The sequence below is a fragment of the Oncorhynchus tshawytscha genome, linkage group LG03 (genome assembly GCF_018296145.1).
Source record: "Oncorhynchus tshawytscha isolate Ot180627B linkage group LG03, Otsh_v2.0, whole genome shotgun sequence".
NCBI lineage: Eukaryota > Metazoa > Chordata > Actinopteri > Salmoniformes > Salmonidae > Oncorhynchus > Oncorhynchus tshawytscha.
Genome location: NC_056431.1, coordinates 7481310 through 7553129, shown reverse-complemented (window position 1 = coordinate 7553129; position 71820 = coordinate 7481310). Strand labels below are relative to the sequence as shown.

At 43.2% G+C, this 71820-nt stretch overlaps 3 protein-coding genes and 1 long non-coding RNA gene across 8 annotated transcripts; 3 read left to right on the top strand and 1 right to left on the bottom strand.

Annotated features, from left to right (window-relative positions):
• Nucleotides 1-1149: 1149 nt before the first annotated feature.
• On the top strand, nt 1150-3814 carry LOC112244172 (carcinoembryonic antigen-related cell adhesion molecule 1-like). Its single transcript, XM_024411927.2, has 4 exons — nt 1150-1347; nt 1756-2055; nt 2741-3022; nt 3537-3814. Exons 1-4 carry the CDS (start codon nt 1293-1295, stop codon nt 3812-3814), a joined length of 915 nt encoding a protein of 304 aa, XP_024267695.2. The 5' UTR covers nt 1150-1292.
• A 96-nt stretch (nt 3815-3910) lies between these two features.
• LOC112226424 (carcinoembryonic antigen-related cell adhesion molecule 5-like) lies at nt 3911-10925 on the top strand. Its single transcript, XM_042308967.1, has 4 exons — nt 3911-4180; nt 4314-4565; nt 9639-9917; nt 10191-10925. The coding sequence occupies exons 1-4, from the start codon at nt 3970-3972 to the stop codon at nt 10496-10498; spliced, it is 1050 nt and encodes a 349-aa protein (XP_042164901.1). The 5' UTR covers nt 3911-3969; the 3' UTR covers nt 10499-10925.
• Nucleotides 10926-30513: 19588 nt separating this feature from the next.
• LOC112226473 lies at nt 30514-37235 on the top strand. Its single transcript, XR_002949743.2, has 6 exons — nt 30514-30532; nt 31228-31325; nt 31548-31670; nt 36553-36673; nt 36843-36920; nt 37062-37235. It is a non-coding gene; the product is annotated as an uncharacterized LOC112226473 (long non-coding RNA).
• Nucleotides 37236-37826: 591 nt separating this feature from the next.
• LOC112244163 (hemicentin-1) lies at nt 37827-61373 on the bottom strand. Of its 5 annotated transcripts, XM_042308944.1 has the most exons (21): nt 61189-61371; nt 60481-60780; nt 59460-59741; nt 58917-59192; nt 58501-58776; nt 54817-55068; nt 54377-54652; nt 52319-52570; nt 48458-48733; nt 47767-48018; nt 47378-47653; nt 46880-47131; nt 46440-46715; nt 45749-46000; nt 41881-42156; nt 41383-41634; nt 40943-41218; nt 40252-40503; nt 39420-39698; nt 38865-39122; nt 37827-38617 (listed from the first exon to the last, which is right to left on the bottom strand). In XM_042308944.1, the coding sequence occupies exons 1-21, from the start codon at nt 61241-61243 to the stop codon at nt 38538-38540; spliced, it is 5226 nt and encodes a 1741-aa protein (XP_042164878.1). In that variant the 5' UTR covers nt 61244-61371; the 3' UTR covers nt 37827-38537. The 5 variants fall into 5 exon arrangements, with proteins under 5 accessions (XP_042164878.1, XP_042164887.1, XP_042164886.1 ...); XM_042308953.1 differs by lacking the exons at nt 40943-41218; nt 41383-41634 and having other exon boundaries at nt 61189-61373; XM_042308952.1 differs by lacking the exons at nt 46440-46715; nt 46880-47131 and having other exon boundaries at nt 61189-61373.
• Between the last annotated feature and the right edge of the window lie 10447 nt (nt 61374-71820).

Sequence of the window (71820 nt, the reverse complement as noted above, 5' to 3'; positions counted from 1 at the left end):
CTTTTCGGACGAGATGGGTCCCATTATGCCTGGCGAAAACCAAACACTGCATTCCACAGTAAGAACCTCTTACCAACGGTCAAGCATGGTGGTGGTAGCGTGATGGTTTGGAGATGGCTTTAGTGCCACAGGATCTGTACGACTTGCCTTAATAGAAGGAACTATGAATTCTCCTCTGAATTCTACAGGATAATATCGGTTGCATCTGGCTGTGAGCTGAAGCTGAAGTGCAATGCAGCAAGACTATGATGCAAAACACAATTTGATGTTTTAGAGTGGTCCAGTCAAAGTCCAGACCTAATCCCAAATGAGATGCTGTGGCAGGATTTGAAACGAGCAGTACATGCTTGAAAATACCCCCAAAGTATCTGAGTTAAAGCCATTCCGCATGGAAGAGTGGGCCAAAATTCCTCCACAACAACATGAGAGACTGATCAACAACTACAGGAAGCGTTTGGTTGAAGTGATAAGTGGCAGAACTATGGACTATCCTCTGGTGTGGGTTGTCATCCTGGTGCTGCTCAACTTCACTACTGGTAAAGTAGACAATACGCTCATTCTGGGAAATATATAGCTCCCTATTTGTGCTATATGTCACAAACGCTTTGTTAAATAAGTAACAGGTTGTTCAAATGTCTCTGTTCTGTTGATGCACTTCAGTTTGGTTGCAGTCATTGTGGCTAAAGGTGGGACAACCAGTGTAAAGGGGCAATTACTTTTTCGCATCCAGGAATTGGGTGTTGCATAACTTTTTTCATTACATAAATAAAATAGTTTTTGTGAACTCAGGTTCCCTTTATCTAATATTGGGTTTTGGTTGAAGATCTGATAACATTCGGTATCAAAACTATGCAGAAATATAGAACATCAAAAAGAGGCAAATACTTTTTCACGGCGCTGTAAGTGTTTTCTTGACAGGTTCAATGTGAACAGTGTCTTATGAGCCCACGTTGCCTTAGTCGCTGTGGATGGATCATGAGTTTCAACAGGGTCAGAGAACAGTAAACCATAATCAACATGAATACAACCCCGTGTGTCAACAAAAAATACAGCGGGAAAAAGGTACTTGGGCAAAACAGGGTGTGGGTAGTTGGGTAGGTGTGTGTGAGTGTGTTCTGGTGGCAGGTAGGGTGGGCAGGTACATTGGCATCACCTAACTATTTGTTGATTGAGAGGAGACTGTGACTGTGCAGTATTGACATCTTTCGATTTATCAAGAAGTCTGGACAGTCATTTGGTTCATAGGAAAGTGTCCCATTTCTGATCCGTGGTGTTTGATAAGTGGCAGAACTATGGACCATCCTCTGGTGTGGGTTCTCATCCTGGTGCTGCTCAACTTCAATACAGGTAAAGTGGACAATATGCTCATTCTGGGAATATATTGATGCCTATTTGTGCTTCATGGTATAAACACTTGTTTAAATAAGTAACAGGTTGTTCAAATGTCTCTGTTTGGTTGATGCACTTCAGTCAAACAGTATCAAGTCAGAAAGATGCAGATTTCTATTTATTTGACATTGAAAACCAACCAATGTCTAGAGTAGACATTAGACATAGATACTAGGTCATGTTGTAAATTGTGCGTTCAACTTGAAGACACTAATTTGTAAACAAAAGCTTATATTTCTGTTAAAGTGACATAGTCTGAAGATTTTATTCATTTCAATTAAAATATTTAAAGGACTTTAAAGACTTTTGTACTGATTAATAATATCTCAAAACATGAACTAAACTCATCAATCCATCCTCTTCTAGATGTCTCTGGCCAGGTGGTGGTTCCCTCGATGAACCCCTTAGCTGTGGGCAGTAATGTCACCCTGAACCTAGTTCCTCAAAGCCCCATCAACATAGGGACCTGGTCATATGAAACTACAACCATTGTACTTTTCTATCCTGGTGGCAGTATTGTGAGCACAAGTTATCAAGGCAGAGTCTCATTCATCCGTTCCTCCTCAGAGCTGTCCATAAGCTCTCTCCAACTCAACGACTCAGGTTTGTATACCGTGCAGAGAATGGAGCCAGTCCTGACCGCTGTGGTGACCTTGTCTGTCCAGGGTAAGGAACTGACCTCTGCCTGTCTGTTTATCTTTCTACGATGGTAGACTCTCACTCACTGGCACACACGGTCACTTCCTCGCAAACATGCTCACCTGCACACTTACTTGCCCATTCACATACTTACTTGGTCCACATGCAAACATGCTTGCACATCAGTGGAGGCTACTGAGGGAAGGACAGCTAATAATACTAGCTAGAATTGAGTGTAATGGAGTGAATGGAATGCTATCAAACATATGAAAAACATGTTTTTATGAATATGAATACCATTCAATCCACTCCATTCCAGCCATTATTATGAGCCGTTCTGCCCTCAGCAGCCTCCACTGATGCAGATACATTGTCTATCAATGATTCATCTCTGTCATAATAATTCCTGACATGGAAAGCTAACACTTAAACATGTCAATGTTTTCTGAACCTATAGTGAAGTTGGCCTTCATAATACCTTTGAAAATAATGAAACTGAACAGATCACAGAGTATGAGCAAACGGTTCGTATACATTTTCAGATAAGACCTACACAAGATGTTTTATGTGTGCAAAGGGCTCTACAGTCCTCAATCCTGTAACTTAGTCTCTACAATAAGTAAATAAAATAGCATATTTAGATTTCCAAAACAATTTTTAGTGTGAAGCAAATATAAACTATATGGTTGTTATTCTTCTCTCTCACCCACAGAGCCCATTTCAAACGTGACTCTAAGAGCCAACGCCACTGATCTAGTGGAATTAAATGACACTGCCATTTTCACCTGCTCCGTCTCCTCTGGCACCTCCCTCTCCTACCGCTGGATGAATGGCAGCTCAGAGGTTGCAGCCAGTGACCGAGTTCGGCTTGGTGTTGGGAACAGCACTCTCTCCATAGTCAGTGTGACACGATACGATGAAGGGCCGTTCAGATGTGAGGTCATCAATGGAATCAGCAATGGCACCAGCCAGCCCATTGGCCTCAAGGTTAGATGTGAGTGTCAGAGTATGTCAGAGTATTTTCTTCCCAAATCATTGGGGGTAAAGGCCTGTGATATGAGATAGATTAGGGTTAAGGGCCTGTGATAGACTAGGGGAAGGGAGAGGATACCTAGTCAGTCGTACAACTGAATGCCTTCAACTGAAATGTGTCTTCCGCAATTAACCCAACCCCTCTGAATCAGAGAAGTGCGGGGGACTGCCTTAAATCGACATCCACGTCTTCGGGGCCCAAGGAACAGTGGGTTAACTGTGTTGCTCAGTGGCATAATGACAGATTTTTAACTTGTCAGCTCGGGGATTCGACCCAGCAACCTTTCGGTTACTGTACTAATACATCAAGCTGTAACACGCTACAGAAACAGGAGATGGGCTCCTGCTGCTATGAGCTGTTCCAACTTGCACAAGCCAAGGCTTCAGGAAGGCTACTTACTTACTAATCTTTGTCAAAATAATCAAACCATAAGACCATACTGACGATACTAACCATACTGTCTTGTATTTAACAGTTGGACCAGAGAGACCTGATGTAACTAGTCCAGATATAGCAATGACAGGACACATCGTGACATTCAACTGCTCGGCCTCCTCTCAGCCTCCCAGCCAGTTCAGCTGGTTCTTCAATGGCTCCCAGGTGGCGACTGGCTCAGTGTATGAGACTGGCCCACTGACCTTAGCCAGTCATGGGGAGTACACCTGTATGGCCTTCAACAACCTCACTTACAGAAACAGCACTGTCTCCAAGATGCTCACTGTTGTTGGTGAGTCTTGGTCTAACTTTAATTGATTCGTTTGGTGTACTTTCTTCAGAACAAATAATCCCTCTGCAGCCGTTAAACCTACTACGACCGTTGATACATTTTCACTTTGTTCTCAGCGCCAATCACCTCAGTGTCCATAAGCACCGGTGGAAACCAGGCGACAGAGGGTGACTCCTTTACAATGACTTGCAATATTGTCGGTGATCCTAGCTCCATTCACTGGTGGAAGAACCACACGTTAGTGCGTCTAGACAACAGAACACACGTCTCTTTCGACAACAGAACATTGGCCTTCAACCCTGTACAGCATTCAGACTATGGAGCATATCAGTGTATGGCCAGAAATAGTGTGAGCAACAGAACTAGCACCCGCTACACACTCCTAGTGAATTGTAAGTAATAATGGGGATGTATTCTTGTCAAATATAGAGAAGGTAATAGCTGTGATGAGATACAATGAAGTCAATCATCAGCAATAAGTTAGTTAGAGTTAAATATTTAAATGTCGTTGTCTGATTTTCACAGATGGACCCAAGCAACCTGTGATAGCTGGTGCACCCATTGCCGAAACAGAACAAAGAGTGACATTCAACTGCTCTGCCTCCTCTCAGCCTCCCAGCCAGTTCAGCTGGTTCTTCAATGGCTCCCAGGTGGTGACTGGCTCAGTGTATGAGACTGGCCGACTGACCTTAGCCAGTCATGGGGAGTACACCTGTATGGCCTTCAACAACGTCACTGGCAGAAACAGCACTGTCTCCAAGATGCTCACCATCATTGGTAAATCAGACTACAGATTGTTTGCTTTGTTGTGTTAATTTACGATCTGATAAAAGGACAAATATCGCAAAATACACAGAGTATAGCAAATATTAGGAACACCTTCCTAATACTGACTTTCCCTCAGAAAAGCTTCAATTCGTTAGAGCTTGGAGTCTACAAGATGTCGAAAGCATTCCACAGGAATGCCGGCCCATGTTGACTCCAATGCTTCCAATAAAAAGCATGAGCTGGTGCACACCGAGAGAAAATGATTATGTATAGAGGTACTGACTAACTGCGAATAAACTGTAAGCTATAGAGTTGCACACTCTATATATACTTTCTATATATAAACTTTCAATAATAACTGCGCTTTCTTCATGAGGCACAGTGATGCTGAAACGTGAGTTTATATATATAGATTGTGTGAGTCTCTTTTTTCAGTGTGAAAAACCCAGCAGCATTGCAGTTCATTACACAAGCCAGTGTGCCTGGCAACTAATACCATACCCTGTTCAAGGCACTTAAATCGTTTGTCTTTCCTATTCACCCTCTAAATGGCACACATTCATAATCCATGTCTCAATCGTCTCAAGTCTTAAAAATCCTTCTGTAATCTGTCTCCACCCCTTCATTTACACTGATTGAAGTGGATTTAACAAGTGACATCAATAAGGGATCATAGCTTTCACCTGGATTCACCTGGTCAGTTATGTCATGGAAATAGCATGTGTTTTTAATGTTTTGTACACTCAGTTACAATAAACATATTTATCATACAAAATAACCAAAACTACAGCTTTATACATACACTGAAAAAAAATATAAACACAACTTGTAAGGTGTTGGTCCCATGTTTCATGAGCTGAAATAAAATATCTCAAAAATTGTCCTTATGCACAAAAAGCTTATTTCTCTGAAATGTTGTGCTCAAATTTGTTCACATCCCTGTAAGTGAGCAGTTCTTCTTTGCCAAGATAATCCATCCACCTGACAGGTGTGGCAAATCAAGAAGCTGATTAAACAGAATGATCATTGCACAGGAGCACCTTGTGCTGGGGACAATAAAAGGCCACTATAAAATGTGCAGTTTTGTCACACAACACAATGCCACAGATGTCACATTTTTTGAGGGAGCGTGCAATTGGCATGCTGACTGCAGGACCAGAGCTGTTGCCAGAGAATTTAATGTTAATTTCTCTACCATAAGCTGCCTCCAACCTCGTTTTAGAGAATTTGGCAATATGTCCAACTGGCCTCTCAACCGCAGAACATGTGTAACCATGCCAGCCCAGGACCGTCACATCCAGCTTCTTCACCTGCAGGATCGTCTGAGACCAGCCACCCAGCCACCTGGAAAGATGTTGAAACTGAGGAGTAGTTCTGTCTGTAATAAAGCCCTTTTGTGGGGAAAAACTCATTCTGATTGGCTGAGCCTGGCTCCCCAGTGTGTGGGCCTATGCCCTCCAAGGCCCACCCATGGCTGCACCCCTGGCCAGTCATGTGAAATCCATAGATTAGGGCCAAATTAATGTATTTCAATTGACTGATTTCTATTCATACTAAGAGGATATCATGATATAAAACAGGAAATATATAAAACAGTAATAGAAAACAGTAATTTTACAATCCATCAGATTGTAGAACCATTTGTTTTATATATCCAAATATTGCGTCGCTGGAACTAACCATTTGATCAAATGACACATCTTCAAATCAAATCAAATCAAATCAAATTTTATTTGTCACATACACATGGTTAGCAGATGTTAATGCGAGTGTAGCGAAATGCTTGTGCTTCTGGTTCCGACAATGCAGTAATAACCAACAAGTAATCTAACTAACAATTCCAAAACTACTGTCTGAAACACAGTGTAAGGGGATAAAGAATATGTACATGAAGATATATGAATGAGTGATGGTACAGAGCAGCATAGGCAAGATACAGTAGATGGTATCGAGTACAGTATATACATATGAGATGAGTATGTAAACAAAGTGGCATAGTTAAAGTGGCTAGTGATACATGTATTACATAAGGATGCAGTAGATGATATAGAGTACAGTATATACGTATGCATATGAGATGAATAATGTAGGGTATGTAACATTATATAAGGTAGCATTGTTTAAAGTGGCTAGTGATATATTTTACATCATTTTACATCATTAAAGTGGCTGGAGTTGAGTCAGTGTCAGTGTCAGTGTGTTGGCAGCAGTGGCTCGGGTGGTTGTTGTCCTTGATGATCTTTATGGCCTTCCTGTAACATCGGGTGGTGTAGGTGTCCTGGAGGGCAGGTAGTTTGCCCCCGGTGAAGCGTTGTGCAGACCTCACTACCCTCTGGAGAGCCTTACGGTTGTGGGCGGAGCAGTTGCCGTACCAGGTGGTGATACAGCCCGCCAGGATGCTCTCGATTGTGCATCTGTAGAAGTTTGTGAGTGCTTTTGGTGACAAGCCGAATTTCTTCAGCCTCCTGAGGTTGAAGAGGCGCTGCTGCGCCTTCTTCACGATGCTGTCTGTGTGAGTGGACCAATTCAGTTTGTCTGTGATGTGTATGCCGAGGAACTTAAAACTTGCTACCCTCTCCACTACTGTTCCATCGATGTGGATAAGGGGGTGTTCCCTCTGCTGTTTCCTGAAGTCCACAATCATCTCCTTAGTTTTGTTGACGTTGAGTGTGAGGTTATTTTCCTGACACCACACTCCGAGGGCCCTCACCTCCTCCCTGTAGGCCGTCTCGTCGTTGTTGGTGATCAAGCCTACCACTGTTCTGTAGTCCGCAAACTTGATGACTGAGTTGGAGGCGTGCGTGGCCACGCAGTCGTGGGTGAACAGGGAGTACAGGAGAGGGCTCAGAACGCACCCTTGTGGGGCCCCAGTGTTGAGGATCAGCGGGGTGGAGATGTTGTTGCCTACCCTCACCACCTGGGGGCGGCCCGTCAGGAAGTCCAGTACCCAGTTGCACAGGGCGGGGTCGAGACCCAGGGTCTCGAGCTTGATGACGAGCTTGGAGGGTACTATGGTGTTGAATGCCGAGCTGTAGTCGATGAACAGCATTCTCACATAGGTATTCCTCTTGTCCAGATGGGTTAGGGCAGTGTGCAGTGTGGTTGAGATTGCATCATCTGTGGACCTATTTGGGCGGTAAGCAAATTGGAGTGGGTCTAGGGTGTCAGGTAGGGTGGAGGTGATGTAGGCCTTGACTAGTCTCTCAAAGCACTTCATGATGACGGAAGTGAGGGCTACGGGGCGGTAGTCGTTTAGCTCAGTTACCTTAGCTTTCTTGGGAACAGGAACAATGGTGGCCCTCTTGAAGCATGTGGGAACAGCAGACTGGTATAGGGATTGATTGAATATGTCCGTAAACACACCGGCCAGCTGGTCTGCGCATGCTCTGACGGCGCGGCTGGGGATGCCGTCTGGGCCTGCAGCCTTGCGAGGGTTAACACGTTTAAATGTCTTACTCACCTCGGCTGCAGTGAAGGAGAGTCCGCATGTTTCCGCTGCAGGCCGTGTCAGTGGTACTGTATTGTCCTCAAAGCGGGCAAAAAAGTTATTTAGTCTGCCTGGGAGCAAGACATCCTGGTCCGTGACTGGGCTGGTTTTCTTCTTGTAGTCCGTGATTGACTGTAGACCCTGCCACATGCCTCTTGTGTCTGAGCCGTTGAATTGAGATTCTACTTTGTCTCTGTACTGACGCTTAGCTTGTTTGATAGCCTTGCGGAGGGAGTAGCTGCACTGTTTGTATTCGGTCATGTTACCAGTCACCTTGCCCTGATTAAAAGCAGTGGTTCGCGCTTTCAGTTTCACGCGAATGCTGCCATCAATCCACGGTTTCTGGTTAGGGAATGTTTTAATCGTTGCTATGGGAATGACATCTTCAACGCACGTTCTAATGAACTCGCACACCGAATCATATTCGTCAATGTTGTTATCTGACGCAATACGAAACATATGCCAGTCCACGTGATGGAAGCAGTCTTGGAGTGTGGAGTCAGCTTGGTCGGACCAGCGTTGGACAGACCTCAGCGTGGGAGCTTCTTTTTTTAGTTTCTGTCTGTAGGCAGGGATCAACAAAGTGGAGTCGTGGTCAGCTTTTCCGAAAGGGGGGCGGGGCAGGGCCTTATATGCGTCGCGGAAGTTAGAGTAACAATGATCCAAGGTTTTTCCACCCCTGGTTGCGCAATCGATATGCTGATAAAATTTAGGGAGTCTTGTTTTCAGATTAGCCTTGTTAAAATCCCCAGCTACAATGAATGCAGCCTCCGGATAAATGGATTCCAGTTTGCAAAGAGTCAAATAAAGTTTGTTCAGAGCCATCGATGTGTCTGCTTGGGGGATATATACGGCTGTGATTATAATCGAAGAGAATTCTCTTGGTAGATAATGTGGTCGACATTTGATTGTGAGGAATTCTAAATCAGGTGAACAGAAGGATTTGAGTTCCTGTATGTTTCTTTCATCACACCATGTCTCATTAGCCATAAGGCATACGCCCCCGCCCCTCTTCTTACCAGAAAGATGTTTGTTTCTGTCGGCGCGATGCGTGGAGAAACCCGCTGGCTGCACTGCCTCCGATAGCGTCTCTCCACTGAGCCATGTTTCCGTGAAGCAAAGAACGTTACAGTCTCTGATGTCCCTCTGGAATGCTACCCTTGCTCGGATTTCATCAACCTTGTTGTCGAGAGACTGGACATTGGTGAGAAGAATGCTAGGGAGTGGTGCACGATGTGCCCGTCTCCGGAGTCTGACCAGAAGACCGCCTCGTTTCCCTCTTTTTCAGAGTCGTTTTTTTGGGTCGCCGCATGGGATCCATTCCGTTGTCCTGTTTGAAAGGCAGAACACAGGATCCGCGTCGCAAAAATCATATTCTTGGTCGTACTGATGGTGAGTTGACGCTGATCTTATATTCAGTAGTTCTTCTCGACTGTATGTAATGAAACCTAAGATGACCTGGGGTACTAATGTAAGAAATAACACATAAAAAAAACTAAAAACTGCATAGTTTCCTAGGAACGCGAAGCGAGGCGGCCATCTCTGTCGGCGCCGGAAGTAGTACATGAAGCAATACACTTCCTCTCTCCTCACAGAGGCTATAAAATCAGTGATGGTGAAACGAAACAAATTACCAATAGCATCTGACAACCTAACCCTGACCTGTGACGTCACCGGGCACTATGACACCATCTACTGGATGAAGGACAACCTGTCTCTGGTCCTGAACAACACCTTGAACTCTGACATCACCATCTCTAACAACTCTCTGCACTTCAGTCCAGTCAAGGTGTCTAACGATGGAAACTATCAGTGCGTCGCCACCAACCTCTTTGGTCCAAACACCAGCCCTAAATACCAGCTACTGGTGAACTGTAAGTACTGGTGTTGGAATCAAATATTTTAAAAGATAAGCATTTGATGTTATATTATGTAGAAAGTCAGAAACCCACCACTATTGTGACAGTTAGTGCTATCTGGGTTCTTTGGAACATCCCTACCCTAAATCTTAACCTTAACCATAACACTTATCTAACCCGAACCTTAACCCTTACCTTAACCATTTTATATTTCAACTTCAATGGGGTGATGTCAGAGTTGGATGTCCCTAGGATTATGACCCCACTTCTCTGAACCTCTCTCTGTAGATGGCCCTCTGAGTGTGAACATCTCTGGCCCAGGATTAGTGGTGATTGGCTCAGTAATTACTGCCAATCTGAAGTGCTCAGCCGACTCCCGGCCGACCAGTGAGTACTGGTGGAAATACATCAACCAATCATTGCCGGTGACTGGTTATTTGATGGCTGTAGGTGTCTCCTTGAAAAATGCAAGGATATACACCTGTGTGGCCAAGAACCGTCTAACTAACATCTCAATGTCCAAGACCATTAGTCTGGATGTTACTGGTAAGTGGGTAGGTTGTAATAGTAAGACCTATGTGGTATATAATGAGTAATAAATGTCACAATATTGTTTTTATTATGTAGAATTTAATTTGGTTCTAGTTTGCGTACGTGTTTGTGCAAGGATCATTTTCATGCATCCGGGAAATGCAATACAGACATTTTCTGAACTGGGGGATACAGACAGGAATCAAGAAGATGTATACACTGTATATTTATTTTTAACATCCTCACTCACTCATTCTCCTTCCTTTTCTCCCATTCTTTGTACCCCTCCTCACACATTCTCTTTGTCCCCCTCCTCTCCCATTCTCTTTGTCCTCCTCTTCTCCCATTCTTTGTACCCCTCCTCTCACATTCTCTTTGTCCCCCTCCTCTCCCATTCTCTTTGTCCCCCTCCTCTCCCATTCTCTTTGTCCTCCTCTTCTCCCATTCTTTGTACCCCTCCTCTCACATTCTCTTTGTCCCCCACCTCTCCCATTCTCTTTGTCCCCCTCCTCTCCCATTCTCTTTGTCCCCCTCCTCTCCCATTCTCTTTGTCCCCCTCCTCTCCCATTCTCTTTGTCCCCCTCCTCTCCCAACCTCTTTGTTTCCCCTCTCTCCCATTCTTCTTTCTCTCTCAGGCCATTCACCTGTCCCTCTATTCCAGTCCAGAGGTGGTCTGATGTTGATGGGCCTTGTAGCTCTCTCTCTGCCTCTGATCAACCACTGAGACCACCACAGTTTGCACACTGCACGTCTGTTGGTTGGCAGCCAATCACTCCCTTCCCTCTACCCTCACTGACTCCCCTCGCAGATCTGAAAAAGGACTGGATAGAAATAAGTGGTATTGTCAATACTGTAATTGCCCCTTCTCTTGTCACCATAGGGCTGGGTTTAGTATGCTCAGCTCCTTTCCAATGCTTTTAGATTGTGAGGAAAGAGTCCACAAGAGGTCAGATGGGAGGGATCTATCCCCTTAGAATAGAACCCACCTCTACAGTGTGTTTTTATGTCAATCATCTCTATAAACTGATATTCTTTTAAAAAACAAAAATCTTGAAAACTGGTCGACAAACATGGTAATTGAAGGGGCAAACATCCACTGCTCAGCTGCACTGCCTATTTATGTTTTGAATTCAATGTTCTTAGATATTCACTGCCTTTGTGACTGTGACTATTGCCCTGAAGTCCATTCACTGAGTGCCTTTCTGTGTTCTGCGTTTGATCATGTTTGTAAACTCTGTAGTTCAAGTACAAATTCAGGTTTATTTACCATATAAATACCTTAAAGGTAAAATGTTTCAAAACGATAATACATTAAACTGGTGTTTATGTAAAACATGGGTTGTCTTATGTTCATATTTCCTCTTCATTAATTATTGTCTTAAATTCATCTTTGTCTTTTCACCCATGTCCTACTGAATGGTGCAATCTTGGTTGATTTCTTTATCTGCAAAATCGCTGTGAAGAAATGTGGATTTAATGAAGCAGTAACAGAGGGATTTAGAGTGGCACAATACACGCAAAAGGAAATAGGAAAACTAATGCTAAAATGCTAAAATAATACATTGGAAACTAATCCACACACATGGTGAAAACTTGTTTTTAAAAAAGGAGTATAATTGTATCATATTTTTTTATAAACAAAAACAGTCATGGTTATTGAGCGAGCAACATGAGATTGCAAAACATGGTTACAAGGTTAATACAGAAGTTATTAAAGATCAACTCTTTAAATTGGAATACTCATGAAGTTTTTGCCTAGGTCACCCTTTGACCTCTCTACTCTTTCCATGATCTTCTGGCATTTCCACTGATTCTGGAATCCTTTCCTTAGGCACATTTCCACAACTGGATTGTGTATAGGACGGAGAGAATGGGATGGGAGAGAGATACACAGATTGGTGACTTTGAGAGATTCCACTGTAACAGGCATTGTAGAAACTCTTCAATGTACTGCTGTTAGTGTTACAGAAACACAGGACTACTTACAGGCCTTCCTGGGCTTGCGGTAGGATTTGGCAGACTTCTGGCAGAGGCAGCCTCCACTCAAACCCTCTCTCCTCCTCCCTGAGTGACACAAAGTAAACTGCTGTATTAGCCTGAGTGCCATTCAGTTTCTGCCAACTAATTGACATCCAAAAATATTACTATCATGGGCGGTCAGAAACAGACTGACAAGCAGGCTAGGATTGTAAAAAGAAAATCACAAACTACTGTATACCCTTAAAATATACATACTGGACAAATAGCAATGACTTCGTAATCACTCACCCTTACAGTCACACAGTCTGTCATGGTGTCTGTGGGGGTTGATCTGGTCTCCAACTCTCCCTGGGTCCTCCACTGTAGTTTCACTGACACCTGAACGTTGTACATCAGTTTCAGGAATCCCTTGGTAGAGAGGATGAGAGAGAGAGGCTGATCCTAATGGATATGTACAGTAAGTATGATGGACTCTCCTTCACTGCAGCCGAGGTGAGTAAAACATTTAAACGTGTTAACCCTCCCCAGGCTGCAGGCCCAGACGGCATCCCCAGCCGCGCCCTCAGAGCATGCGCAGACCAGCTGGCCGGTGTGTTCACTGACATATTCAATCAATCCCTATACCAGTCTGCTGTTCCCACATGCTTCAAGAGGGCCACCATTGTTCCTGTTCCCAAGAAAGCTAAGGTAACTGAGCTAAACGACTACCGCCCCGTAGCACTCACTTCCGTCATCATGAAGTGCTTTGAGAGACTAGTCAAGGACCATATCACCTCCACCCTACCTGACACCCTAGACCCACTCCAATTTGCTTACCGCCCAAATAGGTCCACAGACGATGCAATTTCAACCACACTGCACACTGCCCTAACCCATCTGGACAAGAGGAATACCTATGTGAGAATGCTGTTCATCGACTACAGCTCGGCATTCAACACCATAGTACCCTCCAAGCTCGTCATCAAGCTCGAGACCCTGGGTCTCGACCCCGCCCTGTGCAACTGGGTACTGGACTTCCTGACGGGCCGCCCCCAGGTGGTGAGGGTAGGCAACAACATCTCCACCCCGCTGATCCTCAACACTGGGGCCCCACAAGGGTGCGTTCTGAGCCCTCTCCTGTACTCCCTGTTCACCCACGACTGCGTGGCCACGCACGCCTCCAACTCAATCATCAAGTTTGCGGACGACACAACAGTGGTAGGCTTGATTACCAACAACGACGAGACGGCCTACAGGGAGGAGGTGAGGGCCCTCGGAGTGTGGTGTCAGGAAAATAACCTCACCCTCAACGTCAACAAAACTAAGGAGATGATTGTGGACTTCAGGAACCAGCAGAGGGAACACCCCCCTATCCACATCGATGGAACAGTAGTGGAGAGGGTAGTAAGTTTTAAGTTCCTCGGCATACACATCACAGACAAACTGAATTGGTCCACTCACACAGACAGCATCGTGAAGAAGGCGCATGTAAATGTAGTTCTTTCACAGACACCTCACATGATGCACATCAGTAGCAGCTGTAATAGGTGTAACCTGCTATAACTCACTGTACATCATAAAGCCAAGTACATTCAACAGTAAATCAAACAGAATGTTCAATACTTTACCTTGCCCGTGGCCAGTGAATGCCAATACACAGAACAGCAAAAGCATCTTTATTCCCATTCCTCTGGCCACAATATCCTTGTGAATGTGCAATATGATCTCTACAGCTATGACTGAATGAACAACTAACCTCCACAGTTACTTCAGCCCTTTATAAAGACGTGTGTCTCAATCTGAGATAAAATGGGCCATGTTCTATGAAGCGTGTGCCCCTACCTACACCTGCCTTGTGGATTCTTTTATATCCGTCAAGCGTTTTGGAAAAAGTGGACGTTGGCCAAAACAACACCTCATAGTGTTATTGATGAGTGAAGTCAGCCTGACAGGTGGATGAGAGTCCTTCATGATACTGACCTGTGATGACAAAACACTCTTCTGCCTTCATGGCTTATGTTCAATAAATATACTTTCTTTCAGAGCAAACTAACAAATAACGTTCATTAAATAGAATGTTCACCTGAAGACTTGAAGAACTCTTGAAACTGTCAGCCAGACACTGTGATTGTGTTTCCTTGGCAAACAAGACAATGATCAAATATTCCTTTAGCAAAGCAATGAGGAAATAAAAACGTCATTGATCTGATAGGTCAATATGCTGCCCAAATAATCATTCAAGCGATTAGAGGAAACTAAATGACAGTTTGTGTGAAAGGGTTAGAGAAGTTCTGTTTGCACAGAGTCAAATCTCACATTGACTATCATAGGACATGAACATTCTTTCATGGAATAACGGTTTGGTGCTTGCTGGATTCCATTAATCAGTCATGCTATTGGGCTCCACACCGCTACACTGGATCATTCATCCCCATGTCGATGGTATCTCTGAAGACCAACTTAAAAACAGATATTTACACTTGGTCTCTTGAGCTTCCATTTTCAGCATGTTAGAAGCTGTAAGGTGGAACTAGTAAACAAATACTTCTCGACAACTGACACTGCCAACTAACCATACGAAGGAGCGGGTCCAACGTCTCATCACAGTGCTGTGTGTCACTAGACAGCTCTCTTGTGGTTCTCTGCTCAGGCATAACTCAACACATGCAGGTACAGTATCTTGGATGTGCTCACATCATCACATGCCGTTATAAAACTGTTTGGTCATCCCAATACAATAAATCTGTCAATTTTTGTGTTCCATGTGAACTTTCGCTGCCCCCATTGTTTTGGGTACATTAAGAAATCAAACACACTCTGGAACACACACACTGGATATTTTGACAAGATACAGTTAAAGGTCAATTATGTTATTATTTTGTTTTAAAAACTTTTCTTTGCAGAGCCGTCATGCAGACACACTTCAGTGGTTGGAAGCTACAAACAAAGCAATGTCCACACAAACTGTAAGCTTTCATTGGTTTTAATGGATTGCATTTTGACACAATCAACATTCAACATCAACAACACAACCATGGTCAAGTACAGAGGCTGGTAGGCCTACATATGCAGTATATACAAACAGTCTATGCAGCCTTTTATAGGGAGTCTTGGGTCTCGTGAGGTGACTGCCTTTGAATAAAGAGTGCAAGACAAGTACAAGCTAGCTACAACACATCCATACACACTAACTCAGTATCATGTCATATCCATGCCAAATACCCACCAGTCTCAGCGCTACTTTGAAATGCCCTCATCATTCACTCCAAATACCATTCCCCTTCATTCTCCATATTTGTGCAGCCAAAATAAGACATATTCAGCCTAAATCTTCACAAGTAACAAAAAGCAACGGTGGTAAACAGATACCAGAAACAAGTAATGGTTTAACAGTGGAGCCAACTGGCCAAGTGATGCCTTCTTGCATCATCACCTTAAATGGTCTCTGTGTCAAAACACATATGGGACACCATTAAAGGGAAAGGGAAATTATATTATTAGTAACCAATCAGATCAGTAACCAATCAGATCGATAGGACTGTAGGCTAACCTACATGAGGAGAAAAATACAGGAAATGTTGATATTTTGAGAGGAAACAAAACAAACCTTTAGTATGGTAGGTTTTCTGATTCTCCTAACCTTTCTGTGGGGAAGCTCTTATGAAGTATCTATCAGCCAGGAAAGACAGATCCTAACATATTGGTGCATGATATCCATAATACAGAATGGAATTGAAGAGAAAGACAATCTCTCAAATCAGCTCAATCACATCTCAATTGGTGATAAGTGGTCAAATCTGATATTTGATCCTATTAGTGTTTAGCGGTCCTCTACGCAGCCATTTTGGTGGTAAGTTACAGTACGGTCCCATAGAATAGAGTTGTGCAGTGGTTACCAACCCTGGTTCTGGAAAGCCTTTTAAGTTCAGGCTTTTCTTCCAGCCCACCATTCAAAACATTCAACGTGATTCAACTAATCAAAGACTAGATCATTATTTGAATCATGGATTGGAACAAAAGTCTGTACTAAAAGCAGTGAATGTGCTAAAAGCCGGTAATCTTGTGGCTCTCCAGGACCAGGGTTTTTACCTCTGATGTAGTGAGTGGATCATTGGCCATCAGTTCTCCATCAGCTGGTATTCAGTTTTCAGCCTGTTTCTCCAGCAGGCCCTTGAGGTGGGCGTGTAGCGGCTGGCACACAGCCTGGTAGCCCTGAGGGGTGAGGTGGAGGAAGTCATACAGGTCCTGGTGGGAGATGCTGCCGTCCGAGTGCACAAAGCCGGGGTCAACGTTGAGGAGGGAGGCGTGGGGGAGAGAGGACACTGCATCCTTGACCAGCTTGTTGACCTGGGCGTTCCTCTCCCGCAGGGGTTGGGCATCTTACCCCTGGACAGCACTCCCTGTGGTTGGAAACATACATGAAAGCACAGGAGGCTGCTGAGGGGAGAACGGTTCATAATAATGTCTGGAATGGAGCAAATGGAATGGCATCAAACACCGGAAAACCATGTGTGTGATACCATTCCACTGATTCAGCGCCAGCTTTTAACACGAGCCCATTCTCCCCAATTAAGGTCCCACCACCTCCTGTGCATGATAGTCACTAGACGGCAAAAGGACAATGTGCCAATTTAGTTAGCAATGATAATGGAGTCCATAAAGCATGCAGTTCATAATTTAGGTTTGGATTATCATAAAGGTTAATGATTGTAAAGGGGATTTTCCAGGTGAACGAATGGGAGAGCATTCAGTCACATTAATTGAACTTATTTCAGTTTATTACAAGAATTCAGGGAGAACATCTCCAGAGCAGAAGCCAAGAAGAAATGTCTAACAAGATTCTCTGAGAGGTCTGTGCAGCCATTAGGGTTTATATCTGAACAATGAGGAGTGTATGATCACATCAACACACCATTAGAATGTCAGCTAGAATAACATAGCAGCTGTTATTCACTTGTGCAACTAGATTTCCACCAGTGGTAAAGAGCACCACAGTCAGGCAGAAAAATCTGAATGTTCTATCAAAGTAAATACAATTAGTTTCCCTGGCTGATGCTGCTGCTACTTAGAAATACATGCCATTCTATAAATGCTATTACGTACATCTCTTTAGGAAAATGAGTCCACTGGTCTGTCAATAACCTCAATGTATGACAAACACTGGTGGTGTTTTTTTTTGTGTTTATTGTAAGCCTGACACACACACACACACACTATACAGTACAATACATTTATTAAACATAAGAATGAGTGTGAGTTTTAGTCACACCAAAGTAGGAAGTGACAAAGAGCTATTATAGGACCAGGGCACAAGTAATAATATAATCATAATCAATAATTCTGCTCTTTATTTAACCATCTTACATATAAAACCTTATTTGTTCATCTAACATTGTGAATAACTCACCAAAGGTTAATGAGGAGGGTGTGCTTGAAAGGATGCACATAACTCTGCAATGTTGGGTTGTATTGGAGAGAGTCTCAGTCTTAAATCATTTCCCATACACAGTCTGGGCATGTATTTAGTTTTCATGCTAGTGAGGACCGAGAATCCACTCTCACATAGGTACATGGTTGCAATGGGCAATAGCGTCTTAACAGTGCGATTTGCCAAGGCAGGATATTCTGAGCACAGCCCAATCGTGCTCCAACTTCTTAATCATAGCCTCAATTTTGTCCCACACATTGACTATCGTTGCGGAGAGTCCCTGTAATCCTAGATTCAGATCATTCAGGCCAAAAAAAACATCACCCAGATAGGCCAGTATTGTGAGATACTCATCAGACAAGTGAAAATTATGTTCAGTAAAGAAAACTTTAAGCTCGTCTCTCAATTAATAAAAATGTGTCAATACTTTGTCCCTTGATAACCAGCGCACTTCTGTATGTTGTAAAAGTGTTACATGGTTGAATGCCCATATCATTGCATAATGCAGAAAATACACGAGAGTTCAGGGGCCTTGCTTTAACAAAGTTAACCATTTTCACTGTAGTGTCCAAAATGTCTTTCAAGCTGCCAGGCATTCCCTTGGCAGCAAGAGCCTCTTGGTGGATGCTGCAGTGAACCCAAGTGGCATCGGGAGCAACTGATTGCATGCGCGTTACCACTCCACTATGTCTCCCCGTCATGCCTTTTGCGACATCAGTACAGATACCAATCATCAAAGTCCATTTGATGTAACAAAGCTATCCTGTTGTCCAGTAGCATGGGGCTTGCCTGTCCTAGCCTCTCGGTAGATCACCATATAAGACTCTTCTAGCCCTTCTTATTAATGGTATCTGTTGCTTTTATACATGTCTTACTACTCGAAAGTCGTCTTAATTCTCACTCAAAAAACTCTGGTGGCTTATTTTTCAAATTGGCATGTTTTGTTTCTAAACGTCTGGGCAAGAGTGGAGTTTTCATCAAGTTGTGAGATAGTACTTTTGCACATATAACACACTGTGGCTGAGGAAAGGCACTACTCCCAATATAAGTGAACCCCAAATCAATGTAGTTATCATATTTGCGCCTCTTCGATGGTCCAACAGCCCTGTCTGTTGTTCGGTGCTTTCCCCGGTAAGGGAGCAATAGCTCGTCTGCTGCATCAGATTCACAACTGTCAGTGTCCTTGCTAGCTGGGCTAACAACAAATGTAGAATTACTGATGCTAGCATTGGATGGGCTCGTGGAAGCAGACAACTTGTGTTTTTGACAGGTGAAGGTGTAGTACTGCTGGAAGTAACAGTACTACCAGTAGAGCTGGTATGTGTCTCTATGGACGCAGGTCTTACTTTTTTTTAACCGTTTATCCATTTTCGAGCAAACGGAATGAGCAGCAGCAATGTTTGGCCACATATGGACCGTTAGTGGAATTCCAGCGAGAGAGTAACGGTTAATGTGATTGGATGTTAATTGTTTGACGATGCTACCTGTATTTGACATTGTGTTGTTATTTTGCTGAATACTAGATGGTTGAATTTTTTGGGGGGCAGTGAAACGAGGCTACTCAGGCGAGAAAGAAATCTCACCCAAATGTATAGCCCCATTGGAAAATATAAATGGACTATTTTAAAATGTGAATAATTTATTATTATTATTATTAAAAAAATATATATGTGTGAATCACATTTTTATTTATTTATTTATTTATTTATTTTATCTCCAAGGTGGCATAGCAGTTCAGACGTCTTTTGTCCTCGTCTTGTCGTGTCCTGTATATATATATATTTACAACTTTTTTCACATACATTTTATTTTTATTTTCCATCAACTCATCTTCAAAACACTCTCCTGCAACCCGCCTCACCAATTTATATTTATAAAAAAGTATTATTTACATCAAATCTGTAATCCTCCAAGAAGCTAGCCAGAAACTCCAAGAAGCTAGCCTGAAACTAGCCAGAAGCTAATCCAGAAGCTAATCAGAAGCTAGTTCAGAAGCTAGTTAGCTTCTTTACTGGCAAATCGTTAGTATTCAGCTAACCACGGTTTGTGGTCATCAGCTATCCTTTAGCTCGAAAATCTATCGCCAGTTCTGTACGGCGCAGCGCGGCGCGGCTCGAAACATACCGGACCAATTTTTCTCTCCATGTCCCTGGATTTCGACTGCTCTCTGGACATTCATACCCGGATCTCACAGCTAGCTAGCTGCTATCCGTGTGACTATCGGCCTTCGTCAATTCCGGAGCAAACATCAATTATTCCGGAGCTAGCCAGCTCCGTCAATCACTCCTGAGTTCCATCAATCACTCCTGGGCTGCAGTCACCTATCCGGACCCGTTTTACTGCCTACGCGGAGCCCCACCGGGCCTTCACAACTGGACTGCCGACGTTATCTACCTGAAGGAGATCCGGCTGGCTCCTCCGTCGCGACGTTACCTGAACGCCCATCTGCCGCCTGCTAACCGTTAGCTGTCTTACCGGCTGCTATCTGAATAGACAATCGGACAATTTATTTATTTTTATTATTATTATGTTTTCTTCTTGGGCCTCTATAACTATATCTATTGTTTTTATTTTTGTTGTTGTTGTGTGATTTGGATTAATCCCCTCTACCACACGGAACCCCACTAATCTACTGACGGAACACAAGAGGTGGCTAACAACAGACCTCCATCCTATGCTAGCTTGCTACCAATGGCCTGGCTAGCTGTCTAAATCGCCGTGACCCCCAACCAACCTCTCCACTCACTGGACCCTTTTGATCACTCGACTAAGCATGCCTCTCCTTAATGTCAATATGTCTTGTCCATTGCTGTTCTGGTTAGTGTTTATTGGCTTATTTCACTGTAGAGCCTCTAGTCCTGCTCACTATACCTTATCCAACCTATTAGTTCCACCACCCACACATGCAATGACATCTCCTAGTTTCAATGATGTTTCTAGAGACAATATCTCTCTCTTCATCACTCAATACCTAGGTTTACCTCCACTGTATTCACATACTACCATACCTTTGTCTGTACATTATACCTTGATGCTATTTTACCGCCCCCAGAAACCTCCTTTTACTCTATGTTCCAGACATTCTAGATGACCAATTCTCATAGCTTTTAGCCGTACCCTTATTCTAGTCCTCCTATGTTCCTCTGGCGATGTAGAGGTGAATCCAGGCCCTGCAGTGCCTAGCTCCACTCCTATTCCCCAGGCGCTCTCTTTTGACGACTTCTGTAACCGTAATAGCCTTGGTTTCATGCATGTTAACATTAGAAGCCTCCTCCCTAAGTTTGTTCTATTCACTGCTTTAGCACACTCTGCCAACCCGGATGTTCTAGCTGTGTCTGAATCCTGGCTTAGGAAGACCACCAAAAATTCAGAAATTTTAATTCCAAACTACAACATTTTCAGACAAGATAGAACTGCCAAAGGGGGCGGTGTAGCAATCTACTGCAAAGATAGCCTGCAGAGTTCTGTCCTACTATCCAGGTCTGTACCCAAACAATTTGAACTTCTACTTTTAAAAATCCACCTCTCTAAAAACAAGTCTCTCACCGTTGCCCGCCTGCTATAGACCACCCTCTGCCCCCAGCTGTTCTCTGGACACCATATGTGAACTGATTGCCCCCCATCTATCTTCAGAGTTCGTGCTGCTAGGCGACCTAAACTGGAACATGCTTAACACCCCAGCCATCCTACAATCTAAACTTGATGCCCTCAATCTCACACAAATTATCAGTGAACCTACCAGGTACCTCCCCAAAGCCTTAAACACGGGCACCCTCATAGATAGATATCATCCTAACCAACTTCCCCTCTAAATACACCTCTGCTGTCTTCAACCAAGATCTCAGCGATCACTGCCTCATTGCTTGCATCTGTAATGGGTCAGCGGTCAAACGACCTCCACTCATCACTGTAAAACGCTCCCTTAAACACTTCTGCGAGCAGGCCTTTCTAATCGACCTGGCCAGGGTATCCTGGAAGGATATTGATCTCATCCCGTCAGTAGAGGATGCCTGGATATTTAAAAAAAAATGCCTTCCTAACCATCTTAAATAAACATGCCCCATTCAAGAAATTTAGAACCAGGAACAGATATAGCCCTTGGTTCTCCCCAGACCTGACTGCCCTTAGCCAACACAAAAACATCCTATGGCGTTCTGCATTAGCATCGAACAGCCCCCGTGATATGCAGCTGTTCAGGGAAGCTAGAAACCATTATACACAGGCAGTTAGAAAAGCCAAGGCTAGCTTTTTCAAGCAGAAATTTGCTTCCTGCAACACTAACTCAAAAAAGTTCTGGAACACTGTAAAGTCCATGGAGAATAAGAACACCTCCTCCCAGCTGCCCACTGCACTGAAGATAGGAAACACTGTCACCACTGATAAATCCAACATAATTGAGAATTTCAATAAGCATTTTTCTACGGCTGGCCATGCTTTCCACCTGGCTACTCCTACCCCGGTCAACAGCACTGCACCCCCAACAGCAACTTGCCCAAGCCTTCCCCATTTCTCCTTCTCCCAAATCCATTCAGCTGATGTTCTGAAAGAGCTGCAAAATCTGGACCCCTACAAATCAGCCGGGCTAGACAATCTGGACCTTTTCTTTCAAAAATTATCTGCCGAAATTGTTGCCACCCCTATTACTAGCCTGTACAACCTCTCTTTCATGTCGTCTGAGATTCCCAAAGACTGGAAAGCAGCTGCAGTTATCCCCCTCTTCAAAGGGGGGGACACTCTTGACCCAAACTGCTACAGACCTATATCTATCCTACCATGCCTTTCTAAGGTCTTCGAAAGCCAAGTCAACAAACAGATTACCGACCATTTCGAATCTCACCATACCTTCTCTGCTATGCAATCTGGTTTCAGAGCTGGTCATGGGTGTACCTCAGCCACGCTCAATGTCCTAAACGATATCTTAACCGCCATCGATAAGAAACATTACTGTGCAGCCGTATTCATTGATCTGGCCAAGACTTTCGACTCTGTCAATCACCACATCCTCATCGGCAGACTCGACAGCCTTGGTTTCTCAAATGATTGCCTCGCCTGGTTCACCAACTACTTCTCTGATAGAGTTCAGTGTGTCAAATCGGAGGGTCTGCTGTCCGGACCTCTGGCAGTCTCTATGGGGGTGCCACAGGGTTCAATTCTTGGACCGACTCTCTTCTCTGTATACATCAATGAGGTCGCTCTTGCTGCTGGTGAGTCTCTGATCCACTTCTACGCAGACGACACCATTCTGTATACTTCCGGCCCTTCTTTGGACACTGTGTTAACAACCCTCCAGGCAAGCTTCAATGCCATACAACTCTCCTTCCGTGGCCTCCAATTGCTCTTAAATACAAGTAAAACTAAATGCATGCTCTTCAACCGATCGCTACCTGCACCTACCCGCCTGTCCAACATCACTACTCTGGACGGCTCTGACTTAGAATACGTGGACAACTACAAATACTTAGGTGTCTGGTTAGACTGTAAACTCTCCTTCCAGACCCATATCAACCATCTCCAATCCAAAGTTAAATCTAGAATTGGCTTCCTATTTCTTAACAAAGCATCCTTCACTCATGCTGCCAAACATACCCTTGTAAAACTGACCATCCTACCAATCCTCGACCTTGGCGATGTCATTTACAAAATAGCCTCCAATACCCTACTCAACAAAGTGGATGCAGTCTATCACAGTGCAATCCGTTTTGTCACCAAAGCCCCATATACTACCCACCATTGCGACCTGTACGCTCTCGTTGGCTGGCCCTCGCTTCATACTCGTCGCCAAACCCACTGGCTCCATGTCATCTACAAGACCCTGCTAGGTAAAGTCCCCCCTTATCTCAGCTCGCTGGTCACCATAGCATCTCCCACCTGTAGCCCACGCTCCAGCAGGTATATCTCTCTAGTCACCCCCAAAACCAATTCTTTCTTTGGCCGCCTCTCCTTCCAGTTCTCTGCTGCCAATGACTGGAACGAACTACAAAAATCTCTGAAACTGGAAACACTTATCTCCCTCACTAGCTTTAAGCACCAACTGTCAGAGCAGCTCACAGATTACTGCACCTGTACATAGCCCACCTATAATTTAGCCCAAACAACTACCTCTTTCCCAACTGTATTTATTGTTATTTATTTATTTATTTTGCTCCTTTGCACCCCATTATTTTTATTTCTACTTTGCACATTCTTCCATTGCAAAACTACCATTCCAGTGTTTTACTTGCTATATTGTATTTACTTTGCCACCATGGCCTTTTTTGCCTTTACCTCCCTTCTCACCTCATTTGCTCACATTGTATATAGACTTGTTTATACTGTGTTATTGACTGTATGTTTGTTTTACTCCATGTGTAACTCTGTGTCGTTGTATCTGTCGAACTGCTTTGCTTTATCTTGGCCAGGTTGCAATTGTAAATGAGAACTTGTTCTCAACTTGCCTACCTGGTTAAATAAAGGTAAAATAAAAAATAAAAAATAAAAAATTTGGAGTACCCTCGACGTCATTTTGGGAATACCTGTTCTATTGCCAACTGTCTGGGACTCATTGTTGTTTACCTGTTTATACTCAAATACACTCACAGACATTTTACTTACTAAGTCAAAGACTAAATTAACTGCAATACACTGGTCTCAAGTATATTAGCATAACTAGCCTACATAGAACCACGGCCGACCCATTGTACAATTATATATTTGTATAATATTAAAATGTGTCCCAGTCCAACATGCCTAGCTCTGCCCATTGGGTCGTTGCTTACGGAGTTCTCCTCGCATCTTCGTATTCCTCCGGATCAAGTTACAGTAGCTCACTACACCTTCTTCTATGATATCATGGTGGTCCGCAAACAAACGTTTAAAGTGCATGGTGCCACTTACTGTGCTGGAATGTACAATCAATTATGTTCTCCCCAATCCTGTACTACCATTAAAATAAAATTTAAAAAACAAACAAATCCATACTAACTTCTACCACAACCTCCCCCTTCCCCCCAAAGAAACTCCCCAGATCCCCCTATCCCATTAAACTTAATCTATATCATGCTGAAACACTCCATCCTTAGGATCGTTCAGCATGTCAACAACCATTTCAACAGTAACATCTGTCACTCCCAATATCTCTTTTGCCATCTCCACAATAACCTTCAACCTGGCATTTCTGCTTTTTACAACCTGAGTCGTATTGATAGCCTTACCAATAAAAGCTATGAAGTCAACTTTATTTATTATCAAAGTGTCCCTTGAGAAATATTTCTGAACAGGCCTCGAAACCATGCCAGGACCATCAGAAGCATGTGCCCCGACAGTAGACCTACTTACTACATGAACATCCATGTAAGCTCCATCCGTCCACATTGTATTTCTTCACTGCCTCAGCATGACACCTTCTGCGTTACGGTGTTTCTGGCCACCTCCACCTGCCTCTCTCGCACCGGACACTTCTGATCCCCAGCAACATGGGCACTCCTACAATTGACACACACAATTTTATCCACTGAAACTACACAATCCTCTGTCCCATACCCTCCAGCAACCCTTCCCACATCTTGAAATCTCCCTCCTACACACTGCTGGAACATGACCATAAACGATGCACCTGAAACAACACAGTGGGTTTGGCACAAAAGCTCTAACAGGATAATGGATATATCCTAACATGACATTGTCAGGTGTTGTGTTCTATTTATTAGAGAAAGAACTCGACGGACACTGTGAAAGCTTAAACCAAGTTTATTCTTTCCAAATGATCGAACAGCTGAATCGACAAAAACATGTTTACAATAGGGGTGGTATTTGTACCCCACTTTGGGTGGAGTCTCCTCCTTCTCGCTAAACATTGTATCTTTATTGCTAGGCAGGAAACTAAGTGATATGGCAATAAACTTTTCTTTCTCCCTTAACGTGACCTGACCTGACCTCAACCCCCTTCATCACTAATCCATGGCTCTCTCCCCTCATCAATATCTGCCACATGTGATCGCTTTCTCTACACTCAGGACATTCCAAGCTTAATTGCACCCACCATATACCTTCCCCCTACAATTCACCATTAACCTCTGATGTAGTCCCTTGGCTATGGCACCCCTCACAGGTCTCTATTATAACGAATTATTAATAACATTTAAAGTTCAGAAATCCAAACCCATCACAGGTAAAAACTCAGACTCAAAACTCGAAAGGACTGACAGTGACTCTGTTTCACCACATTGAGTCTGCGTCGCACCAAACGGCGGGCATCACAAACACCAGGAATCTTCAACTTCAATTGCTCCACCTGCACACTTAACACTACCCCAGAAATCACCCCTTTCAATGGTGCCCTATTCATTACCGCAAAGCAAGAAACAGATCTTGACCCAAGTTGCGTGACACGGAGCTCCCGCTCCCTCAGGTCCAAAGAAACACAAACAAATATCACAAGTCCACTAAAGGTTACCTTCACTGATTCAACTGCACTCAACTCCTTTCCAACCTACCCTGAAACCACAAATGGATCCGCCAAAAGGCAAAGATCCATTTTCTCCAAAAGAGTCACTCCTACTGGACCAGATTATTTTTTATCATGTCCATCAATGCCAGGCTCAGGCTCAGAGCTCTTCATCACACCTTCCACCTCACTTAACTCGTCCTCGTTCATTTCCATTTCACCTCCAGAACTCAGTCTGGAGCACGGCTCACTCTGTTTGCACTTGACACCAATCTTCTTTGACGACCTATCTATTTTTATCGCCATTTTCCGCAAATTCAAATCCAACCTCTACTTTCCTCACTTTTTTTGACCTCTTCTTCCTCTTTTTACCCCTACATTCCACCTCAGAAATCCACCTTTCTGTGTCCCTGTCATAATATTCCTCTTCTACCCATGTTGCTTCAATACCGTGCGTGTCATCTTCCCCTGATAGTGCCTGAAAGTGACATTTTAAGTCATTACAGAATATAGCATTGACTACTCATAGGTGAGCTATGTCAGTCAAATATAGTTTTGTTTTCATTCTAGCAGTGGAGGCTGCTGAGAGGAGCTATAGGAGGATGGGCTCATTGTAATGGCTGGATAGGAATCAGTGGAACGGAGGTTTCGATATCTTTGATCTGTTTGATACCGTTCCACTGATTCCATTCCAGACATTACAATGAGCCCGTCCTACTGCAGCTCCTTCCACCAGCCTCCACTACAGGCTCGTGATATGTATGTGCATATATATGTCGTGAGTTGTATGAATACTTCCCTAAAACATGTATTTTCTCTGCAAATTAAGGCTATCAAAATGACTACCAAAGGGGATTATAAAATGTAGCGTACTTCCTCATTTCTAGCTTTGGAATCTTCCGGTGTTTGTTCATGAGGGAAATGCATAACGCCAATGTGCAGATAACAGAGCAAGTCACCGATACAAACCATGATAGCTGCTCAGCTTCTTCGAATGAATACAGGCTATACAAAATATTAAATATCACAATCAAATAGTGACAATTTGACATCTCGCCAACTAAAAACTTTAATTGTTGTGATGGTAATTGCAAGATTGCTTATGGAAGTTTAGTTAGCTACTACGTTACTCTGTATAAAGTTAGTTCGCGCTGGCTCGCTAGATAGTCAAACTGCACGTGCCACTTGATGAGGAAATGGTGCCAATTAAATGTGCTATTTTACTCAGATTGCTGCTATTGTTGAATAGCTACACACAAAGGTAGCTTCATTGATTAGTGTTCACCCCATCTTCATTTTTGGATAGTTAGCGACATTGTAGATTACACTTTTATTTTGCTAATGTGCGCCGATTCAAGACTCCTTGTAATTGTCAAATGTTTTGTCTTTGTCTTACTTCTTGCTACACTATATATACAAAAGTAGGTGGACACCCCTTCAAATTAGTGTATGAGGCCACATCCGTTGCTGACAGGTGTATAAAATCGAGCACTGTCACATTGGTATGAAGGATCAGGAGACAGGCGCATGAATGCGTAATAGGATGTTTTATTATACCCCAAATTACGGCGTGCTATGAAAGGGCACGGGACGAAGACCAAACAAACACGTAACAAAACACACAGGGTAGAAACCCAAAACAAAAGAGCAAGGAGTACCTCGAAACACGCACAATGATTAACACAAGGGACGAGACCTGTAATCATCTGCGCAATCCAGAAGGGCACGAAAGCCCAAAACACACAGCACAGGTACTCACACGCACCAACAGACATTGTAACAATAATCGACCCCCAATGGAAACCAAAGGGCACATATATACAAATACTAATCCTTGGGAATAGGGGACTGGTGTGCGTGATAAAAGTTCCGGAGGGATCCGTGACAAGCACAAGACATGCAATGTTCATATACAAACATTAGCAGTAGAATGGCCTTACTGAAGAGCTCAGATACTTTCAACATGGCACAGTCATAGGATGCCACTTTTCCAACAAGTCAGTTAGTCAAATTTGTGTGCTGCTAGAGCTGCCCCGGTCAACTGTAAAACCCCTAACAGGGATTTTTCAGCCTGTATGTGGGTGTCTGAAGAAGGATGTTTTTATAGTGCTATTTTTTTATTTATTTTTTATTTCACCTTTATTTAACCAGGTAGGCTAGTTGAGAACAAGTTCTCATGTGCAACTGCGACCTGGCCAAGATAAAGCATAGCAGTGTGAACAGACAACACAGAGTTACACATGGAGTAAACAATTAACAAGTCAATAACACAGTAGAAAAAAAAGGGGAGTCTATATACATTGTGTGCAAAAGGCATGAGGAGGTAGGCGAATAATTACAATTTTGCAGATGAATAACACTGGAGTGATAAATGATCAGATGGTCATGTACAGGTAGAGATATTGGTGTGCAAAAGAGCAGAAAAGTAAATAAATAAAAACAGTATGGGGATGAGGTAGGTAAAAATGGGTGGGTTGCAGCTGCAGTGATCGCTGCAGTGCATGAGCCACATTTGTAGATCCCATTTGGAGTGAGTGTCTGAGTGGGCTCAGGAGGCAGGTCAAAGCTCAGCAAGCTATCTCCAATATTGTGACCAGCTTATAGACCACCAGTGGGGGTTCCTTGAAGAGGTGTGCAATTTCATTTTGTCTGATTGCAGAATATGCCAGTGCTTTTTAAGGATTGCTTTCATTTTCTCTGAACCCTTGGTGTACTTGTTGCAAAAGACGGTTGCGTTGTTTTTTTTCTTTTATTGAGTTTTTAGTAACTCCTCTCTTGGTTTTTGAGATATTTTCATAATTGCAGCATCAAGAGTTTTGTCCTTGTAGCCTCTCATTTTTAATTTATCTGTCTTTTTTTTTTGCATCGCTGTCAAAATCTGTCTGGTGGCCACAGATTCGTTGAACCATGCATAACTGGCTATATGGCAGACCATTCTTGAGGGGAAGGGGATGCATACTATCCACACATAGCAAGGTATTGTGTATGTGGGCTTTGTGTGTAAGTCTGTGTGTAATGCATCATTCTCTTTGATGATCCAGATAGTTTATTTTTCTCTCATCAGTCTGCATGGTGAATTTGAGGTATTCAGAGCCCTTGTTTACTATAGTTTGGAATTAATTTAGTTCCTGCTGACTTCCTTCCCAGAGCACAAAGACATCATCTATGTATCTCTTCCATAGGAGGATTTGAGAAAGTAGGGGTTTGTCTCTGTTTTGTAAAGGAGTACTTCCTCAAATTGTCCCACATACATGTTTGCATAGTTGGGGAAAAAAGGGGAGCCCATGGCTACACCCTGAATTTGAAGGAAAAAGTCTGACTCAAATACAAAGTAGTTATTGGATAATATCAGTTCAGTAATTTGTAAGATTGGATGGAGCAAGGGTAGAGTCTCTCTGCTGAAGGACGTGTTGTAGCACCTGCAAGCCTCCAGTGTGTGGGATGTTAGTGTACAAGCTCTCCACATCAACAGTGGCCAGCAGGGTGCCCTCTGGTATCCTTCCTAAGCCCTCTATCAATGAGATCATGTGACTAGTGTCTTTGACATAAGACGGGAGATTCTCAACCATCGGTTTAATGTGGTAATCCACAAATGTAGAAATGTTGAATGTCAGAGAGTCGATTGCGGCTACAATGGGTCTACCTGGAGGAGGAGACATTTGTTTGTGTATTTTAGAGGCTGTATAAAAAGTTGGTATCTTAGGAAATTTGAAACAGAAATTCCACTTCTTTTTTGGTGATTTGTCCTGATTCCAAACAACTTTCCACTGTGGATGTGATATTAATGAATGCTGGAATTCTAGGGTATGGTCTTAATTCAGTTTGCGATAGAAGTTATCTTTAGATGGTTGTCGGCGACATTTATTCACATAGTAACATTTGCTTTGTATACAAAATGACACAAATTCCAAATGGGATCTACAAATGTGGCTCATGCGCACAGTGCAATAGCACTATTAAAAACATCCTTCTTCAGACACCTGCATACAGGTAGAAAAATCCCTGTTAGGGGTATCATCTCATGCAAGACCAAGGGAGTAATCTATCTCATCACCTGTTCATGTGGAAACGCCTAAGTAGTGTTGAAATGTTGAAATGGTTGTTGACATGCTGAACAATCCTAGGATGGAGCATTTCAGCGTGATATAGTTTAATGGGGTAGGGGGATTGGGGAGGGTTTTTTGGGGAAGGGGGAGGGTGTGGTAGAAGTTAGTACAGATTTTTTTGGTATTTTATTTTAATGGTAGTACAGAATTGGGCAGAAAGTGATTGATCGTACATTCCAGCACGGTAAGTGGCACCATGCACTTTAAATGTTTGTTTGCAGAACGCCATGATATCATAGAAGAAAGTGTGGTGATATATTGTAACTCGATCTGGAGGAATACGAAGATGTGAGGAGAATTTATTTCAAAGAGCACTACATGAGCCACGCCCCAATGGGCAGAGCTAGGCATGTTGGAATGGTACAAGTTATAAAATTATAAAAACATATAATTGTACAATGGGTCAGCCGTGGGTTCTGTGTAACCTAGTTAGGCTAATATATTTGAGACCAGTGTATTGCAGTTAATTTAGTCTTTGACTTAGTAAGTCAAATATTTTTGAGTGTATTTGAGTATTAACAGGTAAACAACAATGAGTTCCAGACAGTTTGCAATAGGACATACCAGAGGGGGGCATCGTTTACTAAGCTGCCTATATTATTGGGATCATCTGGTTACCACCAGCGTTTGTAATACATTGAGTTTGTTGACCAGTGGACGCCTTTTCATAAAGAGATGTATTTAGAGCATTCATGTATTTGTTAGTAGCAGCTATATCAGCCAGGGAAACTAATTGTTCTCACTTTGATAGAACATTCAGATTTTTCTGCCTGACTGTGGTGCTCTTTACCACTGGTGGTAACCAGTTGCACGACTGAGTAACAGCTGCTATGTTATTCTAGCTGACATACTAATGTTGTGTTGATGTGTCTTTGTCAGATGTTCTTCACACTCTCAACTTTGGGGTGGGAGGTGACACAACATAGAATGCCTTGTGGAGAATGAGCAATGGAGAGTTGGCCCACATCAGCCCAAAGGTATGTATATACAAAGACAACACGTTAGTACATTACATTAGAGTTGATCATACACTACTCATTGTTCAGATTTAAACCCTAATGGCTGCACAGATCCATGGTCTCAAGCCTGTTCTCAGGCCAAAAAGCACTTTCAGTATCAATCATTGAAAATGCTTTTAAATGAAGTGGTATGAATGAAACTGCCCACCAAGTTGATGTTTGTGTCTCTGCCTCCACCAGGTTGTGGTGCTGTGGGTGGGAACCCATAATCACAGTCACACTGCAGAACAGATCTGTGGAGGCATTATGGCCATAGTCCAACTCATCAAGGACAAGCTGTCGAAGGCTTACACTCTCGTACTGGTGGGTTTTTCTTCCTCTTCTACCACATGTGACTTAAACTGTTGTAATGGGAAATGTTTGATTAATCATTTTCCTGTATGTGATTCACTGTTACTAAGTACTGATGTTCCTTCCTTTGACCTGTTCAACTGCCAGAATCAAATGTCTGCTAGTGTTGAATGTTATGGTTAAAGTTTGCTGAAAGACTTCGCAGAGGACACACTGATAATGTATCTGTGACAGTGTGATTCTGTAGCAGCTGATGTTGTGACTTCCTACAAGCCTCTCGGGCTGGTGTTTACTCAACACTCGGTGCTGCGGGATTAATATATAAGTGCCCTCTCAGACAAGCCCATTAGACATTTCTCTTGGCTTCTACTCTGGAGATGTTCTCCCTGAATTCTTGTAATAAAATGAAATGATTTAAATTAATATTTTATATCTCCCTTTTGTTCACCTGGAAAATCCCCTTTACAAACATTAATGTTATGGTTAATGTTCCGCTAGCGGAACCCCTCGACAACATCCACTGAAATGGCAGAGCACAAAATTATTATTATTTTTATTTTTAAATATTTAACTTTCATACAAGTATAACACAACAAATTAAAGCTTAACTGTTAATCTGTTAATCTAGCCATCATGTCAGATTTCAAAAAGGCTTGACAGCGAAAGCACACCATACGATTATGTTAGGTTAGCGCCTAGTCACAAAAAAACATACAGCCATTTTCCAGCCAAAGAGAGGAGTCACAAAAAGCAGAAATAGAGATAAAATGAATCACTCTTTGATGATCTTCATCAGATGGCACTCATAGGACTTCATGTTACACAATACATGTATGTTTTGTTCAATAAATTTCATATTTATATCCAAAAATCTCAGTTTACATTGGAGCGTTATGTTCAGTAGTTCAAAAACATCCGGTGATTTTGCAGAGAGCCACATCAATTTACATAAATACTCATCATAAATGTTGAAGGAATATGTTTGAGGAACTTTAATTATGAGATTTCTGTTGTTTGAATTTGGCACCCTGAAATTTCACTGGCTGTTGTCATATCGATCCCGTTAGCGGGATCTCAGCCCAAAGAGGATTTATTAACCAAGTGGTCACCCGGTCTATTTACATTGACCCCCCCCCCACACCCTTTGTTTTTACACTGCTGCTACTCGCTGTTTATTATCCATGCATAGTCCCTTTACAAATTACCTCGACTAACCTGTAAACCAGCACATTTACTCAGTACCGGTACCCTCAGTATATAGCTTCGTTATTGTTACATCATTTTCATGTCTTACTTTTTGATATATATATTTTTTTACTTGAGTTTATTTAGTAAATATTTTCTTAACTCTATTTCTTTAAGTACAGTGTCTTGCGAAAGTATTCACCCCCTTGGTATTTTTCCTATTTTGTTGCCTTACAACCTTGAATTAAAATATATTTTTTGGGGGGGTTGTATCATTTGATTTACACAACATACCTACCACTTTGAAGATGCAAAATATTCTTTCTTGTGAAACAAATAAGAAATATGACAAAAAAACTGAAAACTTGAGCATGCATAACTATTCACCCCCCAAAGTCAATACTTTGTGGAGCCACCTTTTGCAGCAATTACAGCTGCAAGTGTCTTGGGGTATGTCTCTACAAGCTTGGCACATCTAGCCTCTGGGATTTCTTCCCATTAATCAAGGCAAAACTGCTCCAACTCCTTCAAGTTGGATGGGTTCCGCTGGTGTACAGCAATCTTTAAGTCATACCACAGATTCTCCATTGCGTTGAGGTCTGGGCTTTCACTAAGCCATTCCAAGATATTTAAATGTTTTCCCTTAAACCATTCAAGTGTTGCTTTAGCAGTATGCTTAGGGTCATTGTCCTGCTGGAAGGTGAACCTCCGTCCCAGTCTCAAATCTCTGGAAGACTGAAACAGGTTTCCCTCAAGAATTTCCCTGTATTTAGCACCATCCATCATTCCTTCAATTCTGACCAGTTTCCCAGTCCCAGCCGATGAAATCCCCACAGCATGATGCTGCCACCACCATGCTTCACTGTGGGGACGAAGTTCTCGGGGTGTTCTCGGGGTGTTGTTGGGTTTGTGCCAGACATAACGTTTTCCTTGATGGCCAAAAAGCTCCATTTTAGTCTCAACTGACCAGAGTACCTTTTTACATTTGTTTGGGGAGTCTCACACATGCCTTTTGACAAACACCAAAAGTGTTTGCTTAATTTTTTCTTTAAGCAATCTTCTGGCCACACTTCCGTAAAGCCCAGCTCTGTGGAATGTACGGCTTTAAGTGGTCCTATGGACAGATACTCCAATCTCCGCTGTGGAGCTTTGCAGCTCCTTCAGGGTTATTTTTGGTCTCCTTGTTGCCTCTCGAATTAATGCCCTCCTTGCCTGGTCCGTGAGTTTTGGTGGGCGGTCCTCTCCCTTTTTTTTGGGGTTCCATATTCTTTCCAATTTTTAATAATGGATTTAATGGTGCTCCGTGGAATGTTCAAAGTTTCTGATATTTCTATAACCAACCCTGATCTGAACTTCTCCACAACTTTTCCCTGACCTATTTGGAGAGCTCCTTGGTCTTCATGGTGCTGCTTGCTTGGTGCTACCCCTTGCTTAGTGTTGTTGCAGACTCGGGGGCCTTTCAAAACAGGTGTATATATACTGAGATCAAGTGACAGATCATGTGACACTTAAATAAAGTACACCTGTGTGCAATCTAACTAATTATGTGACTTCTGAAGGTAATTGGTTGCACCAGATCTTATTTAGGGGCTTCATAGCAAAGGGGGTGGATACACATGCACGCACCACTTTTCCGTTTTTAATTTTTGTAATTTCTGAAACAAGTAATTTTTTAAAATTTCACTTCACCAATTTGGACTATTTTGTGTATGTCCATTACATGAAATCCAAATAAAAATATATTTAAATTACAGGTTGTAATGCAACAAAATAGGACAAATGTCAAGGGGGATGAATACTTTTGCAATGCACTGTATATTGTTGGCTTGTAAGTAAGCCTTTCACGGTAAGGTGTTGTTTTTGGCATGTTTTTGGCAACAACACCTGTTGTTTTTGGCATGTCACAAATTGCATTTGATTTGATTTGTTCCCATTGATCATCATTGAGATGTTTCTACAACTTGATTTGAGTTCACCTGTGGTAAATTCAATTGATTGGACATGATTTGGAAAGGCACACATCAGTCTATATAAGGTCCCACAGTTGACAGTGCATATCAGAGCAAAAACCAAGCCATGAGGTTGAAATAATTGTCCGTAGAGCTTGGAGACAGGATTGTGTCAAAGCACAGATCTGGGCAAGGGTACCAAAAATGTCTGCAGCATTGAAGGTCCCCAAGAACACAGTGGCCTCCATCATTGTTAAATTGAAGATGTTTGTAACCACCAAGACTCTTCCTAGAGCTGGCTTCCTTGCCAAAGTAAGCAGGGCCTTGGGCCTTGGTCAGGGAGGTGACCAGAACCCGATGGTCTCTGACTGTCAGAGTCGTGTGTGTATAGGTGGCAGGGAAGTCAGGCGCAGGAGAGTCAAACGGAGTGTAAATGGAGTCTTTTAAAATAATACATGCTCCAAACACTAAATATGTACATACATAAACGAACATGGGTACGAGGACCCGTCGCGCACCTATACAACATAAAACAACACTTGACATAAAACAATATCTGACAAAGACATGAGGGGAAACAGAGGGTTAAATACACAACAGGTAATGAATGGGATTGAAAACAGGTGTGTGGGAAGACAAGACAAAATGGAAAATGAAAAATGTATCAATGATGGCTAGAAGGCCGGTGACGTCAACCGCCGAGCACCGCCCGAACAAGGAGAGGCAACGACTTCGGCAGAAGTCGTGACACTGACAGAGCTCCAGAGTTCCTCTGTGGAGATGGGAGAACCTTCCAGAAGGACAACCATCTCTGCAGCACTCCACCAATCAGGCCCATATGGTAGTGGCCAGACGGAAGCCACTCCTCAGTAAAAAGCACATGACAGCCCACTTGGAGTTTGCCAAAAAGCACCTAAAGGACTTTCAGACCATGAGAAACAAGATTCTCTGGTCTCATGAATCCAAGATTGAAATCTTTGGGCTGAGTGCCTAGCGTCACTTGTGGAGGAAACCTGGCACCATCTCTACGGTGAAGCATGGGGGTGGCAGCATCATGCTTTGGGGATGTTTTTCAGCAGCAGGGACTGGGAGACTAGTCAGGATCGAGGGAAAGATGAACAGAGCAAAGTACAGAGAGATCCTTGATGAAAACTTGCCCCAGAGTGCTCAGGACCTTAGACTGGGGCAAAGGTTCACCTTCCAACAGGACAACGACCCTAAGCACACAGCCAAGATAATGTCGAAGTTGCTTTGGGACAAGTCTCTGAATGTCCTTGAGTGGCCCAGTCAGAGCCCGGACTTGAACCTGATGAAACATCTCTGGAGAGACCTGAAAATAGCTGTCCAGTGACGCTCCCCATCCAACCTGACAGAGCTTGATGATCTGCAGAAAAGAATGGGAGAAACTCCCCACATACAGCTGTGCCAAGCTTGCAGCGTCATACCCAACCAGATTCAAGGCTGCAATCGCTGCCAAAGGTGCTTCAACAAATGACTGAGTAAATGGTTTGAATACTTATGTAAATGTGATATTTAAATTGTTTTTTTTATACATTTGCAAACAAATCTTTAAAAAACAGTTTTGTCATTATGGGGTATTGTGTGCAGAATGATGAGGGAAAAAATTATTGAATCCATTTTAGAATATGGCTGTAACGTAACAAAATGTCAAAAATGTCAAGGGGTCTGAATACTTTCCAAGTGCACTGTACATATCCATTCTGATCAACCTTTCTCTCTCTCTTATCCTCTCTACCAAGGGGTTCCTGAACTGATGTACAAAGTTCAGGTGTCAGTGCCACTACAGTGGAGAACCCAGGGAGAATTGGAGACCAGATCAACCCCCCCACAGACACCATGACAGACTGTGTGACTGTAAGGGTGCGTTATTAGGAAGTCATTGATATTTGTCCAGTAAGTGGATACAATCCTAGCCTGCTTGTCAGTCTGTTTCTGACCGCCCATGATAGTAATATTTTTGGATGTCAATTAGTTTGCAGAAACTGAATGGCACTCAGACTAATACAGCAGTTTACTTTGTGTCACTCAGGGAGGAGGAGAGAGGGTTTGAGTGGAGGCTGCCTCTGCCAGAAGTCTGCCAAATCCTACCGCAAGCCCAGGAAGGCCTGTAAGTAGTCCTGTGTTTCTGTAACACTAACAGCAGTACATTGAATAGTTTCTACAATGCCTGTTACAGTGGAATCTCTCAAAGTCACCAATCTGTGTATCTCTCTCCCATCCCATTCTCTCCGACCTATACACAATCCAGTTGTGGAAATGTGCCTAAGGAAAGGATTCCAGAATCAGTGGAAATGCCAGAAGATCATGGAAAGAGTAGAGAGGTCAAAGGGTGATCAAGGCAAAAAGAGTTGACCTTTAATCTCATGTTGCTCGCTCAAGAACCATGACTCGTTTTTTAATAAAAATGTATTAGATAATTATACTCCTTTGTAATACACATTTTTTATAAACAGTTTCAATATGTGTGTGGAGTGATATCCAAACTATTATTTCAGCGTTTTATCATCCCTCTGCTTCTACTTTACTAGATCCACATATTTTTTTGCATTTTACCCCTTTTTCAATCTTGTCTCATCGCTGCATTTCCCCAAAGGGGAAGTTCGAATCATGCGTTCTCCAAAACATGACCTGCTAGATCGCGCTTCTTAACACCCGCCCACTTAACCCGGAAGCCAGCCACAGCAATATGTCAGAGGTAACACACATTTAACCTGACAACCAAGGTCAGACTACAGGCGCCCGGCCTGCACAAGGAGTCGCTAGAGCACGATGAGCCTCCCCCTCTGGCCAAACCCTCCCCTAACCCGGACGACGCTGGGACAATTGTACGCCGCCCTATGGGACTCCAAATCACTTCCGGTTGTGATACAGCCCAGGATCGAACCTGGGTCTGTGGTCATGCCTCTAGTGCCTGCGATGCAGTGCCTTAGACAGCTGCGCCACTTGGGAGGCCCAAGAACCACATTTATTCACAGCGATTCTGACAATAAAGAAATCACCCAAGATTGCACCATTCAGTAATACAGGTGTGAAAAGACAGCACTTTATTTAAGACAATAATTAATGAAGAGGAAATATAAGACAATAGCACAAGCCTGCATCTCCTCTGAGGATTTACAAGCTTATACATTTAATGTAAATAACAACCCATGTTAAACATAAACACCAGCTAAATGTATTATCGTTTGAAACATTTTAACTTTAAGGTATTTATAAGTTAAATAAACCAGAATTTGTACTTGAACAGAGTTTACATACATCAAACACAGAAAGGGCAATAGTCACAGTCATAAGGGCAGTGAATATCTAAGAACATTTCATTAGAAACATAAATAGGCAGTGCAGCTGAGCAGTGGATGTTTGCCCCTTCAATGACCATGTTGAAGACCAGTTTTCAAGATTTTGGTTTTTATTTATAGAGATGATTGACATATAAACATACTGTAGAGGTGGGTTCTATTCTAAGGGGATAGATCCCTCCCATCTGACCTCTTGTTGACTCTCTCCTCACAATCTAAAAGCATTGGAAAGGAGCTGAGCATACTAAATCCAGCCCTATGGTGACAAGATGGGGCAATTACAATATCGACAATACCACTTATTCCTATCCAGTCCTTTTTCAGATCAACAATGTGAGTCAGTGAGGGTAGAGGGAAGGGAGTTATTGGCTCCCAACCAGCAGACAGACATGCAGTGTGCTTACTGTGGTGCTCTCAGTGCTTGATCAGAGGCAGAGAGAGAGAGCTAGCAGGGCTGTTAGCATCAGACCAACTCTGGCCTGGAATGGAGGGGCATTTGAGTGGCCTGGGAGAGAAAGGAGAAGTTAAAAAAATAAATAAAATTAAAAAAAAAAAAGTTTTTTATTTCTGTCTGTACCCCCCAGTTCACCAGATGTCTTTATTGCATTTCCATGATGCATGAAAATGATCATTGCACAAACAAGTACACAAACTAGAACCAAATTAAATTCAACATAATAAAAACAACTTTGTGACATTTAATTACTCAGTACGTCCCACCTAGGTCTTACTGCAACAGCCCACTCACTTACCAGTAACATCCAGACTAATGGTCTTGGACATTGAGATGTTGGTCACAGGGTTCTTGGCCACACAAGTGTAGTCCCCTGCATTCTCCAAGGAGGCAATAACAGCGATCATAGGTCCAGTCCCAAGCACTGATTGATTGTTGAATTTCCACCCGTACTCGCTGATTGGCCGGGAGTCGGCAGAGCACTTCAGCGTAACTGTGGTTACTGAGCCAATCACCACTGAGGCTGGGCCAGAGATATTCACACTCTTAGGGCCATCTACAGAAGAGGTTTAGAAAGGGGGGGTCATAATTGGGAAAAGTCTAAATTGGATACTTGGGACATCCAAATTTACGTCACCCATTGAAGTTGAAATGTAAAATGGCTAAGGTAAGGGTTAAGGTTAGGGCTAGGTAAAGGTTAAGGTAGGGATAGGGATTAAGGTTAGGTTTTAAGCTAGGGACATCCCAAGTATCCCGGATAGCATTAACCATCATACCAGTGGTGGGTTTCTGACTGCTTCTACATAATATAAAGGTGTATCTTTTAAAATATTACTAAAACGCTAGTACTTACAGTTCACCAGTAGCTGGTATTTAGGGCTGGTGTTTGGACCAAAGAGGTTGGTGGCAACGCACTGATAGTTTCCATCGTTAGACACCTTGACTGGACTGAAGTGCAGAGAGTTGTTAGAGATGGTTATGTCAGAGTTCAAGGTGTTGTTCAGGACCAGAGACAGGTTGTCCTTCATCCAGTAGATGGTGTCATAGCGCCCGGTGACAACACAGGTCAGGGTTAGGTTGTCAGATGCTATTGGTAATTTGTTTAGTTTCACCGTCACCGACATTATAGCCTCTGTGAGGAGAGAGGATGAGTATTGCTTTATGTACAGTATCAATATATGTAATTTGATAAAATGGTTAGTTCCAGCGACGCAATAGTTGGATATATAAAACAAATGGTTGTACGATCTGATTGATTGTAAATTACTGTTTTATGTTACTTTTTTAGATATTTCCTGTTTTATATCATTATTTCCTTTTGGTATGCATAGATTGTTTTTACATCTTTAGAGATTGAAAGTAGTGTTAGGTTCAAACTCTGTGTATGAGAAGAGTTGATTGATTTAGGTGACTGCAGTGGACTGTAGGAATGTGTACTCCCAAGCCCTCTGAGGAGCACAGATAAATCCAGGCTGATGGAAAAGTACATCTTTGTGGAAGGAGGGGGTGAGAGCTCAAGGTTTAAGTGGACACTGCACTGTATTGCATTGATGTATTTAGCTGTACTCTTCACTGAGTAAAGATTTTAAATGTTTGGGCTCTTTTGTATGATAAGTATGTCTATTGTAATTCTTACTAGATTGTAAATTAACACAACAGAGCAAAGAATCTGAGGTCTGACTTACCAATGATGGTGAGCATCTTGGAGACAGTGCTGTTTCTGACAGTGAGGTTGTTGAAGGCCATACAGGTGTACTCCCCATGACTGGCTAAGGTCAGTGGGCCAGTCTTATACACTGAGCCAGCCGCCACCTGGGAGCCATTGAAGAACCAGCTAAACTGGCTGGGAGGCTGAGAGGAGGCAGTGCAGTTGAAGGTCAGGTTGTGTCCTGTTTCTCCTAATGCTGGTCCTGTTATAACAGGCATCTCTGGTCCATCTATAATACAAAAGACAAGCAGCTAGTCCCAACATCTGACTGTCACTCAATAGAGGTTATTGGCAAGAGGTTCAAAAGTCATCAAAATATGTTAATAGTGTTAGAGGTGGGATTGAAACATTTACATTGACTTTACTACAATATTTAAAAAGGAAGTTCTCAAAGATTCCACATTAAGCCTTGGGGTTAAAGTTGAACTTTATAGCATTTGTGAACTACACTCTTAGACAAAAATGTGCAATCTAAAACCATAAATGGGTTCTTTGGCTGTTCCCATAGAAGAACCCTTTGAAGAACCCATTTTGGTTCTAGGTAGAACCGTTTTGGGTTCCATGTAGAACCCATTCCACAGAGGGTTCTACATGGAACCCAAAAGGGTTATCGTATGGGGACAGCCGCAGAACCCTTTTGGACCCCTTTTTTTAATGAATGTACTCACAGTTGACGATCAGTCTGTAGTTTGAGCTGGTCATGTTGCTGAGGGGGTTGGAAGCAGAACATTGATAGTCTCCGATGTCAGAATCCTGGACATAGTTGAAGGTCAGTGTATTGTTGTTCATAGAGAAGTCTGTTCTATTGTCAGCATACAGAGGCCAGCCGTTCCTCATCCACTGAATGGAGTAAACCGTTCCAGCGGTCTCACAGGTCAGAGAGAATCTCTCATTCAGTATTGGCTGGGCTCCAATGACTTTCACCATGGTCATGGTCACAGGTGCTGTGGAAAGCAGATCAAATGTTTTTTCAGCACTTTATATCTCAACTTCCATCTCATTATTCTGTAGGTTCAACAGCACTTGGGCTGTGTCTAAAACCAAATTAACACAAACAAAGTAAAGCAAGTTTTAGTCCCTTGATTTTAAGAAGCAGTTACTGACTCACCAATGATGGTGAGCATCTTGGAGGCAGTGCTGTTTCTGTCAGTGATGTTGTTGAAGGCCACACAGGTGTACTCCCCATGACTGGCTAAGGTCAGTGGGTCAGTCTCATACACTGAGCCAGTCACCACCTGGGAGCCATTGAAGAACCAGCTAAACTGGCTGGGAGGCTGAGAGGAGGCAGAGCAGTTGAAGGTCACGATGTATCCTGTCATCGCTATGTCCGAACTCATGATAACAGGTCTCTCTGGACCATCTGGGAAACACAAGACAATGAAGATATTGAATGACATTAGTTATTGGAACTGCCATTAGTGCATTTACCGTGGTTTGACCCCTGCAAAACCCAACCATCCCCTTGGCTTTATTACATTGGTGCCAGAAGTGGGATCAAAACCTACCCCTATTCCATTATTATAAATTCCATCCTGCCTTCATTATAGGTCAAATTTAGAATTACATTTGCCGATACGTTTGGCTTTGGGCAATAATAACTACTCACAGTTGACGATCAGTCTGTATTCTGTGCTGGTCATGTTGCTGAGGGGGTTGTAGGCAGAACACTGATAGTCTCCGTTGTCAGAATCCTGGACAGAGTTGAAGGTAAGTGTATTGTTGTTCATAGAGAAGTATGTTCTGTTATCAGCATACAGAGGCCAGCTGTTCTTCATCCAGTGAATGGAGTAAATGGTTCCAGTGGTCTCACACGTCAGAGTAAACATGTTGTCTGCTATTGGTTGGGCACCCATGACTTTCACCATGGCCATGGTTACTGGTTCTGTGAAGAAAACATCAGTGTCACAATAATATTGACTAAAATCACAATCACTGTATGTTGAATGGCCTATATCTAATAAAATAAAATAAAATTTTATTTGTCACATACACATGGTTAGCAGATGTTAATGCGAGCGTAGCGAAATGCTTGTGCTTCTAGTTCCGACAATGCAGTAATAACCAACAAGTAATCTAGCTAACAATTCCAAAACTACTACCTTATAGGCACAAGTGTAAGGGGATAAAGAATATGTACATAAAGATATATGAATGAGTGATGGTACAGAGCGGCATAGGCAAGATACAGTAGATGGTATTGAGTACAGTATATACATATGAGATGAGTATGTAAACAAAGTGGCATAGTTAAAGTGGCTAGTGATACATGTATTACATAAAGATGCAGTAGATGATATAGAGTACAGTATATACGTATACATATGAGATGAATAATGTAGGGTATGTAAACATTATATTAGGTAGCATTGTTTAAAGTGGCTAGTGATATATTTTACATCATTTCCCATCAATTCCCATTATTAAAGTGGCTGGAGTTGAGTCAGTGTGTTGGCAGCAGCCACTCAATGTTAGTGGTGGCTGTTTAACAGTCTGATGGCCTTGAGATAGAAGCTGTTTTTCAGTCTCTCGGTCCCAGCTTTGATGCACCTGTACTGACCTCGCCTTCTGGATGATAGCGGGGTGAACAGGCAGTGGCTCGGGTGGTTGTTGTCCTTGATGATCTTTATGGCCTTCCTGTGACATCGGGTGGTGTAGGTCCTGGAGGGCAGGTAGTTTGCCCCCGGTGATGCATTGTGCAGACCTCACTACCCTCTGGAGAGCCTTACGCTTGTGGGCGGAGCAGTTGCCGTACCAGGCGGTGATACAGCCCGACAGGATGCTCTCGATTGTGCATCTGTAGAAGTTTGTGAGTGCTTATGGTGACAATGCCGAATTTCTTCAGCCTCCTGAGGTTGAAGAGGCGCTGTTGTGCCTTCTTCACGATGCTGTCTGTGTGTGTGGACCAATTCAGTTTGTCTGTGATGTGTACGCCGAGGAACTTAAAACTTACTACCCTCTCCACTACTGTTCCATCGATGTGGATAGGGGGGTGTTCCCTCTGCTGTTTCCTGAAGTCCACAATCATCTCCTTAGTTTTGTTGACGTTGAGTGTGAGGTTATTTTTCCTGACACCACACTCCGAGGGCCCTCACCTCCTCCCTGTAGGCCGTCTCGTCGTTGTTGGTAATCAAGCCTACCACTGTTGTGTCGTCCGCAAACTTGATGATTGAGTTGGAGGCGTGCGTGGCCACGCAGTCGTGGGTGAACAGGGAGTACAGGAGAGGGCTCAGAACGCACCCTTGTGGGGCCCCAGTGTTGAGGATCAGCGGGGTGGAGATGTTGTTGCCTACCCTCACCACCTGGGGGCGGCCGGTCAGGAAGTCCAGTACCCAGTTGCACAGGGCGGGGTCGAGACCCAGGGTCTCGAGCTTGATGACGAGCTTGGAGGGTACTATGGTGTTGAATGCCGAGCTGTAGTCGATGAACAGCATTCTCACATAGGTATTCCTCTTGTCCAGATGGGTAAGGGCAGTGTGCAGTGTGGTTGAGATTGCATCGTCTGTGGACCTATTTGGGCGGTAAGTAAATTGGAGTGGGTCTAGGGTGTCAGGTAGGGTGGAGGTGATATGGTCCTTGACTAGTCTCTCAAAGCACTTCATGATGACGTAAGTGAGTGCCACGGGGCGGTAGTCGTTTAGCTCAGTTACCTTAGCTTTCTTGGGAACAGGAACAATGGTTGCCCTCTTGAAGCATGTGGGAACAACAGACTGGGATAGGGATTGATTGAATATGTCCGTAAACACACCAGCCAGCTGGTCTGCGCATGCTCTGAGGGCGCGGCTGGGGATGCCGTCTGGGCCTGCAGCCTTGCGAGCGTTGACACGTTTAAATGTCTTACTCACCTCGGCTGCAGTGAAGGAGAGTCCGCATGTTTCCGCTGCAGGGCCGTGTCAGTGGTACTGTATTGTCCTCAAAGCGGGCAAAAAGTTATTTAGTCTGCCTGGGAGCAAGACATCATGGTCCGTGACGGGGCTGGTTTTCTTTTTGTAATCCGTGATTGACTGTAGACCCTGCCACATACCTCTTGTGTCTGAGCCGTTGAATTGAGATTCTACTTTGTCTCTATACTGACGCTTAGCTTGATTGATTGCCTTGCGGAGGGAATAGCTACACTGTTTGTATTCGGTCATGTTTCCGGTCACCTTGCCCTGATTAAAAGCAGTGGTTCCCGCTTTCAGTTTCACGCGAATGCTGCCATCAATCCACGGTTTCTGGTTTGGTAATGTTTTAATCGTTGCTATGGGAACGGCATCTTCAACGCACGTTCTAATGAACTCGCTCACCGAATCAGCGTATTCGTCAATGTTGTTGTTTGATGCAATACGAAACATATCCCAGTCCACGTGATGGAAGCAGTCTTGGAGTGTGGAATCAGATTGGTCGGACCAGCGTTGAACAGACCTCAGCGCGGGAGCTTCTTGTTTTAGTTTCTGTCTGTAGGCAGGGATCAACAAAATGGAGTCGTGGTCAGCTTTTCCAAAAGGAGAGTGGGGCAGGGCCTTATATACGCCGCGGAAGATAGAATAGCAATGATCCAAGGTTTTTCCAGCCCTGGTTGCGCAATCGATATGCTGATACAATTTAGGGAGTCTTGTTTTCAGATTAGCCTTGTTAAAATCCCCAGCTACAATGAATGCAGCCTCAGGATATATGGATTCCAGTTTGCAAAGAGTCAAATAAAGTTCGTTCAGAGCCATCGATGTGTCTGCTTGGGGGGGAATATATACGGCTGTGATTATAATCGAAGAGAATTCCCTTGGTAGATAATGCGGTCGACATTTGATTGTGAGGAATTCTAAATCAGGTGAACAGAAGGACTTGAGTTCCTGTATGTTGTTGTGGCCACACCACGTCTCGTTAACCATGAAGCATACGCCCCCGCCCCTCTTCTTACCAGAAAGATGTTTGTTTCTGTCGGCGCGATGCGTGGAGAAACCAGCTGGCTGCACCGACTCCGATAGCGTCTCTCCAGTGAGCCATGTTTCCGTGAAGCAAAGAACGTTACAGTCTCTGATGTCCCTCTGGAATGCTACCCTTGCTCGGATTTCATCAACCTTGTTGTCAAGAGACTGGACATTGGCGAGGAGAATGCTAGGGAGTGGTGCACGATGTGCCCGTCTCCGGAGTCTGACCAGAAGACCGCTTCGTTTCCCCCTTTTACGAAGTTGTTTTTTTGGGTCGCCGGCTGGGATCCATTCCGTTGTCCTGGGTGAAAGGCAGAACACAGGATCCGCTTTGCGAAAGTCATATTCTTGGTCGTACTGATGGTGAGTTGACGCTGCTCTTATATTCAGTAGTTCTTCTCGACTGTATGAAATGAAACCTAAGATGACCTGGGGTACCAATGTAAGAAATAACGCGTAAAAAAACAAAAAACTGCATAGCTTCCTAGGAACGCGAAGCGAGGCGGCCATCTCTGTCGGCGCCGGAAGTTTACATGTACAAGTTACGTTTGGATGACTCCTCAGTCTTACCAATGACAATGAGCATCTTGGAGACAGTGCTGTTTCTGCCAGTGACGTTGTTGAAGGCCATACAGGTGTACTCCCCATGACTGGCTAAGGTCAGTGGGCCAGTCTCATACACTGAGCCAGTCGCCACCTGGGAGCCATTGAAGAACCAGCTGAACTGGCTGGGAGGCTGAGAGGAGGCAGAGCAGTTGAAGGTCAGGTTGTGTCCTGTTTCTCCTAATGCTGGTCCTGTTATAACAGGCATCTCTGGTCCATCTATAATACAAAAGACAAGCAGCTAGTCCCAACATCTGACTGTCACTCAATAGAGGTTATTGGCAAGACGTTCAAAAGTCATCAAAATATGTTAATAGTGTTAGAGGTGGGATTGAAACATTTACATTGACTTTACTACAATATTTAAAAAGGAAGTTCTCAAACATCCCACATTAAGCCTTGGGGTTAAAGTTGAACTTTATAGCATTTGTGAACTACACTCTTAGACAAAAATGTGCAATCTAAAACCATAAATGGGTTCTTTGGCTGTTCCCATAGAAGAACCCTTTGAAGAACCCATTTTGGTTCTAGGTAGAACCGTTTTGGATTCCATGTAGAACCCATTCCACAGAGGGTTCTACATGGAACCCAAAAGGGTTATCGTATGGGGACAGCCGCAGAACCCTTTTGGAACCCTTTTTTCTATGAATGTACTCACAGTTGACAATCAGTCTGTAGTTTGAGCTGGTCATGTTGCTGAGGGGGTTGGAAGCAGAACATTGATAGTCTCCGATGTCAGAATCCTGGACATAGTTGAAGGTCAGTGTATTGTTGTTCATAGAGAAGTCTGTTCTGTTGTCAGCATACAGAGGCCAGCCGTTCCTCATCCACTGAATGGAGTAAACCGTTCCAGCGGTCTCACAGGTCAGAGAGAATCTCTCATTCAGTATTGGCTGGGCTCCAATGACTTTCACCATGGTCATGGTCACAGGTGCTGTGGAAAGCAGATCAAATGTTTTTTCAGCACTTTATATCTCAACTTCCATCTCATTATTCTGTAGGTTCAACAGCACTTGGGCTGTGTCTAAAACCAAATTAACACAAACAAAGTAAAGCAAGTTTTAGTCCCTTGATTTTAAGAAGCAGTTACTGACTCACCAATGATGGTGAGCATCTTGGAGGCAGTGCTGTTTCTGTCAGTGATGTTGTTGAAGGCCACACAGGTGTACTCCCCATGACTGGCTAAGGTCAGTGGGTCAGTCTCATACACTGAGCCAGTCACCACCTGGGAGCCATTGAAGAACCAGCTAAACTGGCTGGGAGGCTGAGAGGAGGCAGAGCAGTTGAAGGTCACGATGTATCCTGTCATCGCTATGTCCGAACTCATGATAACAGGTCTCTCTGGACCATCTGGGAAACACAAGACAATGAAGATATTGAATGACATTAGTTATTGGAACTGCCATTAGTGCATTTACCGTGGTTTGACCCCTGCAAAACCCAACCATCCCCTTGGCTTTATTACATTGGTGCCAGAAGTGGGATCAAAACCTACCCCTATTCCATTATTATAAATTCCATCCTGCCTTCATTATAGGTCAAATTTAGAATTACATTTGCCGATACGTTTGGCTTTGGGCAATAATAACTACTCACAGTTGACGATCAGTCTGTATTCTGTGCTGGTCATGTTGCTGAGGGGGTTGTAGGCAGAACACTGATAGTCTCCGTTGTCAGAATCCTGGACAGAGTTGAAGGTAAGTGTATTGTTGTTCATAGAGAAGTCTGTTCTGTTATCAGCATATAGAGGCCAGCTGTTCTTCATCCAGTGAATGGAGTAAATGGTTCCAGTGGTCTCACACGTCAGAGTAAACATGTTGTCTGCTACTGGCTGGGCACCCATGACTTTCACCATGGCCATGGTTACAGGTTCTGTGAAGAAAACATCAGTGTCACAATAATATTGACAAAAATCACAATCACTGTATGTTGAATGGCCTATATCTACATGTACAAGTTACGTTTGGATGACTCCTCAGTCTTACCAATGACAATGAGCATCTTGGAGACAGTGCTGTTTCTGCCAGTGACGTTGTTGAAGGCCATACAGGTGTACTCCCCATGACTGGCTAAGGTCAGTGGGCCAGTCTCATACACTGAGCCAGTCACCACCTGGGAGCCATTGAAGAACCAGCTGAACTGGCTGGGAGGTTGAGAGGAGGCAGAGCAGTTGAAGGTCAGGTTGTGTCCTGTTTCTCCTAATGCTGGTCCTGTTATAACAGGCATCTCTGGTCCATCTATAATACAAAAGACAAGCAGCTAGTCCCAACATCTGACTGTCACTCAATAGAGGTTATTGGCAAGATGTTCAAAAGTCATCAAAATATGTTAATAGTGTTAGAGGTGGGATTGAAACATTTACATTGACCTTACTACAATATTTATAAAGGAAATTCTCAAAGATTCCACATTAAGCCTTGGGGTTAAAGTTGAACTTTATAGCATTTGTGAACTACACTCTTAGACAAAAATGTGCAATCTAAAACCATAAATGGGTTCTTTGGCTGTTCCCATAGAAGAACCCTTTGAATAACCCATTTTGGTTCTAGGTAGAACCGTTTTGGGTTCCATGTAGAACCCTTTCCACAGAGGGTTCTACATGGAACCCAAAAGGGTTATCGTATGGGGACAGCCGCAGAACCCTTTTGGAACCCTTTTTTCTATGAATGTACTCACAGTTGACGATCAGTCTGTAGTTTGAGCTGGTCATGTTGCTGAGGGGGTTGGAAGCAGAACATTGATAGTCTCCGATGTCAGAATCCTGGACATAGTTGAAGGTCAGTGTATTGTTGTTCATAGAGAAGTATGTTCTGTTATCAGCATACAGAGGCCAATTGTTCCTCATCCAGTGAATGGAGTAAATGGTTCCAGTGGTCTCACACGTCAGAGTAAACATGTTGTCTGCTATTGGTTGGGCACCCATGACTTTCACCATGGCCATGGTTACAGGTTCTGTGAAGAAAACATCAGTGTCACAATAATATTGACTAAAATCACAATCACTGTATGTTGAATGGCCTATATCTAATAAAATAAAATAAAATAAAATTTTATTTGTCACATGCAGATGTTAATGCGAGCGTAGCGAAATGCTTGTGCTTCTAGTTCCGACAATGCAGTAATAACCAACAAGTAATCTAGCTAACAATTCCAAAACTACTACCTTATAGGCACAAGTGTAAGGGGATAAAGAATATGTACATAAAGATATATGAATGAGTGATGGTACAGAGCGGCATAGGCAAGATACAGTAGATGGTATTGAGTACAGTATATACATATGAGATGACTATGTAAACAAAGTGGCATAGTTAAAGTGGCTAGTGATACATGTATTACATAAAGATGCAGTAGATGATATAGAGTACAGTATATACGTATACATATGAGATGAATAATGTAGGGTATGTAAACATTATATTAGGTAGCATTGTTTAAAGTGGCTAGTGATATATTTTACATCATTTCCCATCAATTCCCATTATTAAAGTGGCTGGAGTTGAGTCAGTGTGTTGGCAGCAGCCACTCAATGTTAGTGGTGGCTGTTTAACAGTCTGATGGCCTTGAGATAGAAGCTGTTTTTCAGTCTCTCGGTCCCAGCTTTGATGCACCTGTACTGACCTCGCCTTCTGGATGATAGCGGGGTGAACAGGCAGTGGCTCGGGTGGTTGTTGTCCTTGATGATCTTTATGGCCTTCCTGTGACATCGGGTGGTGTAGGTCCTGGAGGGCAGGTAGTTTCCCCCCGGTGATGCGTTGTGCAGACCTCACTACCCTCTGGAGAGCCTTACGGTTGTGGGCGGAGCAGTTGCCGTACCAGGCGGTGATACAGCCCGACAGGATGCTCTCGATTGTGCATCTGTAGAAGTTTGTGAGTGCTTATGGTGACAATGCCGAATTTCTTCAGCCTCCTGAGGTTGAAGAGGCGCTGTTGTGCCTTCTTCACGATGCTGTCTGTGTGGGTGGACCAATTCAGTTTGTCTGTGATGTGTACGCCGAGGAACTTAAAACTTACTACCCTCTCCACTACTGTTCCATCGATGTGGATAGGGGGGTGTTCCCTCTGCTGTTTCCTGAAGTCCACAATCATCTCCTTAGTTTTGTTGACGTTGAGTGTGAGGTTATTTTTCCTGACACCACACTCCGAGGACCCTCGCCTCCTCCCTGTAGGCCGTCTCGTCGTTGTTGATAATCAAGCCTACCACTGTTGTGTCGTCCGCAAATTTGATGATTGAGTTGGAGGCGTGCGTGGCCACGCAGTCGTGGGTGAACAGGGAGTACAGGAGAGGGCTCAGAACGCACCCTTGTGGGGCCCCAGTGTTGAGGATCAGCGGGGTGGAGATGTTGTTGCCTACCCTCACCACCTGGGTGCGGCCCATCAGGAAGTCCAGTACCCAGTTGCACAGGGCGGGGTCGAGACCCAGGGTCTCGAGCTTGATGACGAGCTTGGAGGGCACTATGGTGTTAAATGCCGAGCTGTAGTCGATGAACAGCATTCTCACATAGGTATTCCTCTTGTCCAGATGGGTTAGGGCAGTGTGCAGTGTGGTTGAGATTGCATCGTCTGTGGACCTATTTGGGCGGTAAGCAAATTGGAGTGTGTCTAGGGTGTCAGGTAGGGTGGAGGTGATATGGTCCTTGACTAGTCTCTCAAAGCACTTCATGATGACGGAAGTGAGTGCCACGGGGCGGTAGTCGTTTAGCTCAGTTACCTTAGCTTTCTTGGGAACAGGAACAATGGTTGCCCTCTTGAAGCATGTGGGAACAACAGACTGGGATAGGGATTGATTGAATATGTCCGTAAACACACCAGCCAGCTGGTCTGCGCATGCTCTGAGGGCGCGGCTGGGGATGCCGTCTGGGCCTGCAGCCTTGCGAGGGTTGACACGTTTAAATGTTTTCCTCACGTCGGCTTCAGTAAAGGAGAGTCCGCATGTTTTGGTTGCGGGCCGTGTCAGTGGCACTGTATTGTCCTCAAAGCGGGCAAAAAAGTTATTTAGTCTGCCTGGGAGCAAGACATCCTGGTCCGTGACGGGGCTGGTTTTCTTTTTGTAATCCGTGATTGACTGTAGACCCTGCCACATACCTCTTGTGTCTGAGCCGTTGAATTGAGATTCTACTTTGTCTCTATACTGACGCTTAGCTTGTTTGATTGCCTTGCGGAGGGAATAGCTACACTGTTTGTATTCGGTCATGTTTCCGGTCACCTTGCCCTGATTAAAAGCAGTGGTTCGCGCTTTCAGTTTCACGCGAATGCTGCCATCAATCCACGGTTTCTGGTTTGGTAATGTTTTAATCGTTGCTATGGGAACGGCATCTTCAACGCACGTTCTAATGAACTCGCTCACCGAATCAGCGTATTCGTCAATGTTGTTGTTTGATGCAATACGAAACATATCCCAGTCCAAGTGATGGAAGCAGTCTTGGAGTGTGGAATCAGATTGGTCGGACCAGCGTTGAACAGACCTCAGCGCGGGAGCTTCTTGTTTTAGTTTCTGTCTGTAGGCAGGGATCAACAAAATGGAGTCGTGGTCAGCTTTTCCAAAAGGAGAGCGGGGCAGGGCCTTATATGCGCCGCGGAAGATAGAATAGCAATGATCCAAGGTTTTTCCAGCCCTGGTTGCGCAATCGATATGCTGATACAATTTAGGGAGTCTTGTTTTCAGATTAGCCTTGTTAAAATCCCCAGCTACAATGAATGCAGCCTCAGGATATATGGATTCCAGTTTGCAAAGAGTCAAATAAAGTTCGTTCAGAGCCATCGATGTGTCTGCTTGGGGGGGAATATATACGGCTGTGATTATAATCGAAGAGAATTCCCTTGGTAGATAATGCGGTCGACATTTGATTGTGAGGAATTCTAAATCAGGTGAACAGAAGGACTTGAGTTCCTGTATGTTGTTGTGGCCACACCACGTCTCGTTAACCATGAAGCATACGCCCCGCCCCTCTTCTTACCAGAAAGATGTTTGTTTCTGTCAGCGCGATGCGTGGAGAAACCAGCTGGCTGCACCGACTCCGATAGCGTCTCTCCAGTGAGCCATGTTTCCGTGAAGCAAAGAACGTTACAGTCTCTGATGTCCCTCTGGAATGCTACCCTTGCTCGGATTTCATCAACCTTGTTGTCAAGAGACTGGACATTGGCGAGGAGAATGCTAGGGAGTGGTGCACGATGTGCCCGTCTCCGGAGTCTGACCAGAAGACCGCTTCGTTTCCCCCTTTTACGAAGTTGTTTTTTTGGGTCGCCGGCTGGGATCCATTCCGTTGTCCTGGGTGAAAGGCAGAACACAGGATCCGCTTTGCGAAAGTCATATTCTTGGTCGTACTGATGGTGAGTTGACGCTGCTCTTATATTCAGTAGTTCTTCTCGACTGTATGAAATGAAACCTAAGATGACCTGGGGTACCAATGTAAGAAATAACGCGTAAAAAAACAAAATACTGGATAGCTTCCTAGGAACGCGAAGCGAGGCGACCATCTCTGTCGGCGCCGGAAGTTTACATGTACAAGTCACGTTTGGATGACTCCTCAGTCTTACCAATGACAATGAGCATCTTGGAGACAGTGCTGTTTCTGCCAGTGACGTTGTTGAAGGCCATACAGGTGTACTCCCCATGACTGGCTAAGGTCAGTGGGCCAGTCTCATACACTGAGCCATTCACCACCTGGGAGCCATTGAAGAACCAGCTGAACTGGCTGGGAGGTTGAGAGGAGGCAGAGCAGTTGAAGGTCAGGTTGTGTCCTGTTTCTCCTAATGCTGGTCCTGTTATAACAGGCATCTCTGGTCCATCTATAATACAAAAGACAAGCAGCTAGTCCCAACATCTGACTGTCACTCAATAGAGGTTATTGGCAAGATGTTCAAAAGTCATCAAAATATGTTAATAGTGTTAGAGGTGGGATTGAAACATTTACATTGACTTTACTACAATATTTAACTTCTTGGATATAGGGGGCGCTCTTTTAATTTATGGATAAAAAAACGTGCCCGTTTTAAGCACAATATTTTGTCACGAAAAGATGCTTGACTATGCATATAATTGACAGCTTTGGAAAGAAAACAGTCTGACGTTTCCAAAACTGCAAAGATATTATCTATGAGTGCCACAGAACTCATGCTACAGGCGAAACCAAGATGAAACTTCAAACAGGAAATGAGCAGAATTTTTGAGGCTCTGTTTTCCATTGTCTCCTTATATGGCTGTGAGTGCGCCAGGAATGAGCCTGCCCTTTCTGTCGTTTCCCCAAGTTGTCTGCAGCATTGTGACGTATTTGTAGGCATATCATTGGAAGATTGGCCATAAGAGACTACATTTACCAGGGGTCCGCCCGGTGTCCTTTGTCTAAATTGGTGCGTAATCTTCAACTGGAGGCATTTTCCCATGAGATTCAGAGGAGAACGCACACTTCCACGAACGATATATCATCGAAGAGATATGTGAAAAACACCTTGAGGATTGTTTCTAAACAACGTTTACCATGTTTCAGTCGATATTATGGAGTTAATTTGGAAAAATGTTTGGCGTTTTGATGACTGAATTTTCTTTTTTTTTTGGTAGCCAAACGTGACGCACCAAATGGAGCGATTTCTCCTAAACAAATAATCTTTCAGGAAAAACTGAACATTTGCTATCTAACTGAGAGTCTCCTCATTGAAAACATCCGAAGTTCTTCAAAGGTAAATGATTTTATTTGAATGCTTTTCTGGTTTTTGTGAAAATGTTGCCTGCTGATGCTAACGCTAAATGCTACGCTAGCTATCAATACTGTTACACAAATGCTTGTTTTGCTATGGTTGAGAAGCATATTTTGAAAATCTGAGATGACAGTGTTGTTAACAAAAGGCTAAGCTTAAGAGCTAGCATATTAATTTCATTTCATTTGCGATTTTCATGAATAGTTAACGTTGTGTTATGCTAATGAGCTGCGGGGATAATTACACTCCTGGATACAGGTTTTTTTCGTAGCTAAACGTGATGAACAAAACAGAGCGATTTGTCCTAAACAAATAATCTTTTTGGAAAAACTGAACATTTGCTATCTAACTGAGAGTCTCCTCATTGAAAACATCGGAAGTTCTTCAAAGGTAAATGATTTTATTTGAATGCTTTTCTTGTTTTTGTGAAAATGTTGCATGCTGAATGCTAACGCTAAATGCTACGCTAGCTATCAATAATTTTACACAAATGCTTGTTTTGCTATGGTTGAAAAGCATATTTTGAAAATCTGAGATGACAGTGTTGTTAACAAAAGGCTAAGCTTGAGAGCTAGCATATTTATTTCATTTCATTTGCGATTTTCATGAATAGTTAACGTTGCGTTATGGTAATGAGCTTGAGGCTGTATTCACGATCCCGGATCCGGGATGGCTAGAATCAAGAGGTTAAAAAGGAAGTTCTCAAAGATTCTACATTAAGCCTTTGGCTGTTCCCATAGAAGAACCCTTTGAAGAACCCCTTTTGGTTCTAGGTAGAACCGTTTTGGGTTCCATGTAGAACCCTTTCCACAGAGGGTTCTACATGGAACCCAAAAGGGTTATCGTATGGGGACAGCCGCAGAACCCTTTTGGAACCCCTTTTTCTATGAATGTACTCACAGTTGACGATCAGTCTGTAGTTTGAGCTGGTCATGTTGCTGAGGGGGTTGGAAGCAGAACATTGATAGTCTCCGATGTCAGAATCCTGGACATAGTTGAAGATCAGTGTATTGTTGTTCATAGAGAAGTCTGTTCTGTTGTCAGCATACAGAGGCCAGCCGTTCCTCATCCACTGAATGGAGTAAACCGTTCCAGCGGTCTCACAGGTCAGAGAGAATCTCTCATTCAGTATTGGCTGGGCTCCAATGACTTTCACCATGGTCATGGTCACAGGTGCTGTGGAAAGCAGATCAAATGTTTTTTCAGCACTTTATATCTCAACTTCCATCTCATTATTCTGTAGGTTCAACAGCACTTGGGCTGTGTCTAAAACCAAATTAACACAAACAAAGTAAAGCAAGTTTTAGTCCCTTGATTTTAAGAAGCAGTTACTGACTCACCAATGATGGTGAGCATCTTGGAGGCAGTGCTGTTTCTGTCAGTGATGTTGTTGAAGGCCACACAGGTGTACTCCCCATGACTGGCTAAGGTCAGTGGGCCAGTCTCATACACTGAGCCAGTCTCCACCGGGGAGCCATTGAGGAACCAGCTGAACTGGCTGGGAGGCTGAGAGGAGGCAGAGCAGTTGAAGGTCACGATGTGTCCTGTCATTGCTATATCTGGACTAGTTACATCAGGTTTCTCTGGTCCAACTGTTAAAAACAAGACAGTATGGTTAGCCTTATGGTCTTACTATTTTGTCAAAGAATAGTAAGTATGTAGCCTTAGAACAGCTCATAGGTGCAGGAGCCTATATCCTGTTAATGTTGCGTGTTGCAGTTTGATGTATAAGTACATCCCCTGGACAGGACACTAGTTTTTCACAGGCCCTTACCCCCAATATATCTCCTCAGTGCTGAGTGCCAAGTAAAGACACATTGGGTCCCATTCTTACAGTCGTTGGTATGACTCATCCAGGGATCAAGCTCCCAGTGGTGGAAAAATAACCCAATTGTCATACTCAAGTTAAAGTGAAAGTCACCCAGTAAAAAAACTACTTGAGTAAAAGTCTAAAAGTATTTGGTTTTAAATCCACTTAAGTATCAATTGTAAATGTGATTTCTAGAATATGCTTAAACTTCATAGGGCTAGGCCCCTTTTTTTGTCAATTTCCACCTGAATGACCTGCCCAGAGTAAACTGCCTGTTGCTCAGGCCCTGAAGCCAGGATACGCATATAATAGGTACCATTGGAAAGAAAACACTTTGAAGTGTTTGGAAATGTGAAACTAATGTACGAAAATATAACACAATAGATATGGTAGGGTAAAAGACAAAGACAAACCAACCGGAATCTCTTTATTTTTTAGAGACCATCCTTTTAGAATGCAAAGTAAAAGGTCATATTGACAATTAACTCCCTGGATGCAATTCCTATGGCTTCCACAGGGTGTCAGCAGTGTATGTTCAAGGTTTCAGACTTGTAATTTCAAAAACGAATAAGAAATATCAGTTTTAGTACAGGGACACAGTCTTGGAAATTCGTGTTTGCGCGTGCCATGAAGACAGGATGCACCTGCTAAAATCGATTTCCTATTGAACATTCTTCTTTCCGTAAGAAATATTATAGTTTGATTACTTTTTAGGGTATCTGAGGAGTGAATATACATTTATTTTGACTTGTTGAAACAAAGTTTAGGGGTAGATTTTTGGATTATTTTCTCTGCATGTGGAACGAGTGGATTATTCAAATCGATGGCGCCAACTAAACTGACTTTTTGGGATATAAAGAAGGATTTTATCTAACAAAACAACACTACATGTTATAGCTGGGACCCTTTGGATGACAAATTAGAGGAAGATTTTTCAAAAATAAAGTAAATATTTAATCGCTCTTTGTGAATTTCTGAAACCTGTGCTATGGAAAATATTTTTTTGGTGGGGCGCCGTCCTCAAACAATTGCATTTCATGTTTTTGCTGTAATAGCTACTGTAAATCGGACAGTGCAGTTAGATTAACAAAAATTAAAGCTTTCAACCGATGAAAGAGACGTACAGTGCCTTGCGAAAGTATTCGGCACCCTTGAACTTTGCGACCTTTTGCCACATTTCAGGCTTCAAACATAAAGATATAAAACTGTATTTTTTTGTGAAGAATCAACAACAAGTGGGACACAATCATGAAGTGGAACGACATTTATTGGATATTTCAAACTTTTTTAACAAATCAAAAACTGAAAAATTGGGCGTGCAAAATTATTCAGCCCCCTTAAGTTAATACTTTGTAGCGCCACCTTTTGCTGCGATTACAGCTGTAAGTCGCTTGGGGTATGTCTCTATCAGTTTTGCACATCGAGAGACTGACATTTTTTCCCATTCCTCCTTGCAAAACAGCTCGAGCTCAGTGAGGTTGGATGGAGAGCATTTGTGAACAGCAGTTTTCAGATTCTCGATTGGATTCAGGTCTGGACTTTGACTTGACCATTCAACACCTGGATATGTTTATTTTTGAACCATTCCATTGTAGATTTTGCTTTATGTTTTGGATCATTGTCTTGTTGGAAGACAAATCTCCGTCCCAGTCTCAGGTCTTTTGCAGACTCGATCAGGTTTTCTTCCAGAATGGTCCTGTATTTGGCTCCATCCATCTTCCCATCAATTTTAACCATCTTCCCTGTCCCTGCTGAAGAAAAGCAGGCCCAAACCATGATGCTCCTACCACCATGTTTGACAGTGGGGATGGTGTGTTCAGGGTGATGAGCTGTGTTGCTTTTACGCCAAACATAACGTTTTGCATTGTTGCCAAAAAGTTCAATTTTGGTTTCATCTGACCAGAGCACCTTCTTCCACATGTTTGGTGTGTCTCCCAGGTGGCTTGTGGCAAACTTTCAACAACACTTTTTATGGATATCTTTAAGAAATGGCTTTCTTCTTGCCACTCTTCCATAAAGGCCAGATTTGTGCAATATACAACTGATTGTTGTCCTATGGACAGAGTCTCCCACCTCAGCTGTAGATCTCTGCAGTTCATCCAGAGTGATCATGGGCCTCTTGGCTGCATCTCTGATCAGTCTTCTCCTTGTATGAGCTGAAAGTTTAGAGGGACGGCCAGGTCTTGGTAGATTTGCAGTGGTCTGATACCATTTCAATATTATCGCTTGCACAGTGCTCCTTGGGATGTTTAAAGCTTGGGAAATCTTTTTGTATCCAAATCCGGCTTTAAACTTCTTCACAACAGTATCTCGGACCTGCCTGGTGTGTTCCTTGTTCTTCATGATGCTCTCTGCGCTTTTAACGGACCTCTGAGACTATCACTGTGCAGGTGCATTTATACAGAGACTTGATTACACACAGGTGGATTGTATTTATCATCATTAGTCATTTAGGTCAACATTGGATCATTCAGAGATCCTCACTGAACTTCTGGAGAGAGTTTGCTGCACTGAAAGTAACGGGGCTGAATAATTTTGCACGCCCAATTTTTCAGTTTTTGATTTGTTAAAAAAGTTTGTAAATATCCAATAAATGTCGTTCCACTTCATGATTGTGTCCCACTTGTTGCTGATTCTTCACAAAAAAATACAGTTTTATATCTTTATGTTTGAAGCCTGAAATGTGGCAAAAGGTCGCAAAGTTCAAGGGGGCCGAATACTCTCGCAAGGCACTGTATATGTTAACAAACCAGACGGGACGATTTTCTTGTTTAAAAATATTGCAGATAGCCAGGGGCAAACTCAAACATCATGTACAAACCAGGCATTTGTGTTTAGTTAGTCCGCCAGATCAGTGGCAGTAGGGATGACCAGGCATGTTCTGTTGATAAGTGCATGAATTGTACCATTTCTCTGTCCTGCTTAGCATTCAAAATGTAACAAGTACTTTCGGGTGTCAGGGAAAATGTAAGGAGTAAAAAGTACATAATTTTATTTAGGATTGTAGTGGAGTAAAAGTTGTCCAAAATATAAATAGTAAAGTAAAGTACAAATACCCCAAAAAACGACATAAGTACTACTTTAAAGTATTTTTACTTAAGTACTTTACACCTCTGCAAGCTCCCAACCTTCTAATCTCAGGGCGGATACTCCAACTATAAGGCCACTGAATTGGTTTTATCAGACAAAGATGACCAGCTCTTGTAATACTCACAGTTCACCACAAGCGTGTATGTCATGCTGGTCTTGTTACTGACAGCATTAAAGGCCTCACAGAGATATTCTCCACTGTCAGAAAACTGGATTGGGTTGATAACCATTGTCTTGTTGTCCGTAGAGAAGAATGTTCTGTTGTTTTGGGAGATGACCTGGCCGTTAATCAACCAGTGAATGTAGTCTATAGGTCCAGTCACCTCACACCGCAGAGTGAACGACTGATCCAGTATTGGTGGCTTCCCATCACGGTTCAATGAAACCGCTGATATCGGCTCTATGGTGAAAAGAAGAGGAAGAGTACTTCACTCGATCGGTGGGAAAAATACCATTATATAACTTTGTATTCATAACCATCAATAATCAAATATTCACTACCAACTATACGACATTTCGTAACGATGAATGTTGCCTCACCCACGATCTTTATCATTGTGGTCATGGTGGCGTATCGGAGTGTGACATTGTTGTGGGCTAAGCAGGTGTAACTTCCTGTCTGGTTCTCCCTGGTGTTCTGCAGGCTCAGCTGTGGACTTTGCTCGTTGAGGAACACCCAATTAAACCTCCACTTGTAGGACACAGCGGGTTTGGACTGAGCGGAGCAGGACAGAGTGATGACAGAGCCCATCATGTAGGCTGTATGTCCTATGATCATCTCAGGAACTACCATCATGGTGAGTTTACTTGGGCCATCTATGGGAGGAACAAATAACAATGAAGTGTTGGGTAAACATTACCTAGAATATGTTTCCGTCCTGCTCTGTTGTGCAGGCTGAGGAACTAAACACAGTGTACTCATGATCCATGCAAATAATGACCTGGATCATGTGGACACGGAGGAATGATTTGGGATGAAAATAGGCATATTACATCATTGCATATAATGCTGGCTCTCAATGACAAGGTACAATCCATGTCTGTTGTGTATGACTCATGTGTACTGCATACTCTGATACTCACATCTAACATTGAGGCCAATGGGCTGGCTGGTGCCATTGCTGATTCCATTGATGACCTCACATCTGAACGGCCCTTCATCGTATCGTGTCACACTGACTATGGAGAGAGTGCTGTTCCCAACACCAAGCCAAACTCGGTCACTGGCTGCAACCTCTGAGCTGCCATTCATCCAGCGGTAGGAGAGGGAGGTGCCAGAGGAGACGGAGCAGGTGAAAATGGCAGTGTCGTTTAATTCCACTAGATCAGTGGCGTTGGCTCTTAGAGTCACATTTGAAATGGGCTCTGTGGGTGAGAGAGTAGATGGCAGTCAAGATAAGATGGATGTGTCTCAAGAAAGGTTTTTTGTGTGTGTTACTGAATTACAACCATATAGTTGCTATTTCTTTCACAGTGTAACACTTGTTTTGGAAATCAATGTAAATATGCTATTTTGTTTACTTATCATAAAGACCAGGTTTCGTGATTGAGCCCTGTTAAACCCTTAGTGACTTTGAAAACGTAAAATGTATTGTGTACGTCTTATCTGAAATTGAAAAGAACAGTTTGCTCATACTCTGATCTGTATAAGGTATTAATTATGAAGGTCAACTTCACTATAGGTTCAGAAAACATAGACATTTTTAAGAGTTAGCTTTCCATGTCAGGAAAATTACTTTTATTATTATGACAGAGATTAATCATTGATAGATAATGTATTTGCATCAGTGGAGGCTGCTGAGGGGAGAACGGCTCATAATAATGGCTGGAATGGAGTGGTATCAAAAACATGGTTTTCATATGTTTGATACCATTCCATTCACTTCATTACACTCAATTCCAGCCATTATTATTAGCTGTCCTTCCCTTGTCAGCCTCCTCTGATGTGCAAGCATGTTTGCATGTGAACCTGCATGCAAGTAAGTATGTGAATGGGCAAGTAAGTGTGCAGGTGAGCATGTTTGCGAGGAAGTGACTGTGCACCATTGAGAGGGAGTCTACCATCATAGAAAGATAAACAGACAGGCAGAGGTCAGTTCCTTACCCTGGACAGACAAGGTCACCACAGCGGTCAGGACTGGCTCCATTCTCTGCACGGTATACAAACCTGAGTCGTTGAGTTGGAGAGAGCTTATGGACAGCTCTGCGGAGGAGCGGTTGAATGAGACTCTGTCTTGATAACTTGTACTCACAATACTGCCACCAGGATAGAAAAGTACAATGGTTGTAGTTTCATATGACCAGGTCCCTATGTTGATGGAGCTTTCGGGAACTAGGTTCAGTGTGACATTACTGCCCACAGCTAAGGGGTTCATCGAGGGAACCACCACCTGGCCAGAGACATCTAGAAGAGGATGGATTGATGAGTTTAGTTCATATTTTGAGATATTATTAATCAGTACAAAATTATTTAAAGTCCTTTAAATATTTTAATTGAAATTAATCAAATCTTCAGACTATGTCACTTTAACAGAAATATAAGCTTTTGTTTACAAATTAGTGTCTTCAAGTTGAACGCACAATTTACAACTTGACCTAGCATCTATCTCTAATGTCTACTCTAGACATTAGTTGGTTTTCAATGTCAGATAAATAGAAACCTCCATCTTTCTGACTTGATACTGTTTGACTGAAGTGCATCAACCAAACAGAGACATTTGAACAACCTGTTACTTATCTAACAAAGCGTGTGTGACTTATTGCACAAATAAGCATCAATATATTTCCAGAACGAGCTTATCGTCCAACGTACCTGTATTGAAGTTGAGCAGCACCAGGATGAGAACCAACACCAGAGGATGGTCCATAGTTCTGCCACTTATCAAACACCACGGATCAGATATGAACGGGACACTTTCCTATGAACCAAATGACTGTCCAGACTTCTTGATAAATCCAAACATGTCGATACTGCACAGTCACAGTCTCCTCTCAATCAGCAAATATTTATTCAGGGTCATGTAATGGTGCTGGAGTCAGGTGGTGCAAATGTACCTACCCACCCTACCTGTCACCAGAACACACACACACACACACACACCTACCCAACTACCCACGCCCTGGTATGCCCACATACATTTTTCCCACTGTGTTTTTTGTTGACACACAGGGGTGTTTTCATGGTTTACTGTAAATCTGATCAACTCTGTCTTTCCTATACAGGTCCTGGGAGAAGGCTGGATGGTACATGGCCAATGAGGCCGGGGATAGGTCCTCTGATGCTGTCGAAACTCATGATCCATCCACAGTGGCTGAGGCAATGTGTGCTCATAAGACACTGTTCCCATTGAACCTGTCAAGAAAACACTTACAGAGCCATGAAAAGTATTTGCCCCCTTTCTGATTTTCTATATTTTTGCATAGTTTTGATATTGAATGTTATCAGATCTTCAACCGAAACCCAATTTTAGAAAAAGGGAACCCGAGTTTACAAATAACAAAATAAATTGATACTTATTTAATTTTTTTAATTGCAGCACCCAATTCCCCTGTGTGAAAAAGTAATTGCTCCTTTACACTCAATAACTGGTTGTGCCACCTTTAGCTGCAATGACTCCAACCAAACGCTTCCCTAGGCCATCCCAAAACATCAAATTGTGTTCTGCAACATTGTCTTGCTACATGACCCAGCTGCGCTTCAGCTTCAGCTCACAGCCAGATGCCCTGATATTCTCCTGTAGAATTCTCTGATACAGAGCAGAATTCATGGTTCCCTCTGTTAAGGCAAGTCGTTCAGATCCTGAGGCACCAAAGCATCTCCAAACCATCTCACTACCGCTATCATGCTTGACCATTGGTATGAGGATCTTACTGTGGAATGCAGTGTTTGGTTTTCGCCAGGCATAATGGGACCCATCTCGTCCAAAAAGGTATACATAGAACATTCTTCCAAAATGTTGATGATCATTCAGATGTATCCAAATGATTGTTGGCAAACTTGAATCAACGTTTTGGATGACATGGGTCCCATTATGCCTGGTGAACCATCAAGACTCTTCCTGGGCAATCGGGGAAGAAGGGCCTTGGTCAGTGAGGTGACCAAGAACCCGATGGTCACTCTGTCAGAGCTCCAGAGTTCCTCTGTGTAGATTGGTAGAACCTTTGCAAAAGGCACCTAAAATGTCTCAGATCATAAGATACAAGATTCTCTGGTCTGATGAAACCAAGACTGAACTCTTTGGCCTGAATGCCAAGCGTCACGTCTGGAGGAAACCTGGCACCATCCTTACTGTGAAGCATGGTGGAGGTAACATCATGCTGTGGGCATGTTTTTCAGCGGCAAGGACTGGGAGACTAGTCATGAAAGGGAAAGGGAAAGATGAACGGCGCAAAGTACAGAGAGATCTTTGATGAAAACCTTCTCCAGAGTGCTCAGGGCCTCCGACTGGGGCAACAGTTTAACTTCCAACAAGACAATGTGTCATGTCCTGACCTTAGTTCCTTTTTTTTTATATCTCTATTTTAGGTTGGTCAGGGCGTGAGTTGGGGTGGGCATTCTATGTTTTGTTCTATGTTTGTATTTCTATGTGTTTGGCCTGGTATGGTTCCCAATCAGAGGCAGCTGTCAATCGTTGTCTCTGATTGACAATCGTACTTAGGCAGCCTGGTTTCGCCCTTGAGTTGGGGGTAGTTGTTTTCTGTCTCTGTATCTGTACCAGACAGGACTGTTTTGTTTGTTCTGTTTTGTTCTTTTTGTTCTAGTGTTCAGTGTAAATAAAAGTTCATGAACACGTACCACGCTGCACCTTGATCCTCTCCTTCTTCCACCAATGACAACCGTTACACAATGACCCTAAGTACACAGCGAAGACAACACAGGAGTGGCTTCGGGACAAGTCTCTGAATGTTCTTGAGTGGCCCAGCCAGAGCCCAGACTTGAACCCGATCGAACATCTCTGGAGAGACCTGAAAATAGCTGTGCAGCGACGCTCCCCATCCAACTTGACAGAACTTCATAGGGTCTGCAGAGAAGAGCGGGAGAAACTCCCCAAGTACAGGTGTGTCAAGCTTGTAGCGTCATACCCAAGAAGAATCGAGGCTGAAATCACTGGAAACAGTGCTTCAACAAAGTATTGAGTAAAGGTCTGAATACTTACTGTATGTAAATGTCTTTGTCATTATGGGGTATTGTGTGTAGATTGAGGGGAAAACATTTTTTTAAATACATTTTTGAATAGGGCTGTAACGTAACAAAATGTGTAAAAGGTCAAGGGGTCTGAATACTTTCTCAATGCACTGTACATGTACAAATAAATACTCTACATGTACAAATATTCCCATATAGCTACAATCACCATATAGATATTCATATATAGTTAAACAGTAATGCTCAGGCACTATTCAATTCAATTCAAATGGGCTTTATTGGCATGGGAAACATGTTTACATAGCCAAATCAAGTTAAATAAACAATAAACAAAAGTGAGAAGACACAAAACATAAAAAACGATTTGAAATTAACTTTAAATACTGCACTCACAAAAGTTTAAAAAATATAGAAATTTCAAGTCCTATTTCACCATTTAATAGAAAGAAAAAAATATTATAAAAAAGCTTTTTCTTCTGGAACCCTTCTTGAATTCCAAAGAATCATCAAAGAACCCTTTGAAGGATGGTGAAAAGTTTTTCGGTAGAACCCTTTGCCTTACAAAGAACCCTCGTCTTCCAAAAATGGTTCTTCAGATGAAAATAATTATTGGCAGAACCATATCCCTTAGTAAAGAACCATTTTGGAACTCTTTTGTCTAAGAGTGTATACTGTATGCCATCTACATCAAAGCTTGTTGCAGTCTTTTTATTACTGCATGTTTGCTCATGGACTGCTTCACACTCAGTAATATTGACTGGGATTTAATAGAGACATGAATCCATCTGTCACTCTGTTTACAGTTTATTATACAAACCCACTAACCACAGGATCTGCCTCCACACACATCACACTAGTCACTGTTTACTGTATCTACACGGTCCAGCAGTAAATAACTGTTCTAAGGTCAGACATACATACCGTAACCATCCAGGTCTAGAGAGATGAAGAGGGTAGCGATACAAGGAAGTTGGAAATTTGCCAATTTGAATACTAATCTCTGTGCTTCCATAGTGGCTTGGGATTTTGATGTAAATGTACATTACAGTGCCTTGCAAAATTATTCATCCTTTTTGGCGTTTTTCCTATTATGTTGCATTTCAACCTGTAATTTATGTCACGACAGATTTCCTCTTCGTCTGAAGAGGAGTAACAGGGATCGGACCAAAACGCAGAGTCGTATGTGTTCATCGTCAGTTTAATAAACAGAGAACACTTGAACAAACTATACAAAACAATAAACGAACAACGACCGTGAAGCTATATACGAAATGTGCTGACACAAGCCACTAACATAGACAATCACCCACAACCCACAATGACAAAACAGGCTAACTAAATATGGTTTCCAATCAGAGACAAGGACTAACACAAGCCTCTGATTGAGAACCATATCAGGCCAAACACAGAAACAGACAAACTAGACATACAACATAGAATTCCCACTCAGATCACACCCTGACCAAACAAAACATATAAACATACAAAGCAAACTATGGTCAGGACGTGACAGTACCCCCCCTAACTAGACATGCAACATAGAATGCCCACTCATATCACACCCTGACCAAACAAAACATAGAAACAAACAACGCAAATAATGGTCAGAGTGTGACAGTAACCCCCCCCAAAGGTGCGGACTCCGGCCGCAAAACCTGAACCTATAGGGGAGGGTCTGGGTGGGCATCTGTCCACAGTGGTCGCTCTGGCGCTGGACATGGACCCCACTCCACCATATTCTTAGCCCGCTTCTGTGGCCCCCTAGGAACGGCGACCCTCGCCGCCAACCTAGGACTGGCAACCCTACTAAAGGGCCCCACTGGACTTAGGAGCAGCTCCGGACTGAGGGGCAGCTCCGGACTGAGGGGCAGCTCCGGACTGAAGGGTAGCTCAGGACTGCTGATGGCTCTGGCGGCTCCTGGCTGGCTGGCGGCTCTGACAGCTCCTGGCTGGCTGACGGCTCTGGCAGCTCCTGGCTGGCTGGCGGCTCTGGCAGCTCCTGGCTGGCTGGCGGCTCTGGCAGCTCCTGGCTGGCTGACGGCTCTGGCAGCTCCTGGCTGGCTGACGGCTCTGGCAGCTCCTGGCTGGCTGACAGCTCTGGCATATCCTGGCTGGCTGACGGCTCTGGCAGCTCCTGGCTGACTGGCAGCTCCGGACAGACGGGAGACTCTGGCAGCTCCGGACAGACGGGAGACTCTGGCAGCTCCGGACAGATGGGAGACTCTGGCAGCTCCGGACAGACGGGAGACTCTGGCAGCTCTGGACAGGAGGAAGCACCTGTAGGCAGAAGACGGAGAGACAGCCTGGTGCGGGGGGCTGCCACCGGAGGGCTGGTGCGTGGAGGTGGCACTGGATAGACCGGACCATGCAGGCGCACTGGAGCTCTTGAGCACCGAGCCTGCCCAACCTTACCTGGTTGCAAGCTCCCGGTAGCCAGGCCAGTGCGGCGAGGTGGAATAGCCCGCACTGGGCTGTGCTGGCGAACCGGGGACACCATGCGTAAGGCTGGTGCCATGTACGCTGGCCCAAGGAAATGCACTGGAGACAAGATGCGTAGAGCCGGCTTCATGGCACCTGGCTCGATGCCCACTCTAGGCCGGCCGATATGAGGAGCTGGAATGTACCACACCGGGCTATGCACCCGCACCGGGGACACCGTGCACTCCATAGCATAACACTGTGCCTGCCCGGTCCCTCTCGCTCTCCGGTTAGCACAGGAAGTTGGCGCAGGTTTCCTCCTTGGCTTCGCCTCACTCTCTGTGTGCCACCCCCAATACATTTTTGGGGCTGCCTCTCGGGCTTCCTTGCCAGCCGTGTTCCCTCGTATCGCTGGCTCCTCTCTACGGCTGCCTCTGCTCTCCTAGCTGCCTCCACCTGTTCCCATGTGAGGCGATCCCTTCCAGCCAGGATCTCCTCCCATGTGTAGCAACCCTTGCCATCCAAAATGTCCTCCCATCTCCAGGAGTTCTGACTTCGCTGCTGCTGCCCGTTACCACGCCGCTTGGTCCTTTTGTGGTGGGTGATTCTGCACGACAGATTTACTCTTCGTCTGAAGAGGAGTAACAGGCAGGGATCAGGCCAAAACGCAACGTGGTATGTGTTCATCGTGAATTTAATAAACAGAGAACACTTGAACAAACTATACAAAACAATAAACGAACAACGACCGTGAAGCTACTGTATGTACGAAATGTGCTGACACAAACAACTAACATAGACAATCACCCACAATGACAAAACAGGCTACCTAAATATGGTTCCCAATCAGAGACAATGACTACCACTTGCCACTGATTGAGAACCATATCATGCCAAACACAGAAACAGACAAACTAGACATACAACATAGAATGCCCACTCAGATCACACCCTGACCAAACAAAACATATAAACATACAAAGAAAACTATGGTCAGGGCGTGACAATTTAGATGGATTTTGATTTCATGTAATGGACATACACAAAATAGTCAGATTATTTCACTTATAATACACTGTATCACAATTCCAGTGGGTCAGAAGTTTACATACACTAAGTCGACTGTGCCTCTAAACAGCTTTGAAAAATCCAGAAAATTATGCCATGGCTTTAGAAGCTTCTGACAGGCTAATTGACATCATTTGAGTCAAATGGAGGTGTACCTGTGGATGCATTTCAAGGCCTACCTTCAAACTCTGAGCCTCATTGCTTGACATCATGGGAAAATCAAGAGAAATCAGCCCCCAAAAATGTAAACCTCCACAAGTCTGGTTCATTCTTGGGAGCAATTTCCAAACACTTGAAGGTACCACGTTCATCTGTACAAACAATAGTACGCAAGTATAAACACCATGAGCGTTATGACCACGACCATGACGGCTGCGACGCAACTGCACATGGGTACAAAGATCATACTTTTTGGAGAAATGTCCTCTGGTCTGACAAAACTAAAATAGAACTATTTGGCCATAATGACCATCTTCATGTTTGGAGGAAAAAGTGGAAGAGTGGCCAGAAGAATACCATCCCAACCGTGAAGCACGGGGGTGGCAGCGGGGGTGGCAGCATCATGTTGTGGGGGTGCTTTGCTGCAGTAGGGACTGGTGCACTTCACAAAATAAATGACATCATGAGGTAGGAAAATTATGTGCAAGCAAAGAGGCCTACAAACCTGACTCAGTTACACCAGCACTGTCAGGAGGAATGGGCCAAAATTAACCAAACTTATTGTGGTATGCTTGTGGAAGGCTACCCAAATCATTTGACCCAAGTTAAACAAGTTAAAGGCAATGCTACCAAATGCAAATTGAGTGTATGTAAACTTCTGACCCACTGGGAATGTGATGAAAGAAATAAAAGCTGAAATAAATCCTTCTCTCTACTATTATTCTGACATTTCACATTCTTAAAATAAAGTTGTGATCCTAACTGACCTAAGACAGGGAATTGTTACTAGGATTAAATGTCAGGAATCATGAAAACTGAGTTTAAATGTAGTTGGCTAAGGTGTATGTAAACTTCCTACTTCAACTGTATATACACCTAATCTGAAAGGCCCCAGAGTCTGCAGCACCACTAAGCAAGGCGTACCACTAAGCAAGCTGCACCATGAAGACCAAAGAGCTCTCCAAACAGGTCAGGGACAAAGTTGTGGAGAAGTACAGATCAGGGTTGGGCTATAAAAAAATATCAGAAACTTTGAACATCCCATGGAGCACCATTAAATCATTATTAAAAATGGAAAGAATATGGCACCACAACAAACCTGCCAACAGTTGGCCGCCCACAAGACTTTCAGACCAGGCAATGAGGGCATTAATCAGAGAGGCAACAAAGAGGCCAAAGATATCCCCGAAGAAGCTGCATAGCTCCACAGCGTAGATTGGAGTATCTGTCTACTTTAAGCCATACACTCTACAGAGCTGGGCTTAATGGAAGAGTGGTGAGAAAAAAGCCATTGCTTAAAAGAAAAAATAAGCAAACACCACTTTGTTGTTTGTCAAAAGGCATGTGGGAGACTCACCAAACACATGGAAGAAGGTTCTCGGGTCAGACGTGACTAAAAATGAGCTTTTTGGCCATCAAGCAAAACGCTATGTCTGGCACAAACTCAACACCTCTCATCACCCCGAGAACTCCAAAAACATCCCCACAGTGAAACATGGCGGTGGCAGGATCATGCTGTGGGGATGTTTTTCACCTGCAGGGACTGGGAAACTGGTCAGAATTGAAGGAACGATGGATGGCGCTAAATACAGGGAAATTCTTGAGGAAAACCTATTTCAGTCTTCCAGAGATTTGAGACTGGGACGGAGGTTCAATTTCCAGCAGGACAATGACCCTAAGCATACTGCTAAAGCAACACCTGAGTGGTTTAAATGTCTTGGAATAGCCTAGTCAAAGCCCAGACCTCAATCCAATTGAGAATCTGTGGTATGACTTAAAGATTGCTGTACACCAGCGGAACCCATCCAACTTGAAGGAGCTGGAGCAGTTTTGCCTTGAAGGATGGGCAAAAATCCCAGTGGCTAGATGTGCCAAGCTTATAGATACATACCCCAAGAGACTTGCAGCTGGTGTCAGCAAAAGGTGTCTCCAAACAGTATTGACTTTGGGGGGTGAATAGTTATGCACGCTGAAGTTTTCTGTTTTTTAAATCTTATTTCTTGTTTGTTTCACAAGAAAAAATCTTCAAAGTGGTAGGCATGTTGTGTAAATCAAATGATACAAACACCCCAACAAATATTTTAATTTAAATTCCATGTTGTAAGGCAACAAATTTGGAAAAATGCCAAGGGGGGTGAATACTTTCGCAGGCCACTGTAATACATCACCGGTGTCAGACACGATAGATGTGTTAAATTGTATCTGGGACAAGAACCCACAACCCACTCGAAGGAGAGTAACACACCTCAAAACACACAAGGTCACCTTTACGCACAAAGTGTGACGCACTGACTATTGCACCACAGCAAATGAAGGACTCACAGTATAAACTTTGATTATGCTCTTTATGCAGGATACAGTGAACTCCAAAAGTATTGGGACAATGACAAATGTAGATGAATTTGTCCCAATACTTTTGGTCCCCTAAAATGGAGGGGACTATTTACAAAAAGTGCTGTAATTTCTAAACGATGTACCCTATATGGAAAAGTGCTGGAGTACAGAGCCAAAACAACAACAAATGTGTCGTTGTCCCAATACTTTTGGAGCTCACTGTATATCTCACTATCTAACCAAACACTATATTTAGTAGTAGTAGTATCGGGTGTCTGGGTGTTACTACTGGGCATGAGGGCCAAAAACAAGATAACTACCACATATAATTATTGTAATTCTGTGGATAATCATTAGAGCTATACTTTTAAGGTATTTAATAGTTGCTTCCAAGAATACTATGTCATGAGTTTTTGTTTGTCTGTAAAGCTAAAAACATCCATAACTTGGTGACCATCTTTGTGTTCCTGACAGGTAAATGGCATTTCTCTGAATAATGCTATAGTGGTCCCACCCCCAGAAGATTCAGCTCACATGCAGTGTTGTTGTGAAGAGTCATTCCTTATGAATGTCACCAACACGCTGACAGATGTAAACACTGAACAGGGTCAAGGGCATATAGAACACTGCTTTATATCTATGGTTAAGGGTTTGAAGTGTGTGATGCTTGGAACTTATTTTATCATAATCTATACTGTCTCAAATGAGGCATGCTTTATGACTTGTTTTCAGTCAGCACAAAACAATAAGGAGTAGGAGTGATGTGTTAGTATTGTTCTATTAAATCATCACATACCTTTTCCTTCCATATACTGTAGAACATGTTGAATGAATGCACTGTGTACCATTATTGAACATTCAGATTTATTGAAAATAATAGTTTGTTTAAAACAACTTTATCAAAACAATTAAGAACTTTATATTCAAATCAAAGTCATATTCCAACAAGAATGCTTGATATACTTTGGTTATTCCACCAGGTCTTGAGCAAATTACAGTACTGAGAGGTGTTGAAATACTGTACATGATATATGATTCTTCATATATGATTCTTCATTGTGATACTAATCTGGAAGAATAAATCTTCAATAATGAAAAAAGACAATGAAAGATGTTTTGCTAAAATGTTCTGAGAAATAATTCCATCGACAGCATGATAGTGGAATGAGAGATATATTCTGTATCAGGATGCAATTACAGCAGAAATGTTCCTTCTCAGGATGACAGGTCCAGAAATCTGTGGAAAATATTTGTAAGACATTGTGAAAGAGTCATGTGTCAGTTTCACTCCTGTAAATACCATGGTATTCTTCTCTGTTAATATTTGACAAGATACAGTTGAAGTAGGAAGTTTACATTAACCTGAGCATTTTAGCCTTTTTCAAGATAATCCATCCACCTGACAGGTGCGGCATATTAAGAAAATGATTTAACAGCATGATCATTACACAGGTGCCTCTTGTGTTCCCTAAGTTTTACTCCTGTAAATACCACCGTGATGATGAGTGATGCCGTGTTTTAAATAACATCATAGTGGTTAAATATATTTCTACACATTTTTCATTCTTCTCTGTAAATATTTGAATAGATAGATATTTGACTAGATTAATATGGTGCAATGTATTCTCTCGTTCTAAATACAGTGAGTGTACAAAACATCAGGAACACCTTCCTAATATTGAATTGCACCCTCAAACTGTTGGCCTGGCAGCTACGACCATACCCCATTCAAAGGCACTTAAATATTGTCTCTTACCCATTGACCCTCTGAATGGCACACAGGCACAATACATGTCTCAAGGCTTAATAATCCTTCTATAACCTGTCTCTTCCCCTTCATTCTAAACTGATTGAAGTGGATTTAACAAGTAACATCAATAAGGGATAATAGCTTTCACCTGGATTCACCTGGTCAGTCTATGTCATGGAAAGAGCAGTTCTTAAAACTTCTTAAGGATGATGCAAAATACTGTTCCCACGAAGGAACAGCACTCAGCGGATTTCAGAGCGGCACCTATAGTTTTTGATAAAACTCATAATTTCATGAAACTTTCATTAAAATACACATTCAAGGTAGTGAATTAAAGCTACACTCGTTGTGAATCTAGCCACCAAGTCAGATTTGTAAAATGCTTTTCGGCGAAAGCATGAGAAGCTATTATCTGATAGCATGTAACACCCCAAAAGACCCGTAGGGGATGTAAACAAAAGAATTAGCATAGTCGGCGCTACACAAACCGCACAATAAAATATAAAACATTCATTACCTTTGACCATCTTCTTTCTTGGCACTCCTTGATGTCCCATAATCAATACTGG

What these genes read in the sequence shown, in the direction of transcription:
- LOC112244172 (XM_024411927.2), top strand. Translation starts at nt 1,293, where the DNA reads ATGGACCATCCTCTGGTGTGGGTTCTCATCCTGGTGCTGCTCAACTTC. An exon ending in GCTGCTCAACTTCAATACAG is followed by an intron (nt 1,348 to 1,755) that starts GTAAAGTGGACA and finishes ATCCTCTTCTAG; the next exon opens with ATGTCTCTGGCCAGGTGGTG. An exon ending in GGTGACCTTGTCTGTCCAGG is followed by an intron (nt 2,056 to 2,740) that starts GTAAGGAACTGA and finishes TCTCACCCACAG; the next exon opens with AGCCCATTTCAAACGTGACT.
- LOC112226424 (XM_042308967.1), top strand. Translation starts at nt 3,970, where the DNA reads ATGACTTGCAATATTGTCGGTGATCCTAGCTCCATTCACTGGTGGAAG. An exon ending in CTACACACTCCTAGTGAATT is followed by an intron (nt 4,181 to 4,313) that starts GTAAGTAATAAT and finishes TGATTTTCACAG; the next exon opens with ATGGACCCAAGCAACCTGTG. An exon ending in ATACCAGCTACTGGTGAACT is followed by an intron (nt 9,918 to 10,190) that starts GTAAGTACTGGT and finishes CTCTCTCTGTAG; the next exon opens with ATGGCCCTCTGAGTGTGAAC.
- LOC112244163 (XM_042308944.1), bottom strand. Translation starts at nt 61,243, where the DNA reads ATGGACCATCCTCTGGTGTTGGTTCTCATCCTGGTGCTGCTCAACTTC. An exon ending in CAAGATGCTCATTGTCATTG is followed by an intron (nt 47,654 to 47,766) that starts GTAAGACTGAGG and finishes TTTTCTTCACAG; the next exon opens with AACCTGTAACCATGGCCATG. An exon ending in ATACAGACTGATCGTCAACT is followed by an intron (nt 47,132 to 47,377) that starts GTGAGTAGTTAT and finishes TGTGTTTCCCAG; the next exon opens with ATGGTCCAGAGAGACCTGTT.